Source organism: Aplysia californica, unplaced genomic scaffold (assembly GCF_000002075.1).
Source record: "Aplysia californica isolate F4 #8 unplaced genomic scaffold, AplCal3.0 scaffold00139, whole genome shotgun sequence".
Classification (NCBI taxonomy): domain Eukaryota; kingdom Metazoa; phylum Mollusca; class Gastropoda; order Aplysiida; family Aplysiidae; genus Aplysia; species Aplysia californica.
This window is the reverse complement of record NW_004797409.1, coordinates 584,016-656,104: the sequence shown is the minus strand read 5'-3', so window position 1 is coordinate 656,104 and position 72,089 is coordinate 584,016. Positions and strand designations below refer to the sequence as shown.

At 38.3% G+C, this 72,089-nt stretch overlaps 3 protein-coding genes across 4 annotated transcripts in view; 2 read left to right on the top strand and 1 right to left on the bottom strand.

Moving 5' to 3' along the window:
* LOC101846574 (probable serine incorporator) overlaps positions 1–7,546 on the top strand; it is a 22,074-nt gene extending 14,528 nt beyond the window's left edge. The window contains exons 8-14 of the mRNA XM_005096842.3: positions 6–101; positions 2,039–2,273; positions 3,125–3,167; positions 3,736–3,772; positions 4,109–4,247; positions 5,491–5,605; positions 6,557–7,546. Coding sequence (XP_005096899.1) covers positions 6–101; positions 2,039–2,273; positions 3,125–3,167; positions 3,736–3,772; positions 4,109–4,247; positions 5,491–5,605; positions 6,557–7,225 — 1,334 coding nt within the window. The 3' untranslated portion in view covers positions 7,226–7,546. The remainder of the gene's footprint in view (positions 1–5; positions 102–2,038; positions 2,274–3,124; positions 3,168–3,735; positions 3,773–4,108; positions 4,248–5,490; positions 5,606–6,556) is intronic.
* Positions 7,547–21,660: 14,114 nt separating this feature from the next.
* On the bottom strand, positions 21,661–31,724 carry LOC101846344 (cyclic AMP-responsive element-binding protein 3-like protein 3-B). Of its 2 annotated transcripts, none has more exons than XM_005096841.3 (8): positions 31,134–31,724; positions 29,309–29,783; positions 27,436–27,617; positions 26,408–26,542; positions 24,742–24,869; positions 24,111–24,192; positions 23,488–23,593; positions 21,661–22,495 (listed from the first exon to the last, which is right to left on the bottom strand). In XM_005096841.3, exons 1-8 carry the CDS (start codon positions 31,299–31,301, stop codon positions 22,077–22,079), a joined length of 1,695 nt encoding a protein of 564 aa, XP_005096898.1. In that variant the 5' UTR covers positions 31,302–31,724; the 3' UTR covers positions 21,661–22,076. The 2 variants fall into 2 exon arrangements, with proteins under 2 accessions (XP_005096898.1, XP_035825244.1); XM_035969351.1 differs by lacking the exon at positions 31,134–31,724 and adding an exon at positions 30,588–30,794.
* Positions 31,725–42,634: 10,910 nt separating this feature from the next.
* LOC101846128 (aryl hydrocarbon receptor nuclear translocator homolog) lies at positions 42,635–69,203 on the top strand. Its single transcript, XM_005096840.3, has 16 exons — positions 42,635–42,810; positions 50,337–50,370; positions 51,307–51,381; positions 51,825–51,982; positions 53,009–53,088; positions 53,733–53,825; positions 55,126–55,243; positions 55,708–55,737; positions 57,370–57,564; positions 58,372–58,552; positions 59,845–59,951; positions 61,481–61,631; positions 61,919–62,043; positions 62,670–62,911; positions 63,289–63,364; positions 64,201–69,203. The coding sequence occupies exons 1-16, from the start codon at positions 42,771–42,773 to the stop codon at positions 64,383–64,385; spliced, it is 1,890 nt and encodes a 629-aa protein (XP_005096897.1). The 5' UTR covers positions 42,635–42,770; the 3' UTR covers positions 64,386–69,203.
* Positions 69,204–72,089: the final 2,886 nt, after the last annotated feature.

The following is a 72,089-nucleotide window of genomic DNA, read 5'->3' as shown; positions in this document are numbered from 1 at the left end:
TTCAGGCAATGCCAACGCTAGTCTCCTCCAGGCCTCAGTGATATGTTTATACGTCGTGTATCTGACCTGGTCTGCTTTGACGAGTGAACCTCCTGAGCAATGTAAGTCACAAACCTGGCATAGGTCTGATCTCATAACTGTGTTAATTAGCTCATTCTTTGTGTGCCTGATTAGCATAATTTGAGTTATTGTGATATGAATATTATATCGTCATAAAGTGCCAGATATGAAATAGACATCAGCATTCAAGGTTCTCCATTCATTTCTATGTGTGCTTTCATCGCTCTTGTATTGTTGGTGTAAGGAATGAGTTGGTTTAACAAGGTGAAGTTCATCCCTGAGCTCAGGAATTGTGCATATTATCAGGGAATGGTTTGTCTCAGGTGTTTTTTTGTTTTTGTAAGTGCTTTACGGCGCTTGCAACTGCATAAGGTCGTATGAGCGTGCTGGTCACATTATACATTTTCAGTTGGTTGGAAATTTTGAATTTTGCCCGGGTGGCTGCCGAAGCCTACTCTTATAGATTTTAGACCACCAAGGGATCTTTAACGTGCACAACTTGCACATAGGACCTTTGAAATTGTTTGCCCTTGTCCGAGAAAATTAGGTGTAGATCTTTCCTACCAGAAGACCAGGGGTGTGGCTGAAAGACAGCCGTTTGAAGGAGCTAAGGAGAAGGCTGCAGAAAGAGTCAGATGCCCAGAGGAGGGGGCAAAGGAGGTGAGGGGGTGAGGGCGGAAAGTGGAGAGGAAAGCAGTCGACAGAACATTGCTAGAGAGCAGGAAAGGAGGTGAAAGGAGATGATCTTGGAGAACAAAATTTTTCCGTTGCTACCCAAATTTGAACCAGGGACCTTTGAATGAGAGGCAAACACCTTTAACCTCTAGGCCGCGAGAGCCCTCTCTGAGATGTTGTATGTCATATTGTCCACAAGCTGTTACAATGATCTTACCTCAAAAGCAAAGTTTTACGAGAGAGTGGGAAAACTTCTTTATTCTTCCAAAAAATGTACAATTTTTCTTGCTTAAAAAAATTTTTCAACATTAAAAATTTAAATTTCAACCAAATATTTTCTTGAGGATATGCAGCCAATACCACAGATTTAGAAACAGCATTTTTTATTAATTAAAAAAATGTTAGACTAAGTACATTTCAACATCTGGCCAACAATATGTCATGTGTTGATATTTATTGTCTCTTTTGATTTAATGTCATTAAGTGTTAAAAAAATGTGTTGCTGCTTTCAAAAGTTAACAAATCTAGTGTGTCATATTCCTTTTCTTCACTCTTGTGACCCGCTGTTTCCGGGGTGCCTTGATAGTCGAAGCAGACTTTGTGCTGTTAAAGCTAGAGGGGTGAGCAGAGTAAGCCTGATTCCCTGTAAGACTTCTCTGTTGACATCCATCCCTTGGCGCTCATATGACCTGATACAGTTGTGAGCGCCGTAAATCCTCTACTGAAAGAAAAATTCCTCTTCTTCTAAATGTTTTTGCTCATCTTCATTTTCATCTTTGGCATTTCATAACTAGAACCCTGTGCTAAGCTGGTGTGGGTTCTTCAATCAACACTGCTACCATATTTTTATGCGTTAAGCTCATTTTATTCTACTTGAAATAATGCCATTGACTGTGGCATTATTTAGCCATTGTCGATGATTCTCTTAATTACTTGTACTGGCCACAGTTTCTTCAGTTTTAGACAAAGATTGGTTTTTTAAATGTTTAACAAAATTTATTTGGAACAAGTCTGCCCTGCTCTTCTTTAATTTTCTACTGACTTTGTGACTTGAATTTGATGTGTGCCACATACTCTCAAACATGTACTCAGTTGTCTTTTCTGAGATGACTTGTTACAGGATGCTTTTTGCCATACTATTGGGGAAGTGAAGGCCTTAAGCAAAAGCTCGAGTTACCCACCGACTGTGCCTCTACAAATTTGGGTCAGAACCATGTACTTTGGTTGGCCTAAGCTGACTAACCTCTATGTTGTCATATTCTAAGCCCGATCATGTTCCTTTTGCCTTTATTTTTCCTTACAGTTGAAAGTCTCCTGGACACATTAAATCGGAAAACAATGGCTTACTTTGGTGCAGACCCGGATGATGGCTCTTCTGTAGAGAGGGTGTTGGATTCAAGCAAAATTCCGGACAAGGCGTTTGAAGATAGTTACAACTACACCGCACAATGTCGACCTGACCCATCTTTCCCTCAGAGCGACCTGATTGCAGCTTACGCTGGGCTTCTCATCATGTTCATTATGGCGGTCTATGCAAGGTACTGTTTTATGCAAAAGAAGATCTTCAGATATTAACCGCTCCACTGCTGCTCGGCGTACGCTGTTCCTCCATAAATCGGGACCTCCTATGTGTTGTAGACAAACAGTGTATACCCAGCAACATTGCTATCTTGTTTTATGTCCTACTCAGCCGGTAATTGCAATTTAGTATCAAGATTGGGCTCCCCTGGACGCTCTTTTATCCCTGAGTTAAAGAAGCTTTAGTTTCCCCTAATTAGACCAATAATGACCAAAATAGCGTGAATTATAGCGTCACTCCCTCTTCACAGTTCCAGCGTCTTACTCTAGCTCTGAGCTATGGCTGATGGCTGTGACGTATGCTCACAACGTATCAAGTTATTGACGAAATTTTTGCTGATGATGATAGCGGTTCATTCATTTTCCTTTAAAATGGTATATAGACATTGTTATGTGTTTGATACATTACCACTGAGTAAATAACACTTTAAAAGGATCGCCCGTTTGAATTGCTATTCCTGGAAACAAGGTCAGAGTAGGGCTGGTTTATGAAATCTGATAAAAGCAAATACATTGTTCATAGATAGACAATATATGTCTCTTTTTTTTTCTGAAAAGATCTTGTTGTATAAACCCTTTACACTTTGATTATTGACCCATCTGCTGCTTTAAAGAAAGGGTTGTAACAGCATTCGTTAAAAAAATAAAATCTTGAATAGTATTGAGTTGATAAAAAATTCTTTATGTATAAAAATGGAGCTGAAGATTTGCATTCAATTCTCATGTCATATTAAAACTATAGAACATTACATTATGTCATTATTATATCCACTCTGTTAGTTTCAACTACTTTTTTTTTTTTGTATTTCAGTGTTCGCACTTCACACGATGCACACAAACTGGGCATTAGGACAGTAAGACACCATTATTTGTTTTGCTTTGAATGAATACTTAGAATAAGTTAAACTTCATGTTACGAATATAAATTTTCTTTCCTTTTAACAAATTGCAAAAATGTTTTCTGTATGTAAGCTTAAGGAGATTTGTGGAATGTGTGGAACAAACTTGATTTTATTTTCAGTGGACAGAGTAGTTACCACACTTTTCATCTACTCATTCGGCTATCCTGCATATTTAGGGGGCTTTATGTTGTTGGGGTTTTTTCTTGTTTTTTTAGGGGGGATGGGTTGTTTTTATTCAAAGTTGGTCCAGTAAGAGTTTGAAAATGGCAGTGTAATATTATTTTGCATTTTTACACCATAAAGTACAGTTGCTACAGCCTTGGCTGCATAAATTGTTTTCACCCTTTGCCGTCGATCTGTCCTTTAATGAAGCAATAGATTCTTGAGCTTCCTTTGTTTGGTAATATTAGATTACTTTGCAAGAAGTTTTATATGTTATGGAAGGTTAGATATTTGGGATAAAAGGCATTGATTTTCATTACCTCCTGTTGCTACCTATATGTGAATGATTTCTTTTCAGGAGGGGAAGTCTTGTTTCTGCTGTATAATAACAAAACGTAAGTTAATAATTTATTTGTAACTCTTTTTCTGTATGCAATCTGAGTATTTTTAATTCAAGGAAAATGTTTGTGTACCATTTACATTGGATCTGTGCTTTCACATTTTGTCTTCTTTTTATTTTTTGTTTGATGGAAAAGTAAACAGTAGGCAACTAAAAGACAATGGATGCATCTAGCAGTGTAATTGAGGTTAAACTTTTTGCACTGACTGGGTATGTTAAAATTAATAGGTTGTCTTTTTTCAGCCAATGTTACGAAATAATAATACGTTAATTGGCATCTCATTTAAAGTCCTTGTCAGTAATGTATTTATTATTCCCTCCTCTTTCCCAGGTGACAACCCCTCTTTGCTAGGAGGGCAGAAAGTAGTTCAGAACGAGGCAGATGGTGTTGTATATTCATACTCATTCTTCCACTTCCTGTTCTGCCTGGCTGCACTGTATATCATGATGCAGCTCACCAACTGGTATCGGTAAGTCACAGGGAGCTTTTTAGCTCTGTTTGCAATTGACGACTGGCAAAAGTGTGATTATGGAATGGGGAAAAAACTGCAGCGTGATATTATGTCTTGAGGGACTTGTTGTGATTCATGAAAGGAGTGACATATTGTCATGCATTAATGCATGAATTATGTCACCTTAAACTATAATTTTTATTTTTTTTATTTATTCATTTTATTTATTGGTTTGGGGGGGGGGGGGTGTTTTCTGTTTGATATTATCCTTTGAAACACTTATGGTTGTCCTCTGGTTTTAAACTGTGCCATCAATTTCTCTGCCACAGAGTGAAGTTTCCAGGCTGTAATTTGTGTTGCAAGTGCTTCCTCTAAATGAGACAATGGTTGTGTAATAGTTCTCTGAAGTACATTCCCCAGTTTGTGTGTGTAAACTGTTGGATGCTGTGCTGTCTTTGAACTCTTTTGTGTGCGTTTGAGTGGTGATGTCGCGGGCAGAGTCTCTTGTTGTAATTCTCTTTGTGTTGAGTTTATCGGTGATATTTCTCAGCGATGACTGTCGCAAGCAGTATTGCATATAGATGTAAGTCATTTTTGGTGGCCTTTTAGTTACGTCTGTATGCAATACTGCCCGCGTGATTTACTATGAAGGTCTGTTGGGTGCATGTTGTATTTTCATATACACTTTCGTTTGCTGCAACTCCATGGGTCAGTGTTTCAACAAATGGTAGCCCCGGTAGGTCATTTGAGCAAAAGGCTTTTGGTGTTCTTTTTTAGGGCAACCTTTGTTTTGCAGTGTGCAAAGTAGACGTGCTGGGCAAGCATCTACTGCCTTATTTTGATCAAAAGGTGCCCAGATGCATGAAATTTGTTCAATACTTTTCTGTGCTGCTGCAAGAGCTGCTTCGAGAACTTACATTCCCAAACAATAAATTAAATGTGCTTTTTTTTTCAGTAATAAATTTCATTGTTCTGAAAATTGATCATGGGGTATTTCTCATTGATTACTTGTTATATGATGTTGTGAAGTTGGAAGAAAATAGCAGCAGAAATGGTAATTCATAAGATTTAGAGATCTGGCTTTTTAAAAATATAAATTAAACTATTAGTCAATCGCGAATTCCCAGCAAGGGATGCCATGATCTAATGATGCTGTACCATTGCTGTTCTTCTGAAAATGTGCATTTTCTTGTGTTTTGTGTTGAGTGTTTGTAAAATTATTTGTATTCTTCATCAATGTATCACTTTTTCACTTCCTCAGACCATTGGAGACTGATCTGAACAGATTTGGCCTCAACTGGGCTTCTGTATGGGTCAAAATGGCATCCAGCTGGGCTTGTGTCATAATTTACATTTGGACTCTTTTCTTACCCAGGGTAATACTGCTCACTTCTATTTGATGACTGGTACCATTAGGCCTCACAATGGTTTTACTTTCTCTCTATGTTTTCCTTGTATTTGTTTTAGTTATTCTTATCTTCCATGTTTTTCTCTTGGTTAAAGGTTGTCTTCTTACAGATCATCAGTTTTATCTGTATTACTGACAGGCGTTTAAGATTAAAGAACTCATTCAGAAATTGGAACCCCATTGTATACATGGCTGTTAACGTTCCTTGTGGCTGGGGTTAAAGAAACTATAGACAACAGAAATGATCATTGCCACAACTTTGCTCTCTTTATGTTAGAATACCTCACAGTTTAGAAATACCACTCCAGAAAAGGACAAAGAAGGAGAAACACTAATATTTTTGATCCATAAAACAGAGGCCAGTATACATGCAAATAAGGGCTTCCAAAGATCACTATGTTGTTAAAGTTTACAATGTCTTTTGATGAAATAATGTTGATACAAAATCAGTTGTCTCAGTTATAGTTTTATAAATGTATTCGCAGCCCACTGTTGTGAGTTTCGTGATCTTTTCAAAAGACTTATCATGGATTAAGATAATGAAAAGACTTTATATTTCCTTACACCACCTTATTGTGTTCATTTAAACTTGACGCTTACTTTGTCTGGCGATGGAGAGCATTACGTCCCAGGAGTCATGCTGTCCTTACTGCATAAGAGTTGGATCTTAACCTTTCAGTGCAAGCAATGAAATCAAAGAGCTGGTGCATTACCTTGTATAAATTCATTAAAAGCTGCTCGAAGACATTTTTAGTTTAGAAATTAACATAGCAAACATCTCCTGCTTTTACATGATTTCAGTTGAAGATCATAAACTACACTTCTAATATTCATAGATACAATTTAGCCAGCCTGTCATTTCTTCCATTTCTAAATCAGGGATGTCACTAATCCTAATCTTGGAAAAATGTTTCCACAGTGCTGCCCTGGTAGAAACCTTTCGTTTCCTTATGCAGCCAGAGATGAGGAAGGCAATGATGAAGCAGATGGAGATGGCAGCATTGACAGTGTGCCTGTGGAGTTTGAACTCTCAAATGAGGCCAGCCGGCGCAGCAGTCGCCAAAGATCGTACTCGGAGCAGTCTGTGCGTTCAGGAGGTCAAGCATCTGTACAAGAACTTCCTCGTAGCTCTAGGGAGAACCTGGCGAAACGAGCAATAAAAGGTTCCGTGGAGAATTTGTCAGGTGCTAGAGGATCACGAGAAAACCTTGCCAAGTTAGCAATGAAAGGCTCTCGGGAGAATTTGAGGAATTCAAAGGCCGCCTCTAGGGAAAATCTAAGAAATTCAAAGATGTCTTCCAAGGAGAACTTGAGAACCCCATCACGAGAGCAGTTGAAGCCTTTGACAGGCTCCAGGGAACAACTGGACAGCCCAATGGACAAATCTGGTCCAAGTAGTGGAGTTAAGCATCAGCTGAAAAAGAAGAAGATGGCTGGTTCTAAGGAAAACGTCAATCTGATGAAAGACCGAATGAATGCTTCACGAGAGAAGTTATCAACTTCACAGTCATCTTTGTCCCGGGATCCAGATAACGAGCCAGGGGCTCAGGCCAAGTCCCCTCCCAAAGCCCGCTCTAGCCTTGTGTGATGTGACTTTCCTTTGTAGTGGAGAGGAGAGACTTGTCTTGTAAATGTTGTGGTCTTTGGTATCATAAAACCATTGTCTTCTTACGACTCGTAGCGATTTGTTGTTTTTCCTGGTTGCCTGATTAAAGCTAAAAGATAACACAGTCTTACTGAAAAGGTCAAGCTGACAAAATTGTTTGTTTATTGTTAGTTGAAACATTTCAGATTACTGCTGGTTTGTTTGGGGGGGTTCATATTCATGACATATTTACCAAATGTTGGACTTGTGGCCAATAGAAAATAAGACATGTTAGATGATAAGACAACTGGCTACCTTCGAACATAATAAGATATTATGTATGACTTTGACCCTTTGAACTCTGACCCCATGAGCTCACAGGACCTGTGTGCCTGAGGTCTCAGGTGACGAACTCTTGATTTATAGAAGATTACACCTATCGCCGGCTGGGAATTGCTTTCAGTTTGTGAAATGGTAAACGTAGCACGCACTCTGGTCTGAATTTCTAAGAGGTCAAACATACAAAAAAATGAAAAGTTCTCAGTGCATTATTAAGGGGATTCAATGGCTCTTTCATTGGCCCTGAAAAGTACTTGACACTGAGAGGAAGGACAATTAAGGTTTGTCAGTGGGCTACTTCGAGGATGAAGGTATAAAATCTGTTTGGAAACTATGTAAATGAGTGTAAAATGATAAACTACTTACAGTGTATACAGAGAAACGTTGATGGACGCTTACTTTAATTCCCGGCTACGTTTACTAACAGTTGTCCTAAACTTAGGTTGTTACCTCCTCTGCCTTCAACAACAACCCATCCCCCCCCCCCCCCCCCCCCAGAAGTTAAACCAGTGCAAACCAGGTTGGGGTTTTTTTTTCAATGTTTGTTGAGCGTGTAGAAATGATACATTAAATTCATTTTTTGACCCCCTTTTCACTGTTTTTTAAATTAATCTTCCAATTTATCGTAATAATGCAAAATAACACTCCACCCAGTGTTTTCATTCCTACTCAGTATTTGTAAATGTTGTGTTGACATCCAATAGTTGTGTGTTAGCCACGTCTCATTCATTCTATTTCCTTTTTTTATTTTTCATAGGTATTAACTTGAAATATAATTGTTGTCACTAATAATTGATACTACATGTTATCAAAATACATTAGTGGAGTTCTGTATAATAAGATCTTGTTATTTTGGCTACTGCCAATATGCAAATTTTTACACCCAAGTGCAGTATATTGAATTATCTTTTGTGAAACTTCTATTTTTTAAATGCTAATTTTTTAAAATCCTTTTAGGATTTGTTTTTACTGCATCCTTTTCGTATTGTGTCATCCATTTTAAAGAATTATAATTCAGCTCCTTTTCAGAATATGGGTTTGAGATCTGTAAAATGGGTTAACTGTTTAAACATGGAACAAAGGCTCACAGCGTTTGTAGAGAAATCCTGAAACCACAGAACTCTGTCATCATTCATTAATATTACCATCATATGCCTGATTTGATCGAAATGCGTTTACATCCAATTTGGTGTCAGTGGATGAAATACAATCATTGACTGAGTTTGTGTTGTCTTACTATTATAAGAGTAATTTGCTTGGATCAAAGTGAGAATTTGTCAAGGAGTTTTTGATAGGTCAAGAGTGGGGGGGGGGGGTAGTAAGTGACAGCTATATATCAGAGTCTATGGTGTAGTGATGAGCAGAGAATGTGCATTTAGTTCCTAAGTGAGTAGAATTTTTACCAAGTAATTCTTGGTCTGCCGGGACATTGTATCCCACTCAGCCCAAGCTGACACCGACAGGCAGGGTGCAAACAGATTTTCCCACTAGAAGTATTCTATAATGTGAAGAATGCAACCTCGGGGGGTACAAAATGACCCTAGGGTGTACAGATAGGGTTAAATATGTTTTACTCAACAAAGACAAGACAGACGTTCATGGTTTCTATATTTTCTGCTTTTTCCTGCAATTCCTTTTATTCGATGTATGTTATGGATGTATTCTTATACTTCCTGGGCCTGGAACACGGTTTATATTGTAAGCCCAATTGATGAGTAAAAATGTTTAACCCAAAAAATTCCATGGAAAATGTGGTCCAAATTACATCATTTTGTTGACAGTACAAGGCTGCCCATCAGCAAGTTATCGTAGCCAATATCTAGTCAAATATTAATTACAGACAATCTGCTTTTATATTTCTATAATCAATCTCAGACAGACAGGCTCAGAACTACTGTTTTAAGTGTGATGCAATTTTTGAGAAAAGAATGATTTTTTTTACTGAATTCAAATTTCTACATGAGCTTATGGAAACATGAATATTGTGGATTACTTGGCATTCGAACACAATAATTTTTTTCTACTTTATATTTCTTTGTGCACCAGGAAAAGTATTGTTTTAACCAATTGTAGATCTGACTTAATTTGTTTAATTGTTATGAGTTTTGATATGCCATCACCTTTGTTGTGAAATAAGAAACAGAATCAGGTTTATTGGTGCTCATATGACCTTATGCAGTTGCGAGCTCCGTAAAAACTGTACTAAAAAAACGTTTCAAGTTTTCTGGTATGCAATAAACATATGAGCAGTCCACGGGAAAAACGGGCATGGTCATGTCACAAACTGGAAATTGTGAGAGTGTCAATTTTAAAAGCTTGTGGACTGATAACTTCATATTTGTTTGATTGGTGGTTTATTGTTATGTTTGTTGAATGGGAAATCTAACGACAATGATCGACCAACCGTTGAACAGAAATACAGTTATGAGTCAACAAGCATTCTTGTCAGTTTGTTAGTGTTTGAGCGCTTAATCAGCTGCTTGCACTGTATGCTTCCCGGGAAGCTGAGAATGTTTCGGAGTGTTCTATGGTCTGCTGGGGTAATAATATAGTGTACAGCGCATAGAGCCTGCTGTTGAGCGGGGATATGCGCTATACAAATGCTATCTATTATTATTATTATTATCAACAAGCGTTCAAAATTGATACCCTCATGATGTTCAGTTGGTTACTATTCCTGTTTTTCCCATGGACTCCTTATATGATTTCAGTTTTTAAATACATTTGATGTCTGCCTTAATCATTTTTGGCCCCTCATATCCTTTTCTTTTCCCTTTCACTTTTGAGAATGTAATATTGTTTATGGAATAAACAAATTTAACTTCTCATCCCAATACCCTTAGGTGAAAGGAACCTATTTTGTGCTTGTGATGTGAATCTATCACTGATTCATAAAATACACTGTGTGTTTAGCTTTTAAAAACAGTAACATGTATATTGTGAAGGGCTGTACTGAACTAAGTGTGAGAAGTCAATCAGCCTTAAACTGCAAAATAACCGAGATGGTTATAATGGGGACCAAAATCTGTAAATCATTGACTACAAACAAGTTGTGTTTATCAACACCGAAAATATATTGGCATTCGTGTCAAGCTGTAGTTACTACACCATTATGCTGTGTTTTTTTCAACAGCTCTGTCAAAGACCAAATTATTAATTAGTTGTTAAAGTTTTTTGTTTATAGCTTTATTATATTGCTCGTGAAGTCATTGTAGATGTCTATCTCTAATACACAACTTTTTTGTTTCAGGGGAGGGGGGGGCGTGGAGAGATTAAGAAGCTTCATAGGAATAGTAGGCCTATACTATACCCACCTAACAGGATAGTACCAAACCTCAAGAAGGGGTTTTTGGTCACAAATAAGAGGCATGACTCTTTTGTGCTTTAATGTACTACCAACTGTCCTTGCTCTTTAGCTGTTTTGTCCAGTTATGTGAAGCACATAGAGCATGCTGGGAGCATGGATGTGTGCCATAAATGCAGTTATTATTACAGTCGAGCACAGGTGTCTCAGAACACGTTGGGGGGGGGGAGAGACTAATGTGTTTGGCACATCCATAGTTTGAATGAACAGTTATTCCGAAAAATAAGTGATATCGAAGAAACTCAAGGGAAGTAACTGTCTAAATTTAAGAAAGTTCTAACTCTGTATGCACTCTTCAGGTAATGTGCGATGATGCGTCTTCAGACCAGCAATGTCGTAGTGCGTGGTGCGGAGGTGAGCCTGTTGGGCTCATGTAACGTTATGCAAGTGGTACTCTCGATGATGACCAGTGTGTTTGATTTTCCATCATGTGTGCAGGGTGATTTCTATTCAAGGCAGTTATGGGAAAGAATTGGATTGGGCTTTTCAAGATAACCTGTTCGACATCGTGTCGATGTGGTTGCAGGAGAAAACTGTGCTGTCAATACAAAGAAAATATAGCGGTTCAGTTGAGGACTGGCATATTGGTCGAGCTATCTGGAAATTTGAGTTTTGCATGTTCGGGTTATCTGTGCTTGACTGTATATAATTATTATTATTCCCTGCCTAAAGATCATTTCTTAAAGGCCATGTATCATTCATTGCTTTCAGGTTGCCATGATTTATTATGTTGTAAAAATATATTGTTTTGCTTGGTGCAATATATTTATGCTCCATGGGTTCAAGACCTCCACAATTTATTTTGTTATATATATCATACTCTTATCAGTCGGGAAAGGGGATTTTTTGTTGAAAATTCTGTTGTGCCTTCTGATCTGATTTCTCTGTCATTCCTTTTCCTTGTCCATGGGCTTAGTAAACAATGTATGTTTCAGTGAGAAATGTTGTGATTCCTTGTGTGTGATAGGGAATGAACATATAAAAGAGTTATGATAATGTCACTAAATGTGTGAGATGTGTTTCTTATTTTGCAGCTGTGAATGTATTAACTGCAAGGCTAAAGAATACCCCTCCTTCCTCCCAACTTATTGATTATGCAGATAGCATTTTTTTTTTAATTTTGTAAAATGAATAAAAGGGCTGTGCATATGGATGTGCACATGTCACTACCTCAGTGCTTTCTTGGCATATCTCTATTTTTTGTAAATAGTGAAAATGTGACATCTTCTTAAGCTCACTCTTTTTTATGAACTGTTTTCACTGTTATTAAAAATGGAGATACGAGAAGAAAGGACTGGGGTCGCGATGTGTTTAGGTTGTTCTCTGCTTTTGTGAATGCACTGTAACCATGTTATTGATAACTTCTCAAGCTAATGTGAGTTTGGTTCCTTATTTTTATTAAGTCTGTCACTCTTCCATATGGTGAAATATTCAAGGTACTCAAGGTTTTGTTAATTGGAACCAATACTTTTCATAAACTGATTGTGCCCAATCAAGAGACTTGCAATGTGTATGTGAAGCTGCATGTTTACAAATTATTGTCCAAACCATTTTCACCAACTGTTGTGTTTTATGAGAAGTGTAGAAGGGGGTTTTTCAGAAAGACAATTTTTCAACTTTTTGAATTCATGTTTCTTGTACATTCAGTGATATTTTTCAGATTGTATCTTTCTGCACAGAACTGAGAATGCTCTGGAGATGTTTCCAGGCACTACAACTTCTGTGTCAGTGCTTGATTAACCTGAAGTAATACACTGTGCAGTCGTTTTATTAACTTTCTATGTTTGCTGTTACTTTAAAGTAAATTTGTATCGTGTATCTTCATATTGTTGCTCTAGGTGATTTTTCCTTCTTCACAACCAAAACAAAATTGATATTTTCATGAGAGCCTTCCATACAAAAATACTGTATCTTTTTCTTTCTCTCCTTCTCCCTCTCCTATCTCCCTCTCTCCTCTCCTTTTTGAAGGACACCACCTGTAGGTCCGACTTCTTTTCTTTCCCTCTTGTTTCTGTCTTTCTTACTGTTTCCCTGCATTACACGATCATTCATGTGTCAATGTGCTTCTCTTTACTGAAGCAAACAAAACAAACCTCCCTACTGAATGAATGAAACTTGGATACAGTTATGTTGAAATGAATTGTTTGGGAAGAAATGTAGACCAGCTTTTCCATTATTATCTGGTCATTGTTTTTAAATGTATAAGTTGAATACTGTCTAGGTTCTAAATAAGGCATACCTTCCTTCTCTGAATGAGGAAGCATGCTGGCTGTTTTGTTGTTGTTGTTGTTGTTGTCTTTTGTTTTGTTTGGGGGGAGGGGGGCTGTTTTTGTTTTTAGAGAGGGTAATTCTTTTTGTAAATCTTATATTGTCCTTTTAGAGCTTGAGAGGGGGTGGTTACACTTTATTTTCAACTCTTTTTTTTTTAATCTTGATTTAATTAATCTAAAAAGATTTTATCAATCAATCTTGTGACTCTTTTGTGCCATGTAGTTGTAGTTTATCAATAGTTCTTATCTTTAGGCAAGGGAAAAGGCAAACACTGAGAATTATTATCGCTTGGTTTTAGGGTCAAATAGACATATTTCTTTTGAAAATGGTGAAAGTTGATGTAGTGTAGTTGTCAATAGATAGCTGAATCTTGTGAAAAATTTTTTAAATCTTCTACTTCGTATTGCTTCAAAGTAACAGTAATCTACTCATATAAGCTTATCTCCTATGTCACCCAGATTTTGTGCAGAGGTTCTCAGAATCTTTATCTCCCCGTACATTTGGTTGAGATCTTCACATTTGTTTTTGTTAACTTATTCACAAATACAAGTACAAGTAGAAGGATAATGGTATTGTATAGCTAATCTTGGTCAGGACTTTTACTATTTAATATATGGCTTTTAATGCTTTGCTTTACTAAAAGTTTGTGTAATACACAAACTGTATGGTGTCAGAATACAGTTTGTGTAATACACAAACTGTATGGTGTCAGAATACAAGCCAGTATTTTTGTCTTTAAAAGAGTACCTGTAAACTTTACTGTCAAAGGTATTTGTAGAGTCATGCAACAAGTCTAGGTGAAGGCATGACATAATGTAGATGCTCTAAAATAAGCCTTTTAATTATAAAGCGTCATTTTTAAATTGACAAAGTAAATGTTCTTCAAGATACCCATGAACTTTTTCCCTCTATGCCTTTGTTCAAAAGCTGTCATAAGAGGTAGTTATAACTCATGTTGTTTGTAAATTGCAATGTCTAGAAGACGAACATTAACTTTATACTTTAGATTTATTGATCTTTGTAAAGGGAATTTTTTTTTCCCTCGCCCTTATTCCGTTGTCTTCTTCCATCCTGGTCAGTAGCATTTTCATTCAGTCTTTTTTTTTTATTTACTGTGATAAATGTTGGAGCATTTATTGAATACATTTGCTTTGAACGTATGTTACTTGTAAGTACTCAACTGAAAGGAGAAAGTTTAGTTTCTCTGTCTCTAACTTTAACAATTGAAATAGCTTTAAAGTGATGCTGTGTGCTAGATGCAAATTGGCTCTTGATGAATTTTAATTTGTTTATGTTAGTTTTAAAAGATTACTATATTCAATTATTCCTTCTTTGACTGTGCTAAAAATCTGTTGAAATCGTTTACAGCCTCGTGTTGAGCTATCTTATGATGACAGTGCACTTTGTCCACTCCATTTCAAGTGCCACTCATTGTAGAATTTTTTTTAAAGGTTTATTTCAGTTCGTCTTATTTTTTGTTGGAGATTTTATCCATTTGAAAACTGTGTATTTAAGAGTTACCAAGTTTATGTTAGTTTCCTTGGCAATGGCCTTTTATAATGAAATTTCTGAGAATGTTTTTTAATGTAAACTGTAATCTTTGTGGTTTTCCTTCGTAGAAACTAGTGTAGATGTGAGTTTTCCCTCTCAATCTTAGATCAATTGATATTAACAGTGAATATTCCCATTGTATCCATGCCGTGTTGGTTGTGTAGGATACTATTTTAAAAAACGAGAAAGGCGGGCAAGCTCATTGCATATCTTGTAGAACAAAGGAGGTTCCCGTAATATCACAATTGGTATTTTTAAAGCAAATTTGTTTTTAAAGTAAAGACCCTGAAATGTTGGAGAAATGATCTTCTACAGTCTGCTGGCAGCCAGGGAACAAAATGCACAACCAGTGTACATGAATATATATATATATATGTGTGTTGGTCATAGAACGAACAGATCAACATAATGTCTGTGATTTGTTTGTGGAGAATTGTTTTACCAGAACATGTGTTTTTGTTAATGGTTGATTACTTATTTGAGGTTCTGTTTTAATTGTATTACTATTTGTGAGTTTTGGATAAAGCCATAAACATGTTTTCACATAACAGTGTCATGACTCTTTGAATCAAAATAAGCAGATATTTGAAAAGTAAAAAACGTCTTCCAATCATATGTATTTTATGAATGCATTAATTTGTACTTCACAGATAAATTATTATGCTCTTTTTGTAAAATATTTGTGATTTTTCTAAATTTTCCGCCCGTTTTTGTTGCACCAAAATCAATCCCTTGATCATAAGGGTCATGAAGAGTAAGCCCGAAGGCTACAGTCCAGCTATATCAGAAGTTGTGCTGGGAAGAACATCGTTGTCAAAGTTACTGTCAAGAATCAGAAGATACAATCTCTCGTTGAGGAACAAAGAAAGTGAATAAAGGCAAAGTCAAAACTCTTCGATTTCTAAGGAAAATTTATCAACACCTCCCCTTTCATCTTTATAATGAAAGGACAGAGAAGATGTACGAGATAGAAGCGAACAATCTCATTATCCATCGTATAGGTGCGCAGGTGATTAAAAACATTTAATTTATCAGTTATTTCTTTTGTCAATTTCTTGTCTCTTCACAGAGCACAATGATCAGGTTCCCTTTCTCGTGACCTCATTTGAAGATTTGTTCATATAATTATAGTCGGTCTTCTGCAGGAAGCCAATTTGTCTAATACTAGTGATACCTCTCCTTTCATGCATGAAAGCAGCTCATATTATTGTGATTGGGTTTATAAATGCTTTTACATTTTTATTCATGCAATCTTGAATACAGATCTCAGTGTAATCCTTTCTCCTGACTTGGTGCTTTTTGTGTGAGCGTTTATCGCCTAGTGAATGATAGGATCTAAAAAAGAGTGGGGCTTAGGTTTTTTTGCTTCCTTTTGTTATTGTTTTTTGTGGGGGGGGAGGAGAGATATATGCTAACCCAGTGTGCTCAAATTATATTGAATTTCTTCGTTTGTTTTAGTAAGATTTAATGGCACTCGCAACTACATAAGGTCATATGAGCGTCAAGGGGTGGATATAAACAGAGATGGCCAAACGGGGATGCAGGCTTACCCTGCTCACCTCTCTAGCCTCAACAGCACAAAGTCTGCTTCGAATATCAAGGCACCCCATAAATAACAGTTCTCAAGATAGTGGCAAATAAACAAAAGAAGTAGAGGGAAATGATGATAGTAAGGATTATGAAAGAAAAAGCAGCAGTTCCCCCTATATTGTTCAGCGCAGTATGACTATGAGCATGACTTTGATAAATCAGCCCATTTACAATTCTACTGTGCATAAGAACTTGTTAATATCCCCTTCCCCCCTTCTATTAAGACAACTTCAGTCGGTAGCACTGCCCTGGTGGAGGGATGAATTTCTTCAGTCTTTCAGTCAGATCTGAATTGTTATAGCATGTCATAGACTAAGAATTTTGAGGCTACCTTTAGATACATTATATTCTAACACAACACTTTGCCATCATATTTTGTGGAAAATATTTTTAAAACTAGGTGATAAACATCACCAATCGGCAAGATGAGGCAACCAAAGTGTTAATAAAGACCACTAGTTTTGAGTGTGAAATATTTCAGAGTAAAAGTATGATTAAATTACCACCTAAAAAAAGGCTGTGGTTGAAGGATGCCTTAGCAACTATTGCCAAGGCCAGCTTAGTAAAAAGGCCAGTAAGTGTCCTTTATATTATTAATAGGAGTTTGGCACTTTTTCAACAGGCCAGAATAGGGGACCAGACTTGATACAATCTGAGTGCACCCAATTAGTCTTGGTTCCCTTCTCTACATTGTCTCGAAACCATTTTGCCTCAATCCTGATCCCATTTGTCATTCCTTTTCAACGACATTGAGTTTGAGTAAAGATTTTTTAAATTTTTGTAAGAGTTTTATGGCACTTGCAACACAATAGGGTCATATAAGTGCCGCAGATTAGAGGTCTTACAAGAGAGTAACAAACACAAAATAGAAGGAGGGAAGATAAGGATGATAGATCAGATGTTTGATAGAAAAGAAGGAGCAAACCACACAAGGGCACCCGCCAACCACCCACTTGAGTAAAGAGAAACACATCGATACGATAATGACCATACAGTGCAGGGAAGAAGCAAGACAGATAGAAACAAGCAACAAAGAGAAAGAAAAGAAGTAGGACCTACCACTGGCGCCCTCCAACCACCCGCTGACATTAATTTACATTTACATCCCGCATCTTATGTGTGCGTTTGTGGAAGAGGGAGACGTAGTGACAGATGAACACAGAGAGACGGCGATGAGTTAGACACAGAGAAACACAGAGAGTGTGTGAGTATGTGTGTTCACGCATTTATGAGAGAGTGTGTTAGTGAAAAGGAGAGGAAGAGGGAGAAACAGTGTAAGGGAGAGGAAGAAGAGGGGGAAAGAGACCGAGTGACAAACAGATGGACACACACAGAGATGTGAGAGAGAGAAACAGAAAGAGAGCAAACTTTTCCAGTTGTTTTGCAAGTCATTCATTTCCATTTCCAAGACCAACACTATTCTAATTTTATCGACATTTTTATTGAAAATCATAAAATATTTTGAACAATCAATATTCCAACACAACAATGTAGAGCACAAAATGTGACACATAAACATAAAGCAACAATAACATTAATAACAAAGGTAAAGGGTTCCACCTGGTGAACACAGTACAGCAAATGGTGAATAAAACAAAGCGTGAAGTAAGTGATCAGCACAATCCATGAGTAAGTCTGGCTGCCTCATTGAAAGTGTATTAAGTCAAATGTTATTACTGACAATATTTGAAAGTACACTTAAACAAATATAAAAAGCCTCCGCAACATACATTTGCTTTTGGATTTTAACACGATCTTTAAAAAATAAATAAAATTAAGGATGATCACTTGTAAAACTGATAACATCCCCCCTCCTTTTATCAACAACTACACGTCATTACAATCCCACTTTTCTACCTATAAAGCCAAACAATTTTTTCATAGTTCTCAACTATGAAACGAAACTGCTATTCACACATAAATCACAAAACTACTCGAAACACCAATGTCTTGTTCACAACACTTCTGTCACTAGTATGCAACTTATTTAGTTGGCTAGCAATTCAAAGGCAGTTTGATATTTGGCATACCACACAGTTACAAGTTCCTTCCTTATTCAAATTCAAAGTCATTTTCAAGACACTACATAATTTCACAGAATTAGGCACTCAATAACAACCTTTTGCTTCAATTTACAACTCGTGTGGGCGGACCACTTAATTTCTTTCTACAATTTAAAACTTCCTAGTGTCGACAGCCGATTAAATCAGCCTCAAGTTTCCTTCTTTGGTGTTGCAGCCGACATAATCCGCCATAATTTGAGTTGCTATTTCTGTTTCTTTATCCCATTTTTTTTATAATGCCAAATATTTCGACTCTTTCACAAGCAAGTTCTACTACCTATTTATATTTTACTTTTGAAAATATGTATAGGTTTATATCCTTTACTTGCTTGGTTCGCTTGTTGTCAGCATAATAATGCTCAAATCATGGACAGCTTGTTCACTTTCGTCTGACCACATTAAAAAAATTCCAACTCATTTATTCATTTTCTATGCTCACAAAACTTTGCATGGCACTTCTACGGGCCAGCAACCAACAAAAATATTTTTTCGAAACATCTTGATCCAGTAATTAATTTTTTTTAAAGGTTTTTCTCTCTCGGCCCTATATCAATAACTACTATTTGGATGCATACATTAAAACAATGGACTTCAAGTTCATGCATACAAATTTCTCATTCAAAGTGTGTCTTGGATATCAACAAAGACCAATGAAGTACTTGATATCAAAGCATAATCTGTCACTTTTACACATTTATTACTATGTATTAATCAATATTAGGCAGACTTCCTGCAATATGTACAATTCATTACAACAAATATTAAATACATTTATATCATCAAAGAGACACTCCTATGAACTAAACACAGTATTAACTCTAAATTCAGATAATCCTTTTTTTTTTTTGTGCTTCATCCATGGATAAACATTGAAAGGTTTGACAGCATATTTACAAGTCTATACAATTTCAAAGAGAGCGACTCAAATGTAAAGGCAGAATGATGACACAAAAAAAGTAACACTATTCATTTGAATTAACTCACTGAGCCCTGGTCCCGAAAATAATTGACAGGATATTGGCTCAGCCCAGATCCCCAACATAAAAGGGCTCCAGATTTCGCACGTTTTTCCAGACAACAATCTAAGAATGAGGAACGATTTTGTATGAAGCTATCCTTGCATCATTTTCCTGTAATAAAAGATTTCCAAAATATGGAAGTAGTTTATAAAACTTTCACTTTGGTGACCTACTTGAGGTGCAAAGTCCTTTTGACTTAGCTATTCTATTATTGTAAAACATACTAGATCTAAGGATGTCTGATAAGTGTGATAAACAGGATCATATTAATTAGAAAAAGTGTAAAAATGGCCATGGCTCAGGGAGTTATTAAACTTGGACAGAATGGATTGGAATGAATCAAAATGAAAATAATGTAGAGAGTATTCATCTGTCAGTAAAATCCTCACCTATAACAATACAGCAAGCATTGTTTTTTTGAAAAAAAAGTTATAAAAAGAAAAAAATTGCACAATTATTTTAATGCATAAACACAAGTACAGTAGTCTCCGCTTAAACGCACGGTGCTCGGGAGGGCTCCTTAGCGTGTGTTTACACGGAGCGTGCGTTTACACAAACCTTTGGAAGGGGAGGAAGGGCGCAGTCATCTCAATTCCGTATTACTCTAGAGACCTCCCTTGGAGGGAAGGGGGTCATTTTGGCAGATAATGTGACAACACTTGACTGTTTTGTGAAGGATTCCCCGACAGGTGTTAAGAATACAAAGGCGTTGGAGGGGGGGGGGGACTCAATGTAATGAATATGCACTATAAACGTCGGGAACAGATAGCCTAAGAGGAAACTTGGTGGTGATAGTGATAGAGACGACGGACCAGCCACGTGGCTTTTCAAGCGATCCCCTCCAACCGTAAATTCATGCAGAATAATTCTTTACGTTCAGAGAAACATTTTCTCTTGTGATTCGTTGAACAAAAGTTCTTCGAGCATAGCTGATTAGGCTTACTTGGCTAATCTTAAATCCTATAGAGGCCTGTCTAGAGTTTTACGGCTTTCGCATGTGTCGCGCATCAGGCCTAGGTCTAACTAAACATTACATGCAGTCACTCAAACACCAACCTGAAATCTTCTCTCAACAAAGATGCATTTCCAGTGACTAATCAAAAAACATTTCAGACCCCCACCCTCCAAACACACACACACACACACACACACATTTAACCGACCAGCCCTGGACTGAGACCTATGTGTTAGTGGAAAGTAGGGTGTGAAAATGCTGTAAATCACTCTCTTTGTTCCGCATGACGGGCAGTCTCACCAAATATCCGTTTTCTAGGCTTGTCTTACTCTAATGCAGGCTGTGCAGGTTGCAGTGAAAATTTCCCCTCGTCAAGCTTTACCTGTCCACGTGTTTCGCGGATCGGAGCGTGCGTTTAGAGGGAGTGACTGTGCGTTTGTACGTCTAAATTATATAGTAAAAAACCCGTCAGATGCGTTTGAGCGGAGCGTGCTTTTGTATGGCATGCGTTTAGGCGGAGACTACTGTAAAGAAACAATGTAAGTTGCTTTATTTCAACAGGCATACAAACCAATACAATGCATGGTGTTTAGTTTTAGTAAGGTTTTACAGCGCTCGCAACTGCATGGTGTGTGGACTAACATATACAAGACAAATATATTTCATACAAAGCCTGAACAACAATCATACACTACATAATACAGTAATTTCACATACTGTGGGACGTTTAATACTATCTCTCTAAGTGAATGAACCGTGCTGTGCAATGACAAACCACAACATTGGGACAACCTTTTAAAAATGGTTCTGTCTGAATTAGGTCACTCACGGAGAATGATATCATTGTGCAGATCAATGAAATTAGCAGGGATATATTCCGGTACTAAAAACATACCAAAATTTCAAACGAGGGAAATGAAATTCGGAGAAGAAAACTTAAATGAGAATGACAACGAAAAAGGATGAAGAGGAAATGGTTATGAAGTGCTTGAAAATATTTAGATAACAGATGCACATAAAATATGAGCATCATCAACTGTCCACAGACTGCTTTCAAAGCAATCATGTGAAGGACAGCAGGTTCTAAAGTACCGAACTCATCATTCTTTGACAGTCAGAGTTCTGCACTGCTCACGACACAAAAGGTACCAATTATTTCTCAAAAGAGTATCTTATTCATCAGCATTGGTCCAAAATTGTTAAGGTAGAAGAGGGGAAAGAAGCACAGGCCTTTTTCCTTGAATTTGTCGTAGATGAAAGAAATAATTTTTCAGAGAACAATTTAAAAAAAATAAAAATAAAAATAAAAAACACATCTCAGTAACACAGATCTAAAGCCACAGCCTAAGCACAGGAAAACATCAATCCCAACACTTCCTCCAAATTTCCACGTTTCAAATGAAGGGGGGGAAGGAATCAGTCTCCACACTGTAAAACATCTTTGGATTGGGACACCTCCAATTTTACATTATTATCTGAACCCGACAGGGGAAAACTTTGAAAGACAGAAGACAGCTCAAACGATGAGGAGAGTGTTTTACCCTATCTCCACAGTCAAAAAGTGGTGCCAACATTGCGCAGCACCACAGAAAGATCATAATTGTTCGAAGTAATCCACCAGACCCACAGGAGATTCCCTGATATATTTTTTTCTTTGGATACAATTATCCCTTTCACAGAATACCACAATATCAAGAAAACGTCAGTTCTCAACATCAATCGGGATATTCTCTTCTGTGCTGTTCTGCTCTAAAATTTTACTCCCTCCTGCCATATTTTCAACGCCAACTTTTACATGATGCAAGTCCTGAATCCTGTTCATGTCTACTAAAGGTTCTGATTTTATTCTCTTCGATAGTTCAGGAAAGCGGTCGGCTATCCTTAGCTTTTTGTCGTCCTCCTCTTTCTTCGTTTCTCCATCTGAGGTCTCAACCTCTGTCTTTACCACCGACAAGACATCGTCGGCAGCCAGAGCAATGTCAGCAGCGCTGAGAGCAGACATCTGCACAACTCCCTGCTTGCTGTCCCAGGGAGCACTGGGGCGCTGAGTCACACCGTATGGGTCCTCATCAGAGGCAGCCAGCCCAGAACTGTCATGATTGAGCAGGCTCCTTGCCTTACCTAAATTGGAAGAAAGAGAACATACACTATAGATACTTGAAAAGGGAAATTACTATCCGGCTCTGGAGGCAAAATTGTATTACAGTAATTAACTGCACTGATTGTTATATAGGCAACTTTAGTTAACATCCCCATTTACTTCATACCACAGAAAGAAAAAAAAGGAAAGAAAGCACAGACCTATTTTCTTCCATGCAAAGACGGTTGGTTTTTTTTAAAATTAAGAGACAATAGTTTACAAAGCCAGTGGGCATGAGAGGTTATGAGATATCTTATATAGTAGGGGGAGGGGCGGCGCAAAGTCCTCCTTTACCCAGCAGAAATAAATACTTGGTGGAAGCACCCACAAAATAACAATAAAAAACTTTGATCTCATTTAGACACCATATTTGAAAGTCATAGTCTGAAAGTTCTCATAGCTGCACAGATGAAATTTTTGCCAAACAACTGACTAATACCATCTACAGCATTTTTCCTATAGTCATTCAAATAAATTCTAACATTTCCAAGTAATTTTAAGAAGAGAATTGAAAAATGTTTTATTCAACCAACTTAATAATTCATGATCTCCAACAACTACATAAATATTAAATATGACTGCCCATGTACAAAATTTAATTTGCAGCACAATACTGTCCTTGTGCTGCTTGCATGGTGTTAAATTTTTATCTTTTATATATAAACATTATCTCACAAGAAAACATGAATTCTGTCAGCCCAGAAGAAGAAATCGATAACCTGTATTGTCTTAACAAAAGAAACACTTCAAAGTTCATCAGTAAAAGTATGTAGTCAAGAGCATTCATCACATATAACTCTCGAGAAAGATGATGAAAATCCTTTCATTTCTCTGAATCTAGAAAAAATTGCAGTGTTCCAGGTACAATGTTACTGAATACGATATTTTAAATATGACCAAGTTTGGTAATGTTGATCACGTTCATCTATGGGCCAACAGAAGCATTCTATGTCTTTAGTGTGTCTCTTTATACCTCTAACAGCTGCACTTGAGGTTGCAATAGGTGTGTGGTTCTCTTCCTCACTGCCAAATGGATTCAAGTTTGGCACCACAAGCAAGGCGAAGGACAACAATAACACCTGAAATATTAAAAAAGAAATTAAAATGAAGCATCTCTCAGCAAGATAATAATCATAGAGTTGCACTGCACTACCAGCATTACAAAACTTCAATATAACAGTCACACCTTCAGGTTTCAACAGAACACTTCAATTTAAATTTAATTTCAAAACACAAAGAAAAATCATCCCTCTTTAATTACTACTCAGTGTGGAAATTTACATCCAGGCTTGTTCAAATTGAATACTTCGTTTTAAAGTCACTACTTTTAGCAAAAAAGTGATCATGTACTGAGTGGAATCTCAAAAAGACTAACTTGGATTAACAATTGACAAAACAAAACTCAAAAATTACATGTTTGAAAAAAATATATAACAAATGCAACATATTAAAAACAGAACATGAACCCAATGGGTTCACATATATTCTGCACACAGTAAAGCAACCAAATGGGGGGGGGGGGGGGGGAGAAAGAGAAAAAATCTGATATGGAAGACAATAAACTAAATAATATATCTGAAAAGGATGCACACTCACCATAACACATGTAGATGCTTGAGCAGGTACCTTTGACTTGCCAACCAGAGACTGTAACCTCTTCATCTGGGCAATAAGAGACCTAAAGGAACAAAAGTAATACACATACTATTGCAAAACTAAACTGTTCCAAAAATGAACTGTTAAACAAGCTCTTAGGGGAGGCAGAGAACTAAATCATTCCCCTAAATCCATTCACAAGTTCTAAGGTGCTGAAATGATGCCCCCTTAAAAAAATAATTTAATCTTCAAATCAACCCCTGGAAGTCATCATTTCCAAACTAATACAAAAGTACACAGCAAAAAATATTAGATTTAAGTACAGTACAACTAACTAAAATGTATCATGTCAATAGAGATCTGCAAAAATGGTAGCCAATCATAGGCTACAAACGGGTAAAGGAGCTTCTAGATTCATTAATGAAATGAGGCACATCTTATAAAATAAAGAAGAACTGTCGACAAGAAAAGACCTTGATTGGTATTTGTGTTAAACCATAAAATAATTTTTTTACTTAAACTCCATCAACATAAAAATATTAACGCCGAGGAGGGGGGGAAGGGGGTGTCAAAACCATAGTTATCTCAAATCTTTACATCTCAATCAAGAAGTCAACAGTGAAATACTTACACATTCTGTTTTTCAAGAGAGTCCACTTTTTTCTGAAGTTCTCTGTTTTCTTGTGTACACAGTTTTACTCTTTGTTCAAGGCCATCAACATATCCTTGCTTCCTTTTGCGGCTCTCTTTCGCTGAGATCTGAAAAACAAAAGAAATTGAATAATGGTTTTGCTCCATTTTATTCGAGTTGTCAGCACACTTTCCCAGATTTTTATTCATCACAACCCTTTAGTAAGCATTCATGTCTGGTTAATGTTAGTAGTCCAGTTAAGGCAACATTTCTGTTTTGCTAAAACCTATGGCTGTATATGTCATACCATTTTTTTAAAGACAGTCTCAAGAGTCTGTTAACTCTTTTACCCTTTGGGACCTGTCCTGATACATGATTTGAATTCCAAGGAGAGAGGAAATAATCCCCAAAAATACTATACATACCACGTTTTTATAAACGTTTTAAAAATTGTTTCTTCATAAAATGATCTGGGAAAAAATACATGAACTTTCAGTGTGTCTTAATTTCGTTGGGATCCCTTAACAGGCAAGTTATTGTGTACAGTTGAACCTGCCTCAACGGAAACTTCTGTAAGATGGACACCTGTCACAACAGAATCTCCCCGCTTCCCCCTAGATAAATTCCTTAATAATTTCCTCTATAAAATGGAAACCTGCCTATCGCAGAAAAGGAAAGAGAAACGCCTTCCAAACGAAGGGTTTTACCTTTGTCTAAGACAGAAAATGCTTTGCCCACTCAATCCTGATTTGAAACAAAACTTATCAAGTCTTGGTTCCATCAACTCTAACCTTTACACCATGCTGCCAGACAAGGAAGAGGAGTAGGGTTGTGACTTGGGTTAGATGTTACCCCATCCATGTGAACCCTGAGCAATGCAGATGATTAGGGTGGTTTAGGTATGAAATCTCACCAGTGCCTGTGAAAGTCTTTGATTGGCGCTCCAGCCCAGACACTTTCCTGGGTAGTCAAAGACCAGGGGTGTGAAATTGATTTGACCAGTATTTGTCACCCTGTTCATACGGCTAACCAAGAAAAAAGTTCCTCCAATCATTGTTATATGCACAGGAGGAGTGGTATTGGTTGACTGAGCTTATTACACTGATGGGAGGGGCTAAGGATGGAAGCAAAGGCGCTGTTCAATTGTTTCTGTTTTATTAGGTCAAACAGAGATCCTATAAAAATGCAAGCACCTGTGGCAATTGACAAGTTTGATCATGCATGCCGTGATCAGAGAGGCTGGAATAGCACTTGAAAGGTATGAGGGTTTGACCACTGCTTTCCAACCGGACAAGCGAATGGCTAGGCCTCTGGAACCCCTCTACCTCTCCCCGTAAATTCTTGTCTAAGACGAATTTTCTTCTGGCTCCCTTGTGATTCAATCTTAGCTGTATCTTCAAAGTTTTCTTGGATTTGTTCAACTGTGTCATATTTCCTTCAAAGCTTCACACACGTGGTATTTCTGGGTCAACTTCAACCATTAAAAAGAACTACGAGAAAGAAGAACCACTCTGCTTCAACTTTAAAACCAACTTTTCAGTTATTTTTAATCTGACTTCCTGCCTTGAGCTGACAGAAATGCATATCAATGGCATTGTCGGGGGTCACGGGGACTTACTTGCTCAGCGACACACATTGACAGCAAGGGTAAAACAGTTTTACTCACCTTATTTCTGATTTTTCTTCTCACTGCTTTCAAAACTCTTTCTTCATCCCTAGTGAGGGGTAAGTTCGTTGGCAGCGTAACCCCTTCCCTTGCAAGCAACTCTTTCTCTTCATCTGTGAGACGCAGCTCTGGGAACTGAAAATAAATATTTAAAATTCTTAACATAACAACAGGCAAAAAGAAAGACAGCTGTTTTTAATAATGCAATTCACATTATAACTATAACTAAAAAACTCCAATCCCTTGCACATTTATCTTAACTTAGGCAGGACTGATCAAAAAAAAAATTTTATAAATAAATAAAACAACCCATTCCCTTCTGAGATCCCAACCAGAGGCAGTTGCAGATTTAGGATCATTGACCGGTCAACTTGGATAAACAGTGGGAGGGACCAGAAACCTCGCCTTCAAAAAGGTCCTGTTCATCGGTTGGTTCATTCATAGGACAGACTAACAACAATACCATCGCATGAATGGATTATGATGGTCAATAAATAATTTATGGCAACGCATCTATGTTGACAGATTTGTGTAGCAATCTTTTATACAGAAAAGACACAAGGGGGACTAGGAAGTAGCAATTTGTACAGATTGTTGTCTTATACAGGTGGACATCTTGGCAAGTGCGACTGTAGTTCAAAGTTAATACCAACCCTATGTACACAACTGACACATTCGAATGCTTTGGAAATCATGTCAACTTTATTTTTTTATTTTTTTTAAAATAAAGAGTAAGAATAGGCTTCAGACTTGCCCATATCAGAGCCATTTTAATTATAAAATCATTTTTGAATTACAAAGTTTTGACTGATCGGGATCGTGTCTTTTTACAAGTTTGTAATTCAACAAACTTCTCAGATGAAAAAAACACATGCTCTTTCAGATTGGACTTATTTAGATTATGTTTATTTACAAACACTGATTTATAATCTGTGTCATATTTTCCTCCTTTTGTTCCAAATCCTGAGATACTAAATTTGTATTTTTCTAATTCCATTTTAGACTATTTTAAAACAAAAAATTCTCACGTTTGTTACGCTTGTAATGTGAGGATCGATGTCCTTGACTGTGAATGGTAGAGCGCTGCCTCCTTTTGAAATTTTCTGGGAAGGTATTAACCTTTTTGCAGAACCACTGAACACGAAGACTGATCGTGAGTCGTGATTCTCAGAATCAGATCCAACTCCAGAATGACTCAGTGGCTCCAGATCTAAACAAAGAAAAAACCACAATGAATCTTTCAAACATCTCATTATATTGAGAAAGGACAATTTTGAGAAAAATCAAATCATAATTAAATGGAATCCACTTAAACCGAAATCTTCAGGACCAGAAAGGTTGCTCAAATAGAAGTAAAACAAAATAATTAGGGATTCCATTTCCTTACGGGTTTCAACTGATTTCAGATTAATCGAGTTCAGTAAAAGTTACACAGACTCTATACATATTCAAATATAAAAAAAGCTAATCAAGCGGAAAACTACAATTTATATATCTTTTTCTAACTCAAACAATAAAACTCATGTAGCTAATGTTGCATCCAGGTCTCATTTATAGTGATGCACCATTACTTACTGTTACTTCCTAAATTTCGACGACTAAAACATAATTATTTTAATTCAAACTTAAAACATTTTGACTATCAAAAACCACATCATCATATCGTGCAAAACTGGGAATATGATAATGCATGACAAATTGTTCGCCACAAAGGAGTAAAATTTACATATTGACAGTACATGATTGCTTCCTCTCACACAAAGAGAAAGAATGCATAAATCAGTCTGTTTCTAATATAATAATGATATAATATCATAAAATGTTAAACAGTCAAACCCCGTTATACCGCTACCTTGGGACAAGTATTAAATTGATGCGCAGCGGGGCTGGCCCTTTACAGGGATAGAATCGATTGCCATCTTGACAAGTGATAGACTAGAATAAAGACTACAGACAATCATTAATCAAACCATGGCCAGTCTGGTCTTATCTAGATCTGTGTCATGTGATTGCCATGTGCAGGAGGAAAGTAACAACCAATTTCAACATATATACTGCTCTAGCTGAACTCTATACATTGATTCAAATTGAAAATTTCTGCCAGATCAGAAACTAGATGTATGTGTCAAGGACCCTGTACACGTACATTTTTAAACTAGTTTTTTTTTTTTAAACCAGATACTCGTCAATCCTGAGGCCGCCTCAGACCAGTCACCAAAGACTTGTGCGAGAATCTTTACAAAATAAGAGCCTCAAAGGCACCCACCAGCCCTTTGGTAATCAGGCAAAGATCTGGTGACACCAAATATTTTGCTGACAGGCTAAAGTGGCACTGTTCCTTTGCAGTTCCTTCTGTTAAACTGGACATAATATTTTCATAATCAGCGCAAATCAGAAACAAATCAGCAACAAACACAAGAAACAGGCAGAATTCACAGCAATGTGTGTGAAAAAGTTCATAAAGCAGCCACCGAGTGGGTGCCGTGCGCCATGTGTGGTATGTACCGTTTGGAGCCCAATAGACCGCTGGTGGTACAACGGGGCAATTTTATAGAGATTTTAGGACCGAACAATTCAGACGGTTGGCGGGTGGCAATGTAAAGAAACAAATACTATGTTAATATGTTGGCGTTTCTTTTCAACACTGGCAACACCTGGTGATAAGTGGGGGCTGGGCTGGCAGTATAACGGGGTCTAGTGGGTAGAGGGAGGGTTATAATAACAAGGTTTGACTATCTAATTTTAAAAGCAAAGTATTTCGTCCTCTTCATATACTTCCTAAAAATCACTGTCCGTCATGTCCAACTAAAATAATTCAACGTAACTAGTAGCTTGAATCAAGGAATCCAAAATTTGGTTTCTTTTTCTTTAACTGTAAGCACAAGACAGCTTAGCACTCACCAAAGTCTATAGAAATGTTGTCATCATTACTGCAAGTGAAGTCAAAGTCATCCAAATCAGCTGTTGTTGTATCTACAGTGTGAGTGTGTTTGATATCTCCTGTTGAGTCAGGTTCATTATTGTCAATAACATCAAAAAGGTCAAAAGTGTGGCTGTCACCACATGATGATGGGGGTGTTGTTCCTGTGGTGCAATCAGGTGAACCTTTAATGTTCCCAGTAACGAAAAGCTCAAGCTGATCATCAGTCATATTATCCTCTGGGCTGATGTTTAGATGTAAAGCTGAAGAAGAATCATCTGACACAACTGATATACCACTGTCGCTGTGCTCACTTGGCGATTTATGAGCTATGTAATCATGATCTGAATGAATGACACGCTTTTTTGCAGCAGGTTCTCCATCCAAAAAAGAATTCGGCTCTGCAGAATTGATAAGGCTCTCAAACAAGTTGTCACTCAGCAAGTCAAAATCACCCTGTGGAAAAAATATGGACGGAAGTTTTAATACATGCTCCATTTCCCCCACATTGAATACAACACAAACTGAAGCTTAATATATATATCCATTACAAAAACATAAAGAGTAGCAAGAAGAAGAAACAAGGAGTCAAAATATCAACCTTTAACCATTCAGTAATACTGTAAAAACAGTCTTCTTTCTGTCTCAAAATGAATTATAATCAAAGACAAACATTTTGACAATATAAGACATAAAATATTTATAAACAGTCCACTTTATAAATTTCAGTGGACTTCGTTTATAAAATAAAAAATAATTTTTATCTACTGGAGTCTACTTCACTACTAATATAATGTCTGTGCTAATCCTGCAGTTTTAACAAACTTCACAGTACTGAGTTCGGCGATTGTTAAGATTCCTGCGTTTAATTCCGATGTGCGTTTTTCATACCCTCAGGCATATTTCGCTTTGGTCCCTAACCCTATGTTAGGGTTAGGGTTAGGGTTAGGGCCAGGGTTAGGGTTAGGGTTAAGGTTAGGGACCAAAGCGAAATATGCCTGAGGGTATGAAAAACGCACATCAGAATTAAACACGGGAATCTTAACAATCGCCCAGAGTTCACCCGCCCCAACAAAGTGAAGAATCTTGAATTCCATTTGTCGGCGACCAAAATAGACAATTAAAAAGAAGGCCGTCATTATTCGGACTCGAGTCTGAATAACATTTTTTCATATTCGGACTCGAGTCCGAATAGTCACTTCGTAAAAAGAATGCATCTGACAGCACATTCCAATCATTAACAAAAAAAATTCTAATTACATCTAGATCTAGATCTACTTCATCCCATAAGGAACTCAGGGAAGAGACATCATGGAAAGCTGAAGCATCTGTAAAAGAAAAGAAGCTGATATTGTCATCAAGTTCCATGATCAACCGAGTAGAAGTGGAAGACGAAGTTTGCAATCAGTGGCTTAGTAAAGGACTGTCGCCTTCATCCATCTGGAAAACTGATCAGCAACTCTTTCTGAGGCCAACTGCCAATCAGTAAGAAAACATTCTCGAACATAAAAGAATATGATGAAACAGGGAGAGGTCATCAGTTGGAATCACTATGTCAATCCCTCCACGGTGGAGTCTTGGCATGAGTCAAGGGAAGTCCCGGGTTACTGCAGACTGCAGGCGCTAATAATAAAAACAATATGTTGAATGAAAACACAACTTCAACTAGATCTAGATCTAGATCTAGAGTCTAGATCTAATCTAGATCTAGATATAGATCTAGATATATAGTCTACTGGTAAATTATGATTGAGTTTACTTGACTAGAGATCTACTATGGCATGGTATTTCGAAAGAAAAACTCACGAGGTTGATATTGTGAAACGCCATGTTACTGGTAGGGTTGAAATTTTGATCCACAAAGTCATGTTTGGTGAAATCACTAACACCAACAGAAGAATCGCCTTTCAGTATGCCGCAGTTGTCATCAAAAAGCAAATCCAGCACATCGTTGGACGGCGTCCCCAACTCCATGTTGGATCAATTACAGTTGGCACCCGATGTTCGAAGGCTACTTCGTAATAAGTAAATTGTAAGCAACTCCACCACTGTCTTGAACACGTCACCGGAAAGCCTTGGCCTGGTCAAAAATAGCCACCCAGTCAGTCACTCACAAGACCTGGTCTCCCTAAACAACCAGGACCTGCCGGGGCGAGGCCAGGGGCTTCCCCGATGTCATAAGATTCCACTTTGAAAAGTAAACAGTTCCTATTCTCGGCGACGCACCTGTACTAAACGTTGAAGCGATGAAGTGTGCCTACAAGTTATCCCCTTTTTCTTTCCAAAGACCCCAATATCAATTAGAAAAGCCGGACGCAAACACAAATCAGGATGAAGATGTGATCTATTTTTCTATTTCACTGTTTCTAAGAATAGTAATTGTAAACTTCCGTTTCATTGACGTGGAGGTCAGAAGGATACCGAGAGTCACGTATTGGTAATTAGTTTCGCATTTTGCTCTTTTGTTGAGGAGAATAATTCTAAATACAATTTTCAGACATCCAAAAAGAACATAATTAGTTGTATTTTACCCAAACGTTATCAGGTGTCATACTGTTTTATTCTAACTGATAAACGAGACTAGATAACAAATATATACGTTAGTAAAAATCGCTGGCTTCACTTGATCTATTTAAAGCTCTGGTCAAAGAGGTTATAAATAAAACTAGAGGTCGTAGCTCTGACGTCACGAGTGTCAAACTTGAGGGGCGCGCCGCCATTCCGGAGAGGAATAAAAATAAAAGGCCAGTCGGTGCACAGTAACTTTCCAATCACGGATTAAGGATACTCTGCGAAGTCTTTTGATGTTGATTGATTTTTTTTCATGTGACTTGCCTATCGCTAAAATGTACACATAGGGATTCTTGTGATTGTTTACCTTTAAATGAGCAGAAAAATGAATTAGATGGACTTAACGATCACTTGTTTTAAAAAAACCCATAATTTTATTGAAATCTTTTGCTGTGCATCGCTGTAACTGTATCTCTTGATTTAGCACAGCTGACTGCAACAAGTCGCTTGTATCGGCCCTTTGGAATCAGGAATGTGACTGGGAAACTATAATAAAATCTTCAGCTGCAGCTCTAGCTCACCTTCACGGCTGGCTGAACAGAAAAGAACCACAGTCGATGTTGTTGAGATGAGAGAATATAAAGTAGCCAACAAGGCGTAACTACCCACCAGCGTAATATTCTGTCTCATTTGTGGAACCGATGACAATAAGGGAAGGTGCAACAGCAGCAGGTGGGGTTCATGGAAAATTGGGTGTTGTGTAGTCAAATACATAGTCAATCAGCACCAATTTTATAAAATATTGCGAATGTTTAAAATAAACCTGCTATTTATCTAAGTGTTGCATTTTAAAATTTTGTCAGTATATATTTATTTTTCCCCGATATTAAACAACACTCTTTTGGGTGTGCGCACAGAATCCATACAATGAGTGATTTACAGTATTATCCCTGCCTAAAATCAACTGCTCATTTTGAGAAAATAATGAATTAATATATTAAATATTATAATTAACCCAGTCTTAACCCCCTTCATATTCTATGAAAACATAGCCTTTGCATCAGTAGAAGGAGAGTGTAGACAGCATGACATAAAAGCAATTCATTTTGTAAGTATGAATAGTGTACTTTTTCTTAACAAACTCAATTACTCGCTCACTTCAGCGGCGGTGGGTAGTGCATGAAGGGCTCATGGGCTTGAGTCCCCCCCCCCCCCCCCCCCCCCCCCCCCCCCCCCACCCCAACTCTATCCCAAAGTAAATGAAAGTTTCTTAAATAACGAAATAAGCAGTTGAAACCTTTATGGTCGTACCAAGGAGTAGGGGCCTACTGTATATGATATAGTACTCCTTGGGTCGCACGCAATGAACACAGAGTGGTGTACTTGGCGGCTTTCTCGTTTATCCAATCACTATTGTCACCGTTTACAACTATAGTAACCTAACAGCCAATCAAATTTCTTTAGGGCTCAGCAAAGAATGAGCCCATTCTCACGCCCCTTCCGTAATGAAACTCTTCTTGTAAAAAGGTAGAAGACTGGGGAAAAAAAGAACACTGTACTGAAGGCTCACACTCTCCTAGCCCTGACAATAGGGAGAAAGTTTACGACACAATTTCCCCCAGTGACACAGATACCTGCACTCTCTTTGGATTTTTGTTAGGTGCCGTCTACGTTCCTCGACTATACGGCGTAATCTAGCTTATATAGACGGAATGCATTTGAAGTGCTGTGTGTGCATGGTTGTGTTTGTGCCGCTGAGATTTAACAGTTTATATCACGTCGATTCCACTTTTAAGGCAACCTTTTTATCCAGAATAATTTAACTTAGAACAAAGAGATGGAAGACAAAGGTGCCTTTTCTCGTTTGAATGGTTCTCAAAATACCGTGGCTCACTGTGACTATAGAGAAATCAGTATTGTTAAGAGGTCTTATTGCTTGCTATTTGGTGGTAAAGAAGTGGAAGCAACTCTGAAGCCCCTCCCAAATTTTGGTCCACCCACCGCCACTGCTCACTATGTCTCCCTCTGCCCCTCCCCCACTCCGCCCGGGAAAAGCAAACAATACCTCATACAAATGTACATATATATATATATATATATATATATATATATATATATATATATATATATATATATATATGTATTGTGTCTCTGTTCGTTTGTAGTCCACGTTTATGTGCTTTTGTGTTTCCCACAATCGGTCAGCATGTGCGGTGTTGTGAATGCGCGTATTTATTATATAATCAAACAACAACAGCAAACAAAAAGAAAACTTAAAATAAAACTGAACTGAGCTGCAAAGTCTATGAAGACCTAGTCTTTGCGAGGGACGCGCAGCTTTAGGCCGGTCCCAGTGTGGCTCTGTAGGTCTGACCTGTAACTCGCCTAGCTCGCACAGTGCAAATGAACGTACGGTATAATTGATGGCCGGCTCTATTTCTCCGAACGCTCGGGAAAATAAACTTGAAAAACTATTTCTCCGAACAGTTTTCGTTCTCGAGATTCGTTGATAATTTGCGAATGGAGTGGCACGCGCGCGCGCGTGTGTGTGTGTGTGTGTGTGTGTGTGTGTGTGTGTGTGTGTGTGTGTGTGTGTGTGTGTGTGTGTGTGTGTGTGTGTGTGTGTGTGTGTGTGTGTGTGTGTGTGTAAAAGGTGTGAACGAGGTGTTGGGGGGGGGGGGGGCGTGGAGGGATCTTTTTTTTTAACAGGAAGGATTTTAGTTTTTGCTTTAGGGGTGACTAACTAAATGCAAAATAGGTTACTGCCAAGGCCGAGCAGTCCTGTTTTCTTGCGGTACCTTTTGAAGGCATTTTCAAATTAAAAGTATATTACGGGAACGTTGCCCCAGCCACAACTGAAGTGTCTGAATATTCAGACATTTAAAAATCTCTAGCTCTAGAAATTGAATTCGATGCACACAAAAATGCTTCTTCCCAGTCCTCGCAGTGTTGTAAAAACACGTCGGACATGTGTCGCACGCAGCTTCGCTTCGTATTTATCAACTGAAATTCTTCACAGATCATCAAAATTAGCTAGCCGTAAGTATTGTTTGGTGCTTTACAATAAGATATTGATGCTAGCATTAACATTTGACCACAAAATCCCAAGCGCTTGGCGAGCTACAGGTCAGACCTACAGAGCCACTCTGGGACCGGCCTAACAGCGCTGTTTCTTATCCTGTAAAAATGGCGACAAAGCGAGCTGAGTGGGTGGGCCGCACAGCGATAGTGAGTTTACGAGGGTGACGTCACAGCTGCGACCTCTAGCTCTTTGAGCTCTTGTTTTCTTCTGTCTTGGCTATTACATGTATCACTATCAGATTTATAAGCCTATGTGATTTTAGATCACGAAGTTTCAGAAGAAGAGAATTGACCTGATACATATATAGATCTAGGCTAATAAAAAAATGTAAAATATTATGTTCATTTATTTTATAATTATTGTATTTTACGACGTTCAATGCCATATTAAGCCATGGACTTGTGCTTGTAGAAGTCTGATGTTATTGATTATCATAACAGTACAAGCTTGTGTTCTTGATCAACACAACATGGGACTAGATGAGAGTGAGAGGCTCGAAAGTCGAAAGCACACTTGTACTTGTACATTAACATAATATTAGACCTAGATCTATACAGTGGAACTCGGATTCTACTGAGTTGCATTCCCCATTCTTTGTTTTTTGTTTGTTTGTTTGTTTGTTTATTCCTCAGTTTTAAATATACAGTCGAACCTGAGTAAGACGGCCACCCATTGTCAGGAAAAAAGTGGCCGTATAAGACAGGTGGCCGTCTTAGGCAAGACTAATCAAGATTAAGAGAACAAACAATTCCTTTCTGATGTCCCAACCAAAGGTAGCCGCATTGTTGTTATTGTTATTGTTGTTCTTGTTTTCGCTGGGTTTTTCTTTCTTTTTTTTTTTTTTTTTTGCTGCTTTTGTGACAATGAAAAGAAATGTGTCAGACGAGGAGGACCGAGTGCTAAGGGTAAAACAAACACATGGGTCACCCCCACTCGGAGAACGAGCGACGCTTCTGTTCCAAGTTCATGTTGACGTCCATCGTTACTTTGTTACAGAGTGGGTAAATAGTGACTACTCATCTCACTTACGATTTGTGTTAGTTCAGGGCGGAGCTTACGGGTTATGAGGGATTACGCGCTTACCAGAAGCTTAAAATTTGTCACCTATTGGTCAACAGTGGGAGGGGCCTACGCAACATGATTGGTTGGAGGAACTACCTAACAACAACGACAGGTGATAGGATATGACGGCTCGCCCACAACGCCAGGGGCCAAAGATCAATTTATGACAAAACGTAATGGAGGCACTAAGGTGGCCGTCTAAGACAGGTGTTTTTGCTTAGTGTGATAGGGATTGTGTGTTAAAATATGGTGGCCGCGGCCGCGTTAGACAGGTACCCGTTTTACACAGTTAAATTATATAGAAAAAACGCAAGGGGGGAATTGGAAAGTGGCCGTTTGTACAGGTAACCGTCGAATAGAGGTGGCCGTCAGCATAAAAATGAGTAAAAGTAACTCGGATTCAACGAACACATGAATGCACGGCTGTCCCCGAGCGGAGCACTTTGTTACCTGAGGAGTTGACCCGGTCAACCATGCCACGCCCGGGTGGTCAGGGAGGTTACTTATTTGACCTTTGCTCTGCGAGTGAACTGTTGTGACTTTACAATATTTATTCATTTTCATTGCTTCATCGTGGCTTTCCCCATAAACAAATCAACGTGAAATTACTATCAACAGATAGAGGAATTCTTGACCTGTACAGCAAATAACTTTTTATTGGTATTCTTAACAGGGTACCCTTTACTTTAAAACCATGGGCACAATTGAGGGCATCTATGGGGAAAATTGTTTCATAGGCCTACTTTTCAAATTTATGATATTTTAAGATGTGTACACCAGATCTCTAAAATAACCAGTGGTATACATCAGTGATATGATGAGCTTTCAGAAACACTTAAGTTTGGTTTGATTCATTCAGAAATGGGGAATTTGTAGGAGATTTACTACCGTCCAATTAATTAAATGAGAGATGTTTCGTTGTTTCCTCACAGTTTTCACAAGAACTTGTAGAAGGTTCATTGCTATCTAATTCCATGAAACAAGAGTTTCCTCGTTGTCTACTCACAGCTAGAGCTGCTTACACATTCACAAACACATAACGTATGAATACATGTAAATATAACAATAATTGCAAAAGTGTCACAGGCTAGACTAGTTGTCTTCCTGTTCTTTTCCTTTCAAAGCTGCTGCCTAAGCGTGGACGCAAGCGGTCTGTGGGCTTCAGTAACCGTTTTCAACTGTTTCCATTTCTTTAATTCCCTCTGTCCTCTTCTCCAGTTTTGCGATGCTGGAGTGCATAAGTTCGCCCCCTGCTCGCCCATTAAACCCGGGCCAAATCCATATCCTTAAATTAAAGCAGAGAGGGTTTACAGTAATAGTATTACTGTAAACTCTCTGATTAAAGGCAGACAGTGGTGCTCTAATATGTGTTGTTTGGGAGTGGCTGCGTTTAGAAATAGTCGTCTGTAGATCATGTACAGCTTCGCACAAATTGCTGTCCTATAATGTGAAACTCAGTTTCTTGTATTTTATGTGTAAAAGATGAGGTGGTGTACTTCAGCATAGTTGTTGTTCAATAAATCAGATTTGTCTGATTGGGTGGGCTGCATCTATGGTGTTTTGGTTAGATGTAAGAGCTGCTGTGGGTGTGCAAATGTGTTTTGTGATGTTTGTGTACACTGGGCACTTCAAGTATTGATGACAGTGGTTTCCTATCAGAGATAGACTATGGTAAGGTCTCCAGCTGTGTTAACTTTCTTCATTACTTTTTTACGCAACAGATAGAGTTGCTTCTCGAACTTGTTTCCTTGAGTGGTATATGCACTGTACACATTTGTTGCACATTTCACAGGGATGTGTGTCTGCCTGCACTATCCGTGTTCACGTTTACGCGATAGAAAACGAGTAAGTCATTTTTAAAACTTGCACAAAAATATCTGCTCTGATTTGCCTTCTTAACTTTTTTTTCTTCTGGCCCCGCATGTTCTACACAGTTTTTGTTGTTGGTTTTTTGTTTGTTTTTTTGTTTAAACCCGCAAGGTGTAGTTCCCGGAGTGTTCCATTTTCACTCTTGTAGCAGACTCTCCTAACACTTGTCAATAAAGAATCGGGGAAAGTAAAAGCGGGACCTCGGGTGAATACCGCGCGGGACAGCGCGGCGGTCGGGAAAATATCACAGGGTGAAGTCACAAAACTCGCCGTCCTGTCAAAGTTTTCCTGTGAATCCAAATAATTTTTTCACAAATAACCTCCTTACTGACTCTTGATACGGCAGATAAAAAAAAGGATAACAATCTGCGTTTCACGAATGGAAAAAAATCCTGATCTTTGTAGCAATCCGAGCAATACGTGCACCACAAGGTAGGGTTAAGTACAGAGGCAGGGTGTGAACACGATTAGAACTAGAACCAAACTTAAGGGTGTGGGTTATTGGGGGAGAGTCTGGGCTTTCATTTGATACCTCACACACCCATAATGAATCATAAATGATAGATAAGAGAGAACATTTACAGGGGTCTAAATAAAGTGAAAATTACAGACTTCTACTCAAAATCGGCTAACCGCGCTATCGCCCAGGACGCGATGCGTGGCTCGACTGTAAGGTGGGATTATGACCCTGGGAGGTCAGCGGACGGGTTAAACTAAGTGCTCCGCAAGGATAGTAGAACTGAACAGCCGTGAATGAGAAAGCTCGGATTCAACGAAGTCGCTTGCAGTGTGAAAAGCCCCCGCTGACGTGGCTTCGGTCAGTTTTCTCCCACAACGAACCCTGTCTGTTTCAGGAAACCATACATGCATCTGGATCGTGAATCTCAAGACTAAAGAATGTTAGTTGTCCGTCTTGAGTAAACTATTATTTGCTTATCTTATTCAGAGATATGGCTCTACTTAGGCAACGATCGTGTATGTACGATCTTTGACTAGGTGCGACCACATGGAGAAAGCCGTTCGCTCACGCTCACGTAATCGCATTGCCCGAGGCAGTGAAATTAAATGAATCCCCAAATGAAAACCGTTGCGTCCCACATAGATAAAGTTGTCATTGAGGACGCGCAAGTCAGGAACGGCACTGACGTTTCTCTCAGAATCCAAACTACGTTCTCACGTTGCGGTTGTACCAAAGCAGTGCTTCTACTTATGCCTACATTTTGATATTCTTCCCCCCCCTCTCTCTCTCTCTCTCTCTCTCTCTCTCTCTCTCTCTCTCTCTCTCTCTCTCTCTCTCTCTCTGACTCTGATATAATTACATATCAATGGTATTACGACTGTGTTCTTGTGGGCCAGTCCCCATATTGAATAAAACACCGAGCCACCCACATGCAAGCACATACAGACAAACAAACGCACACAGACAGACAGACATTAACAAATGTACACACAAACACACCCATAAACAGGGGCGAAGGCTGACTTGTTTGACAGGGTAATCAAAGTGAGATGGGACCAGATAGGGCCTGGAGATATCACACTCACACAAGTCTCAAGTCACAAGAATCTTACTGGCACTGGAGGCGGCAACTCTGAGTTGTGAATGAAAACAAACCCTGAATTCATGTTGTATGCTTATTCAACCGCTAAAATAATCGGGAAAGTATTTCATTAAATATTTATTCTAACTAACCTTAAATTTAACTTAAGATTTGAACACACGAATACCAAGGAAAGAAGCAGAGATGACAGTACTATAATGGCATGTTGTACCAGGCAGCCGAAACACTTTGGTAGAGCATGCCAATTATTAATTTTTTATTTCACATTTGGCTGTTTTTTGTCTAGCTTTTCGCGACCAGGAGCCGGTGTCATAATCGAGGTCACGATCTGATTATAGGACGCTAAAAAGTCGAAGGAAAAAAAAAAAAACAAGCACTCGCAGCAGTCAAGATATTATTAGGAGTTAGTTCCCCTCACATCTGTGAGGTAGACTCGACCAGTGTAATAGTTAGCTTACATAATCAGCGAGTGAGGCTGCTTATACTGTGGCTCGAAAGGGGTGAACAGGGTATATGCGGCAATAAAACAGTTTTGACTGCTATGCATATGTTCCCTTCAACTCTATTGGTAGACTCTTCCAGCCTCTTCCCGCGCGCTCATATGACCTTATGCAGTTGCGAGCGCCGTAAAACCCTATACTAAACAAACAAACAAACAAAGTTTGTGACTGCTTATGGAGTGGCCCGATAGGGGCGAACAGGCTATTTCTGTGGCAATGAAACAGTTTTGAAGGTTAGGCATAGTCTATTGTTCATTGGTGATTATGAACGTCTTTTTACATTTAATTTATGAGGTTTACGTCTATGGGTGAATTTGACTGCGACAATGTTTCAAAATTAGGAAGGGAAGCAGTGATTATTTGATTATATAGACGCTTCGCCTCTGCCCATAACGATAATACGCACATACACAACCATAGGGCCTACTCGTGAGCACATTAGCACATGAAAAAAAAGCGACCGTTGTAATCTCCAAAAACCAAACATCAATGTAAGAAATACATGTGGGGGCTCTCGGAGTCGACAGGTTACGGTGTTTGCCTCTCATTCCATAGGTCCCGTGTCGAATCCGGAGAGCGATGGAAAATGTTCTTTTCTAAAAATTTCTCCTTTCCCCTCTTTTCCTGCTCTCTAACAATGCACAGTCGCCTGCCGTCTCCATTTTCTACCCCCCCCCCCCCCCCCACACACACACACTTTCGCCCCCTGCTCTGGGCTCCTGACTCTTTCTGCAGCTGCTAGTGCTACTTTATTGGCTCCTTCTTACCGCTGTCTTTAAGCCACTTGGTAGGTAAGATCTAACACCTAGCCTGAGCCTCTCGGATAAGGGCGACTCTCGAATCGAGGTCCCGTGTGCAAGTTGGGCACGTTAAAGATCCCTTGATGTTCCAAAATCGGTAAGAGTAGGCTTCGGCAGCCACCCCGACAAAATTAAAAAATTCCCATTAACTGAAAATGTCGTGTCCCGCGCCTTCATATAGATATCTAGATCTAATATGATCTTATATGCAGTTGCGAGCGTCGTAAAAGACTTACACAATAGAAAGAAAGAGAGAAAGAAAGAAGAAATGCATTCTCATAATAATCATTGGTTTCCTTCGTGTTGTAGCCTAATTATTGATGCAGTTAGCAGTCTTGGGGGTGCCAGTTTAGTCGAAGGTCTACCTGCGCAACGTGATTCCCGCCCTAAATTGTTGAAGATCCTTTAGATCAAAGGTGATGAAATTTGCAACGGGGATGTACGTGGGTGGGTGAATTATGAATTATACCTACTTCGTTTTGCGGTATTTTTTTAAGATCGGATAATTTTGCGGTCGCAAAGATTATGATTGAAAAGTTGCGACAAAAAGTGACCTGACAGGACCATTTTCAAGAATCTGGAGGGGAAGGGTGAGCCTAGAGGACCAGTTATCAGACCGGCCCGGCAGAGGAGCATCAAACAATGGGATTGTAACCGTTTGATGGAATCGGCAATCGAATTGTATCGATATTATCAATAAGTGCGGGCTCTGAAAGTCTAAGTGCGCGGCTTTAATAGTTGTTTTTTTTTGTCTTTGGATTTTATTGTTGTTTGTTTGTTGTTGAGTTGTTTTTTTTTTTTCGAAAGCAGGCTACGCGGCTCTGATAGCTTCCCAACTAAATCAGAAATAAAATGGCGGTGAACCGTCAACAAAACCTGCTCCTGCACTGAACTTATGGGAATTCGGATGTCTCATGCTCTTCGCGAGACACGTACGGAACATAATGATTATCAGGTTCCACAGACGAAGAATTAAAAATGTCATTTAAAATCTAGTATTTTAATTTAGGTGATCTTCAATTAGCCGAGTGCGTAGCCTGTTCATCACTTGCTACTGGCAAACCACTTGAAACTATTACGTGTGGCGTATGATGAGACAACAAAAGGCAGTATTGGGGCTTAAATGGAATAATTGACCATAATCTGTGTTTTTAAATTTTGCCCAATCATTGGTCTCGAGAAATGTAAGTGCTGTGGCAATGGGTAAGACCGAAACCTGCAATTATTAGAAAGGTGCCGTTAGGATAGCATTTCAATTGGGAGGGATACTGCTGTAGTTGTCATTATAACTGCTTGTCATTGTCGACCACAAGGGCAAGAAACCCCTTATTCTTATTTATTTAAAAAAACCGAAAATGTTTAAGACGGATTTCCCCCCTGCATGAGATACCTCGCGACGAGATAATCTAAAAGTACAGTTCACCTCTAATAGGTTCCGGGTTCGAAACCTGACAAAGACGGGCATTTCCCCTTTTACCTCCTTTTCTGCTCTCTATAAACCGCATGTTCTGTCATCTGATTTCGTCTCCACGTTCTGCTCTCACCGCCGCCACCTTGATTGCCCCCTGCTCTAAGCACCGTAGGCCTAAACAAATAAAACGAATCCTCGCAATTCCGCTGTTACACAAAAGAGTACATTATTATCAGGTATATACATAATATGGTTTATAATACGTTGTGTGTGTGTGTGTGTGTGTGTGTGTGTGTGTGTGAGTATGTGAGCGTGTGTGCGTGTGTGTGTCGTTGTCGCACGCGCGTATGTGGTGCGTACACAAATAATAGGCCTAATAACGTTCAACTACGGGACCTGAATAAAAAAAAGGGAAGCGACAAGTTTTTATCCGGATTTAGAGCCACTGGTGTACGGTGAAGAAGCCATCACCATTTCGTGACTACAGATGCATTATGGGTTATTTAGTACAGCAGTAACTATTCTTCTTCCCTTCCGCTAGCTGACAAGAACAACACATCGAAAGGAGACGACGGATCTTTGTGTTTACAAGTTTTTTATGCTAAATAAATTTACGTTGAAGTACAACAACCTCTAATATTTGCGTATGGCTGCTGTTACATTGTCCCCAGGGCCATCTGGGTCAGGTAAGAGATGTTGACTCTGTTCTTCTGTACGCGAAATAGTCGAACTGAGCTGCCTTCTCTCGGACTCGGGAGTTCAGTCACAGTTCAGTGTATCCCTTGAATCTTAGACCTGGCAACAATAATGTCGAATGTAGGCCTAGTTTCATCATCGTCTTCTTCCTTAGCCAGTCTTTATGACTATAATAAACAGAATAGATCTAGGTTACTGTCATCATAGTTCGTAGTGTTCATAGCCTCTGTTGTCTTGGGGGTATTATTGGCCTTCCTAAACATAGATTCTAGACTATAATATAATGACTTCAACTTTATAATTTATACTTACAATACATAGATCTATATGGTTATTATAGTCAGGCCCTAAAGAACGACACATCTTGTCAAGACATTCAAGATGTCTAGATTCTAGTCTAGATGTAGATCTAGATCTTGATCTAGATGATCTTGTATTGTATTTTGTTCCCCTTATTATTTTTCAGTTCAAGAAAGCTGTGTGTACTAAGACTAAGAGTGACCTAAAAGTGTGATCCATTTTTACATGCGTTAAACGTAGAAGTAGAAGACGCATCTTTCTGATTGGCTGCTGATTTTAGTAATGTGATGTCATCTGGGATACCCACTGACTATTTTAAGAAGGCCGTGGAGGTACGGCATAGAATGACATGTTTCCGGCCTAATAATGTTAGGCCACCTCTATTCTCACCCCGGGTGAGAATAGCGCAGGCGAGTCTTTTGGCTATTCTCACCCGGTGGGCGTTCACCGTTATAGCCTAGGCCAACCAGTGAAGCGTTCACCCTGAACCACAGATTCTACACTGTGATAACAGAATTGTAGAATTCTGTGCCGTGAACAAACCGTAAAAACGTTCTAGATCTATAACTACTGTTAGTGTATGCTAAATCTTAAAAGCATGCAATTTTGTCTGTGGGCAGTGGAGAGAGAGAAAGAGAGAGAGAGAGGAGTAGCGCGAGAACTTTCGGGCAAAACAAAATGGCGACCCGCGTAGTTCGGCTCGATTCGGAAAAAGTCAAATAGCCGTAGCATCTTTGTAGACGACCAAATTAATTTAGTTTTGTTTTTTAACATCATTTTTTAACTTTGTTTTGGTCAATTTGATCGTCCACACCGATAGACAGTGTTCAGAAAGAGACAGAGAGAGAGAGAGAGAGGGGAGGAGTAGATCTTGCGAGAACTTCCGGGCAAAGCAAAATGGCGACCCGCGTAGTTCGACTCGATTCGAAAAGTGAAATAGCCATAGCATCTTTGAAAACGATCAAGATTAGCTTACTTTTGTGCTATAACGTAATTTTTTCTTGGCTTATATTATTGATTTGATCATCCACACTGATAGACAGTATTCCGGAATGAGGAAAAACAGGTCTTGTTTCACACCGGGTGAGAATAGCCTGCGCTGGCAAGTCTCACCAGGGGTGAGAGGTAGATCGTACTTTTATTCTCACCCCTGGTGAGGATAGCCACTTCCTATTATAATGTTAATAACATTTCAGAATTCCAGTATTGACACCGTACGAATGTCCACAATTGAGACATTGAGGGGTTTGTGCTTCCTAATTTTCCAGTTCACTGCGTCTATTGAATTCATTCTTTGGACGTTTCCTCTAGATCTACCGTATAAGAGACTACTCATCATCGGAGCACCGCATCATATTAGTTTTCCGGTATTCCTGCAAAAACATCACACCAAAGCATCATGCCATCCCGTTGGCTATATTTACATATAGTCACATGATTGGAGGGGTGTTCTGGTCTGACGTCACACATAATGGCCGCCTTACCAAAAATAGTTTGCGTCTTTCTACGTTTAATCGCATGTTCCATTTTTCATTCTCCTGTCATGACAGCCACTTGTACGAACAACAACTTTCTATTACATGAAGCTACAACGAGCACCTAGCACACCTCTGTGATTGCCCAAATATAGATGACGTATTTCCGCCGTCTATTTTTGTAGTCTTCTGGGGCTTCCCTCACCTGTTGACTAGATCTAGGTTTCACTGTGGCAGGCTCGCTTAGCGCGCAATGGGCTAGGTTACTAGGTTTCATCGCCGACTTCTTGGGCTGTGTGTGTGTATGCACACGTGCTTGTGTGTATGTATAAACATGCACGCATGTGCTTGTGTGTGTGTGTGTGTGTGTACAACTTTGAGGAGATGGTAAATTTATGGAACGAGAATTGCTGAGATTTGGATTTACTTGGATCCAGAGCTAGAATCATAGCAGGCGGCGCATGTCCATAGCTGCTCATCTCTCCTTTCCAGCGTCCACATCAGGGTCTTCCTGCTAATTGTCTCCATGAGGAGCTGGTTTGAGACACGCCTGACCACTCCTCGGAGCAAACTTTTTTTCGCTGTGCCCCGCACACACTTTCCTTTTATTGTGCTGAGTGTGTGGGAGTCTGTCTCCTCTTGGTTGAGAAGGGTCTCCTTGCATCTGGCGATCACCATTGGTGGGTCGAGCATGATTCGGCCATTGGGTGTTGCTTTGCCGGCAAGTTCATCAGCACGCTCATTGCTGAGATTGTTTTTTATAAAAGGTAACACAAATTAATTACCCCCCCCCCCCCCCCCCCCAAAACAAACAAAAACAAGGTGAGATAGGGAAACCCAAGAGCCTTGGGGCGAAAACCCTGGAAGATGACAAAAATAGATAGTGGAAATACATCATCTATATTTTTGGGCCAATCACAGAGGTGTGCTAGGTGCTCGCTGTAGCTTCATGTCTTTCTATTCCCCCTTCAGTTCTTTTTTTAGCACACTTGTCACAGAAACACTCAGTGTAAAACGATAATCTGTGTGACTCGGCTGCGGCCACAATATTTGATCAACCAACAACCTAAAAAGTTGTCTTAGATGGCCCCGCAAATTTCTCATCGAACAATGTTTTGTCATTAATGGTATTTATATATATGGCTGTTGATAAGCAGTCATAATTTATTCACCTGTTGTATTGTATTTATTGAACTATTAGACTCTAATTTAAATGAGCCGAATATGTAAGTCCCTCCAATTGCCCATTGTTTATCCAAGGTGACCAGTCGGTAACAAATTTTCAGCTGACTGTCATCCATCATGAACTAAAAGCCCCACCCACCTGACCGTACAAAAATCATAAAAAAGTGAGATGAGCAGTAACTCTGATTTCCCAGTCGTAACAATGGATGCACCATGAACTTGCGACAAAAGCTCACAACTACTACTGAGGCCCATCTTGTTACTTTGTGAACCTCCCTTCCAAACAAAGAAAATAATACAAAAAGAAAAGAAAAAGAAATCTTTAGAAAAAAAATAGACTGGCCATACAAAAGTCGTCCTAAGCTTGCAACCAACTCTAGTACTCCAGTTGGGAATTCAAAGGAGAATGGTAGAAAAACACAAGAACCAGCGCCACCTCTCCCCCTCGATAAATTTCGAGCTATTTAATCTACAACGGTTTTTAATTTGATAGCAAATAATATTTGGCTTTTTTTTTTATTCTGGGAGGGGGGGGGGGGGGGTCATCAGAGATTTTCTTGAAAACTATTGATTTATGGCGGTACTCTTGGCCATAGGGGTGTGTTCTGCAGCCAAAAATATGACTGTCGTGTTTATTACAGTGGAACTCGGATTTAACGAGGTCGCCGGGCCTGACCTAAAATCTCGTTGAATCCGAGGGTTCGTTATAGCGAACACGAGATTTTGTGTAGATAATTACAGGCACTGAGCAAGTAATGTATAAAGAGAAGTCACAAGTAGTGCCTGAAATGCCTACATATAGCTGTGTAAAAAAACCCACACGTCTGTGTCATCTCGATTGTTTACCAAAAAGTTGTGAAGCTGTGTAGAGCCTAGCATACGGCAACTTCTGATTCCATAGACCAGCGCACAATTCATTACGTATATCTACGTCAAGACTAGCTTATCATTGTAATAATGATCAGTTGCTGAGGGAGATAAAGACTTTGACGCGTTTGTATCTGCGACATTCAACGCCCGGACCACTAGCCCCCTCACCTTCTCCCCGACACGCAGACACAGTCACACGTGTGCAGGCCGCCCATCCGACCCCGACACACGCTAGCCTAGATTAGACACGTGCTCGTGCCAACAACGCAGGTGTTGGGATGAAAAAAGGCTGCTGATTGGTCGCATTCAATCGGCTAAGTGAAGAATGGTTCACAATGCAGGTGCAATGGATGGTTTCCGGGAATAGATAAAGTTCGTTCTGGGAGAAAAATGAGCGGGGGCTGTTTACCCTGGAAGCGACCTCGTTGAATCTGAGCTCGCTGATTGAAGTGCTCGCTGAATCCGGGTTATTTTTATTGATTTTAAAGAAGAAAAAAAAACGGGGAATCTATCTCATCTCGTTGAATCCGAGTTCTCGTTGAATCCGAGCTCGTTGAAAACGGGTTCCACTGTACCTCTAAGCAGTGCATCCGCATGCTGAAGTAATTTCTCAAAAAAGTCCCAGCTGGTCACTTTCTGCCACAACTTGCTCGGCAATCATCATTACAACACAACATATATAATGAAGCGATCCACCCACCCACATTGCTTAGTTGTAAATGCCACCACCTTTGATCTAAATACTACCACCTTTGATTTAAATGCCCCCCTACACTGTCGTTACTGTAGCCAATCAGGAGGCACTTGCGCAACCCTAAGATAAAATAAAAGATACATTTTTATTATCCAGATCCTGGCTCAATGGTCTGGTGTTTCACCACGTACACTACACACGTACGGGCACACACACACACACATACACGCGCGTGCACACACACACACACAAACAAATATGCACACACACACAGGCTTACAGTCATTTGCATATATATATATAAATTAACAGTAATATAAACAACAATAATCTTAAGCTAGATACATACTCGGTATTCTGACTGTCACAAAATGTTATTCTGATGCATGCTCTAATATCTCATGAATAATTGTAACAAGATGGTTAAGATGAAAGAATTTTGATGGATGCAAGGTAAAAATGACCTTCTGTAACTTTTTTTTGTTAGATCAGAAGCCTAGGTCTTTTACCTCTGACTGATGTTTTTATTTGAGGGAACAAGGGGTGTTTATTGTTCAAAAAGATGGAATCAATTTTTTTTTAGTGCAAGCTGTAATGTACAATTCATCTGGTTAATTTTACATCAACAATATGTGAGAAAACGAGGTTTCACTATAGCTCTGTTACGGTATGAATACTTGTATACGTATTATCACTGTAGACCGTGGTCAATCGGGCAGGACTTTATGCTTGGTAGACTGCCATTGGATGGTAGGTCTTCAATTGAACTGACTTCCAATTGTTTTTTGTGAGAGGTGAATAAGGGTGTAAGAAAAACTATGACACACTCTTGAAACTCCAAATTCTCCTTTAAAAAAAACAACTGAACTTATGGTGTGGAAGAATGATGCTATGCATGTACAGTTGAAATTGTCATAGAGACGGCTACCCATTGTCGAGGAGAAAAATGGTTGTCTTAGACAAGTGTATGTCTTGGAGTATCATAACAGTATTTAAATAAAGCAATGGGAGAAGTGGGAGATGGTTGTTTGGACAGATGGCTGTTGGAGCAGGTTTGACTTTGTTACATATTTATGTCTTTTTTGTAGTTTAACGGATCATGACATATTGTGTGCTTAAAGAAGCTTATGTTCATTCATAACGTTACAGAGCTATAATAAAACCTAATTTTCTCTCATAATGTTGATGTCATACAAACTGGGTAAACTAGTTCCATGGTGAAAAGGTTTCCCTTCTTTTCCTTGTTTTATGTCTGATTTATACTGACTTAACAGTCCCTACAATTATTATAAATTATTGCCTAAAAAGTGGTAATGCAAACAGGGTTTTGTTGGGATCATTTCAGGCTATTTTATTTGGAGGTCACACTTTTCCTCTTGAGCCTGAATAGATATATTTCAGAATTCAAAAATATGGTGTATACTGTTTCTGATCAGTTGCTCAATTCTCAAGGCCTTTTTTCTATAGAGAATGCATGTCATATGAACGAGATTAAATTGCTTACTGCAGGCTTTTTTCTAGTGCTTTTTTCTTTGTAGCAAAACCGGTTTACCATGCTGCTCTTTGTGATACATTAGGTAGGAAGTAATTCGATGTCTGTTGATGAGGTCTGTTCCCTGGGTTTCAGATCCCTGAAGATCTCTTTTGGGGGATCTGACAGGTTGATGTTTTAAATTCTGTTGTCTTGTTTTCTTGAGTTTTTAACAGTTGAATGAATTACTCACCTAGGCCTATGGATAACTATTATTAGATTGACTGTTACTGAGTATTCACACCTGAAAGAGATCTCATTTTGCCCTTGCTATAATGGCTGAAAAAGTATTTATTTAGCTGTATTTATTATTTCTAATGAAGCTGCACTGATTTAGAGATAAGAAGTTTGTAAGGTCCACGTGACTACTCCTTTGAGCTTAAATAGGGCCAAAGTTTCCAGAGAAGGCCAGCTTTATATAATCTGAACATTAGAAGAAAAAAAAAATTTCACCTCTCTACTTTATATGATAGCAGCTGTTACTTTTGATCTAGATGTATATGGATTCTAGTAATAAACAATATCTCTGAAAATGTAGCATCTTGGATTTTGACTGATTGACTTGAACTGTAACATTCATCACATAAATGACAGGTTGGTACTAACAGTGTAAATTGAAAAGAAAAAAAGAGAGAATTTGTTTTGATTTGACAGTATGCTGATCTGATAGCGAGAAGTTTGGAAAGTAAGCCAAAGAATTTGACTTATTTGAATTAGTTTGAGAATATCTAGGTTAAAGTTTGCAAAGGGACACAGACTTTTTTAAAGCCATCAAATGAGCAATGTTTAGAGGCAAAAACATCTATTAATATCAGAAAGTCTCAGTCTCTTGGCCTGGAGTGAATTTGTGAAAAGCCAGAAAAATTATCACATTTTTTAAATACTCTAGTCAAGGTTTCGTGGCTTTGATATGTTTGGTACAACATATTTTTTGTGAAATGATACACATAATGATATGAGCTTTAGCAGAAACTCTTAATAGATATATATGGTTTGTTGGTATATTTTTAGCAAAGCTAGGTTCAGAGATAAAGAAGATTGAACTAAGTCATTTTTCAATACTTTTGTAGTCTCTGACTTGAACTATATTATTATACAGTATATATATTACCTTGGCCAATATTGTCTAAACATAATATCATTTTAATGATGATCGCAGAAGCATGAAGAATATCAAATTGTACTGATAGTGAAAATGGATATTGCAGGAACCTCGCTAGTGCTTCTAGTAGACTTTATCTGGTGATTTGAAACAGAAGGAAACAGTGCAAGAAGAAGTCATCATTAGATAGGTTATAGTTACATTGAGCTACTCTATTCAATTATAAGTAACCAGGTACTATTTAAAGTCAACCCAGAATGTGATTCATTCTTCCATGAATATTATTACCACCTCTCCCCTACTGATCACAGCTCTGGTGAGTTTTTAGCCTTTCTATATTTTTATTTTTTTGTTTTCAGATGGCAAACAACGTAAGAGGAAAAATGGACAAGAGTAAGTATATACATTTTCTAATGACACTTCAGGTAGCACTTTCATTGGGAGTAAGATAAATACTAAATTGGATAAACAATATATTGCCTTTATTGTTGCTTTGTTTTGTGAATTTAATTTTGCTGATTAACTTAATCCTCAAGGTGGTCTGTCTGTCATCATAATATCTTAATGAAAGAATCATGTTCTTTACCAAGCTGCTGGTAATTTTTTCTCAAATATCAGTCCTGCTTGAGCAATGGAGTATAATGCTGAAGTTTAAAAGATATTATTATGTTGTACTTTTAAAGGACAGTGGGAGATTTTTCTCAGATTTTCAGGTGTTCCTATGTTTTCAGCAATGTTACTAGACTGGTTTTATTTACTCATTTCATGTTAAATGTACAGCTCATTTGTATTGTATATGAATAGTTTGTCTCTTGTTTCAAATGTTGAAATTTCTTCTTCAGAGCAAATTGAAAAGTACCCTACAATGTATGTTTTCACTTTACATAGTATATTTTGTCTCTTACTTTCTTTGTCCAGCCCTTCTATTAGGTTGTGTGGAGTGCTACTATGAAATCATTTTTTTAGTCTAGTTTCAGAGTAAGAATTTTACAAGCGCTTGCAATACAATCAGGTCATATAATATAAGTGCCGAAGATTAGAGATGTAACATACAAACAAAAGAAGAAGGAAAAAATAAGAACAATAGATGTCTGATGGATAGAAGGAGCAGACCACACCAGAGCACCCGTCAACCACCCACAGATCACATGCTTTCACTCCTGGATGCCATTAGAATGTCCTTATCAAAGTTACCTGCATTATCAAATGGCCCGAAGAAAAGTATCTGAAGTCTATCTTATATTGTTTTCAAATGTATTATTAAATATAGTATGTCTTAACAAAAATCTTGCAAGCTTTATTTGGTCACATTCTGTGTCTTTCTTCCAGATCAGATGATGAGGACAGTCAAGGAGGATCGTATGGAAATGGACCAGAAAGTGCTGATAAAGAACGTTTTGCTAGGTCTGTTAATCAAGCTTAATGTTTATGTGAGAATTTTAGTAAGAAGGGAGCTTTTGTCCATTTGTCATTACCATTTCTTGTTTAAAATTCTTAACGAACCTTTTTATTACCCAGTCATTTCTTTCCCACATATTTTTAATGCCTTTCCGTTAAAGATGTGCTCTTAGATAGGCTGTGAACTTTTGTGCTTTACATCGTAAAAACAGGATAGTTTTGACGTTTCATCCCTTTAGTTTTGCCTTGGATGATAACCAGTACTAAAGGGGGTGTTGAAAAGTTTCTTTTGCTGTTGTTATGATTGCTAACTTTGTTTTTGTGTGGTATTCAGTCATAATTCCATTTGTACTGGAGCCATTAAAGTGTAAATAATAGCAAACAAAAGTGACCTTTTAATTTGGGTTCCTTTAAAATGGAAAGGTTTTGTCATCTTTTTTTTAAAATAGGGAAAGCCATTGTGAAATTGAGCGCAGGCGGAGGAACAAGATGACAGCTTACATTAATGAGCTCTGCGATATGGTCCCCACCTGCAGCACTCTGGCCAGAAAGCCAGATAAGCTCACCATTTTACGCATGGCAGTTTCCCACATGAAGACACTGCGAGGTATGTGGTATTTAGAGGAACTAGCTACATTATTTCTTCATAAACTTTTTTGTGGGGGTGTGTGGCTGGTCTTGCATTTTGTTTACCATGGAAACATTGCCACTCTTAATTGCAATTTGAAATAAAAAATATCACAGGCGTATTGTTAATCCCTACCAAGAAACAATTGTTCAGGTTGCTGGTTTTGTAAAGTTAGGTGTAAAACATAGCACTCATTTTTTTTTTTAAAGATAGTTTTTTCCCCCCTGCTCAGGTCCTAATCATTGGTTCTCATTTTGTTCTCCTTAGTAACAGAATGTGAAAGCAGATGTTATGCAACTTTTTGTTTTTGTCAGATAGCAATCTATTTTAAAAAATGAATATATTATCAAATCGCCTTCACAAATGTCATACTGATTTGATAGTGTATTCAGATTATTAAATAAAACCTTCACACTGCTGCATTAGTGAGTGGAGTGAAAGAATGACAAGAAAAGGGGCCAGCTTTTGTCAGAAAATCACTAATGTTCGATTTTTGTGTGCAAGTAATTTTTACACTCTTTGTCCATGACTGCAAAAAGCACAGAAATTTCTTCCTCGCCAAAAAATATTCTTTTACAATATTTTAACGTATGTATTATATTTTATAATATTGTTCTATTAATAATAGTGTTGTAGTTATAAATGTTTTTATTAGCTACAAAAACAGTCTCAGTACATGACCAGTCAATCATTAAGTATGCACATTTTTTATCACTAAAAGGGGCATGTTTGTAAGTTTAAAAAATTCAGACTCTAAAATGCTTGTATTTAGGTGTACTGTGAATACACTTTTGTAAATATTAAAGATTGTCTGACAGTGCTACTTTATGTCAACGGGAACAGGGAATTGTAAATATTAAAGATTGTCTGACAGTGCTACTTTATGTCAACAGGAACAGGGAATTGTAAATATTAAAGATTGTATGACAGTGCTACTTTATGTCAACAGGAACAGGGAATTGTAAATATTAAAGATTGTCTGACAGTGCTACTTTATGTCAACAGGAACAGGGAACACCAACAGTGATGGGTCATACAGGCCATCCTTCCTGACAGATCAGGAATTGAAACATCTTATCCTAGAGGTAAGGTGAATAAAAGATGTTATGAAAAGGGACAAAAAACTGATCTTCTCTTGATAGTTTAGTTTAAAACCTGTATGTTTAGTCAGTTTTTGACTTTTATCTGTGCTTTAAATCTTCATTGTATTTGAGCTGAAGACAAGTATGAGTAAGTCTGAGTTAAATCAGTAATCAGATTTGGCAATTGTAAAAAAATTAATTGTTAGTGTAAAGTAGTAGACAAGACAGTGTAAAATTCAGCTTATCAAACCCTGACTGGTAATGGAAATTGTGTGAAAACAAGTACATTTTTATTTACTAGAAAAACTCCTTAGAACAATTTAAAGATAGCTTCACCATTTCTTGCCATAGATGGCATTGAGATAATCATGAAACATTAGAGAGTTGCTGTAAATTTTTGATTTTTTGAAGTGCCAAAATAAGAAACCCTTCTAGAACCAAATAAATAAATAGTTGTGGCAGCCTTAATACGTTCGGTGGAGGAAAATTTGGGTTCTGGCTTCAGTAGATATTAGAATAATCCAATTTGTTGTTGGAAGTGGAAGCACTTTTTATGCCTCTGTCTCATTGAATTGAGAGAAAATGTTGTTTTTTTTTAGCTATGCTCTGCCCTTTCTTTATATTGACTTATTTGTTTGTTTCTGCAGGCAGCTGATGGGTTTTTATTTGTTGTTCAGTGTGACACTGGACGTGTTGTCTATGTGTCAGACTCTATCACCCCTGTGCTGAATCAAAGTCAGGTGGGTGTTTTGTGCTATGCTACTCCTGGTTTTTTTAAAAAGCTTTCTTTGATCCACCCCCCAGGGCGGTGTTACTGACAGAAGTGTCTTTAGGCTATTCCCAAAGGGGGACATTAACCATGTTCTTATGCACAGTAGAATTGTTATTGTAAATGGGCTGATTCATCAATGTCATGCTCATAACTGTGCCTGAACTGCAACACGGAACTGCTGTTTTTTCTTTCCTCATCTTTACTATCGTCATTTTCCTCTACTTCTTTTGTATGTTTGTCACACTCTTGTGACCCACTATTTCCGGGGTGCCTTGATAATTGAAGCAGACTTTGTGCTGTTGAAGCTAGAGATGTGAGCAGAGTAAGTATGGGCTTCTCTTTTGACATCCACCCCTTGGTGCTCATATGACCTTATGCAGTTGCGAGCGCCGTAAAACCTCTACTAAAACAAAACAAAATTTCTCTGATCTCATTAATCTGGCAGAGAATCAAATGACACTTTGTTATTCTTAAGTATTTCTTTGTGGAATGAATTCTTATGCAAAAGTTGTAGTGGACTTGTTTAGATGTTTTAGAATTTTTTCTCTGTTGTTGTAATGTTTGCTTGAAAAGGTAAATAAAGACAAACCTTTTAATTTTAAGTATATCTCTAAAAAATCCATTTCCACAAATGCTCAAAACTTATTGGTTGATAAGGCCTTGTCATGCAGCAACAGCTTTGTGAACTTTTCTCTTGGTGTTTACACTTTATACTGAATCCAGGTTTAGTCCTGTCATTGAATGTCTTCTGTTGTGAAAGGGCACTGTTGTCAAATTATTTATTCCTTCTGTTACATGTAACATGAACTTTTCAATTTGTTTATGAGATTGGAGAGTTGAGGGCTTGCATCTTGCAAGTATTACGGAAAAATATTGGCATTGCACTGTTTCTCTGAGAGTTTTTTTTTTTCTTCGTATTGATAGCAAACCTGACTTTGTCAATCTTTTACTAGTTGCACATGATCTCAAAGTTAAAAAGAAAAATGTTTTGCGTGTGGGTGGTTGGGAGATGCCATTGGTAGGTCCTACTTACTTCTGTTCTTCCCCTCTATTGTACCTGTCTGTCTGTCCGTCTTGCTCCCCCCCCCCCCTTAATTACCATTGTTCTTTCGATGTGCTGTCTTTTACTCTAACCCCCCCCCCCCCCACCTGAAAAGACCTTTATTGTGTCAATGTGTTTTGCTTGCTTCACAACAAACATGACAATGTGCCTTTTTCGCTGTTCTGGAAATATTACGTTGACAACAGGGGCTATGCTTTTTCTGCAGGCTGATTTGTTTGGTACCACTTTGTATGACCTGACTCACCCAGATGATGTTGAAAAAGTTAGAGAACAGCTGTCCACGAGCGAGTCTCAGAACACAGGCAGAATACTCGACTTAAAAAGTGAGTGTCTTTAAAGGTTTATTATTATTATTGACAAGATGCTATCATTATTATTGTGTAATTAAATCAGACTTGTTATTGTCTTACATATACTCTTTTGGGATTGGGGGGGGGGGGGGGGGGTTGGATGTGATATCTTTTGTTTTTAAGTAAAATTCAACTTCAGCTATAGTTCTTGGCTGAAGAAATATTTTTAAGGGTCTAGAAGTATGTATTAAACTTACTTTAAGTAATATGAGTGTCAATAGATAATCACAGTTATTATTTTCTTGTACATTATTCATTCTTTATCTTACTTTATTAATGAAAGATGCCTTCCTCACTTGAAATCGGAGACTTTTGTCTGTTACAACACAGTTACCGTTAGTTATTTTTCAGGCTCGTTTGTGTATGAGTGAGGTTTTCCTCATGACATGTTTTCTTAACTCAGGTTTCATGCCTTCTCTTTACTTGTTTTTTTCCAGCTGGTACAGTCAAGAAAGAAGGACATCAGTGTGAGTTGCCTGTTCTATGCATTAGGGGGGACTCTCGTGGTCTAGAGGTTACGGTGTTCACCTCTCATTCAATAGGTCCTGGGTTCAAAACGTAAAATTTTCACCTTTCACCTCCTTTCCTGCTCTGTTCATGTTTTGTCATCTGCTTTTGTCTCTACTTGCCAGGCTAGTATTAAAGCAATCAAAACACCATCATGTGACTCCCCTACTTAAAGAGCTCCATTGACTTCCATTGAAAGCGAGAATTGAATATAAGTTAGCCCTACTATGCTTCAAAGGTCAAACTAACCAGTCTCCCATATACATTCAAGAACTCATAGTACCATACACACCATCACATGAACTAAGATCCAATGGCTCTAGACTAATTTCAACACCTCGTGTGTCACTGAAGAAATATGGTGAGAGAGCTTTTTCTTTTTCTGGGCCAACAGTTTGGAACACTCTCCCTCATGATTTGAGGAGCGAAATAAAACTTGGTACCTTCTAAAGGGGACTCAAAACACATCTATTTAAGAAATATTTTAATTAATGGACAGTACCTTTGCCTTTTTGTATGAGCATTTTTTATTGTCTGAAAGAATGTTGCTGTCAAAAAGTGTGCACATGATGAATTTGTATGGTGTTAGTATGAATGCGTTTTTAATCTCCTGTGTACGCCTTGGGCCCATGCTGTGGGGAAAGGCGGGATACAAATGCTCTTATTATTATTATTATTATTACTTTCTGCCCCCCCCCCCCCCCTCTCTCTTTTGCCCCCCTCCTCTGGGCTTCTGACTCTTTCTGCTGCCTTTCTACTGCTACTCCTTGGCTCTTTCTTACTGCTGTCTTTCAGCCACATCCGTGGTCTTATGGTAGGTAAGATCTACCCCTAGCCTTCTTGGATAAGGGCGAAAAATATCGGCGGTCCTGTGTGCAAGTTGCGCACATGTAAGATCTCTTGGTGGTCCAAAATCGATAGGAGTAGGCTTTGGCTGCCACCCAGGCAAAATTCAAAATTTATTCCTACCAAACTGAAGATGCTTCATGTGTCCTGGACGCTCATATGATCTTATACAGTTGCGAGTGATGTAAAACACTTACCAAAAGAATCTTAATAAATTCTTTTTACTGTTTTCAAAGATCTTGTGTTAAGAAAATAAAATCTGCCCTTATTCAGTGTTTGGGAATTTGGGTTAAGTTCTTTCACTGCCTTACGCTACTCTGTCCCATGTTGTTGTGTGAATAATGTAGTGGGCTTTACAGTGGAAAGGTTGGGGAAAATGCTAGTAGCTGTGGTCAGTAGGGTGATTCAGTTTACCTTCGGATGCAATAGCGCTAGATTGATGAAAGGCACTTTGCTCTGGTAAGAACTTGATCACTTTATAGGCTATTAGTTTACAGCTTTTGTTAGAATGTGATGTGTCTTGTGAAGTCAAAGAAGACAACAATGTTTGGAGTTATAATAATAATAATTATAATTATAATGATTATAATAGTTATAATAAATAGCATTTGTATAACTCATACCTCTTATCGACAGCATGCTGTAGGCACTTTACAATATAATATTGTTGGGTTGGGGGATGATGTCCATTTTGACCTCCGATTGAAGATGTCTTATAGCTAGATCTGGTTTTGCTCTTTTGCCAGCCTCAATCCGCTTGTGCATGGGATCCAGACGAGGTTTTATATGCAGACTGAGAATGGGCAGTGTCCAGCCAGACCCAATGACAGCGAATCACACAGTGCGCATGAGGCAGAGAAACATTTTGGGACCGGCATCTGATGGCAACCACTACGCTGTGGTGCATGTCACAGGCTACATAAAGAATTGGCCACCTTCGGGTTAGTACTGATCGACTTTGAAGTCGTGAAGTGTTTAGTTAAAATTACTTGAAAAAAAAAGTTTCATGAACAATGAATCTTTTGTGTAATTCAAGTTTTTTTTATCATAAAATTTTTTAAAATACAAGTTTTACGAGTTGTAAATAGGTCCTTTGGTTGTGGGACTTTTTGGCTCCCTGGTAATAGTAAAAAAGAAATGGGGGGGGAAAAAACCAGGTAAATGCGCTGAATAATAATTTCATAGGAGCATTTGAGCATAGATGAATGTGATTATACATGTTTTACACTAGGGTTTACACATCCTGTTATTATGCAGTGGGTCTCCTTTTCTCATAGGGGTCGTTTTGACCCTTTGATTCTGTTATAATTTCAGTGTAAGGATCAAGCCTCGGGGGAACTTTTTTAACTTGTACTGTTCTATTGTTCTTCTTTTAACACCAGAGTCTATTTCTTGTACTTGCCAAATCGGTACTGAAAAAGACCGGTCCAAATGATACTCCCCCCACCCCCTTTGTTTTATGGATCCACTACTACTTTCGTAAATTTTAATAAAATTTAGTCTTTTGGGTGGTTACAGTGTCGCCATGAAGGATTGCATTTTGGAAAAAATACATCTTCAGTTTTTTATTCAAGGCTTTTGTGTTGCATTTTTCACACTTTGAGATGTATCAGATTATTAATTCAATTGCAGTTTTTGAGTGTAACAAGTACCTTCCTTTTTTTCTTTTTGAAAAGTTGAACATATTCTCTCAAATGTTCACTTGCGGGAAATCTTATAGTTGCTCCCTTGTCTCTTAACTTTCAAAGCGGGCGTGCAAATTGACCGTGATTCTGACGAGCATGGAGGCAGCCATTGCTGCTTGGTGGCAATTGGCCGTCTACAGGTGACCAACACCCCAAACTGTACTGACATCATGGGACCGACACCCCCGACAGAGTTTATTTCCAGACACAGCATGGATGGAAAATTTACTTTTGTTGATCAGAGGTGAGCTGCAATTGTCAAATCAGTTGTCTTTCTGTATGGCGTACATGCCGTCCCTACATCATTTTTGTCAGGACTTTTTCAGATTCCGGTAGAGATTACATCATTGGGAAATTTTTCTCGATGTCATTGTTAGAACAAGGGAAAGTGACATTTTCCCTGTTTCTATTCCTTGTTGACCAGCTGTTTCAATGGTATTGGAAAAAAAAAAGTCAGCCTGACTGTTTTAATCTCTTACATTGAAGAAACTTGCAGCATGTTTCAACAAATTTATTGAACATTCCAAAGTACAAGGAAAACATATTTTGTTTCATTTTGGTAATTATCTGAAGCTATCAGTTTGGAGAAAGTTTTACGATGCTCACAACTGCGTAAGGTCATATGAGCGCAGAAGCTTTGAAAAAATGTGGATGGGGGGGTGCTCTGGTATGGTTTGCTTCTTCTTTCGTATCAAAGGTCTATAGTCTTTATCTCCCCTCCTTTTTTGTATTTGTTACTCTCTTGTAACACCTGCAATCTTCGGTCCTTATATGACCGTATTATGTTGCAAGTGCCGCAAAACACTTACTAAAAAAAATGTGCAGAAAGTGGTAAAAAGTATTAGTTGTTTGTTCCTGACTTATACAGAGAAATGAGTTACAAATCAAGACGGTGTGACCGATCCATGAAATTCTAACTCAAAGTACCTAGTGAAATGTCCTGGATGCTTTTAAAGTTCTGGGATTTCAGGAGTCTGTCGTCAAATGTTCTGTCAGCAGGCCATCTTTGTCACCTCCTCCTGCCTGATCTACTGCTTTTTGTTGTTTATAACTAAATCCTGTCTGTTTGGCCATTTTGCCTTTTTGCCAGCACTAAATGACAAGTAGTGAGGCAATGTGCCCAATAATCACCAAATTCCTCTTCAAGCTGAAGTTCCCTTTCCTTCACTGGAAAAACTTCATGCCTGCCTGTGTTTCACGGTTTGTTATATAACTAATGTACTACTGTCTTGGCCACAAGGTCTGTCTATCAACTGTCAGCATCTGAACTTGCGCTCAGATCAGCTGGTCTCTTTGTAACAGTAGACTGTTTGATCTTGCCTTTAACTTTCAGACTCACCCTTTGAGTCATTTCTCATTTGTGACATTGATTTGTTTTTAAAAATCAATGTTTGAAAAGTGATTCATCCTGTTTCGAATTGTTTGGTTTCATTGTTGGCACCATTGGTTGAAATTTCTAATTGCAAGATTTTGCTGCTTGCAGTGTGAAATGAACAGGAGAAAAAAATATCATAAAATATATGTTTCTCCTTTCAGAGTGACACCTGTTCTTGGGCACCAGCCTCAAGAGTTACTTGGTAAAATTGCCTTTGATTTCTACCACCCGGAAGACCAAACACATATGAAAGAGACTTTTGAACAGGGTAAGTGTTGCTGTTCTTTTTAATGATTTTAGCAGGGCCTTTTGTCCCATGGTGTTTTGGATTGGGACGTTCCTCAATTTTTGGGCATGTGGAGTTATTAGTATTATCTGAAAATGGGTCCATTTGACTTGCTTTCAGTGATAAAAAACCTCACCCTTCTGGAATAATAGTTGAGATATTTGCAATTGAACGAGGTGGGAGTCGCCTGGTTTCAGGGGTAAAATTAGCAAGAAAATGTCGCTGAAGTTTGGTGATCTCTATAGCTCGAGTCTTTGGAAACTCAAAATGTACATTTGTACACAATGTTACAACATAACATGTACAGTATTTTGGGTTTTTTCATATCATCCCCAAGAAGGCTAGTCTTCAAGTTTCTATTGTGATTACTCTCCCTACTGTTCAGACAGCATCACATACATTTTTTACCCAGAGTCATTTATAAAAGCAGAAACTGATGTTACCTCACTTTTATCCCTAGACCCTGTCTATGGATCTGAGGGTTAATCCCTTAATCCCGTGACTGAGATATCTCGGTCAGCTTGCGGGCTGCGTTCAATCCCATGACCGTGATAACTCAGTTCTATAGTTTTGTTCTGTATGCTAGATATTTCGTTTGAGAAAACGACCTCAAGTTTTATATAAGGTAAATTTATTATTTCACTGTCATTACACATGAAGAAATCGTGGTTTTTGTAAAGGCACTTTCAGCGCTTTCGTTCTCACTGATCAGCTGAGCATGTCTTGCAATTGATTCTCTCTGCTTTTCTCACACATACATGTTTTTTAAATTCATGAAAGTATTCAACAGTATTATACATGACATACAATATATAGATCTGGACACTCACAAGCATATTTGAATATCAATGTAGGCTTGCTTTTGCTTATTCAGCCTTTAAAAAAATTATATGCCCCTAAAAATGCCAAATTTGCACAACACCCCAAAGCAAAACTAGGAAAGCTATATATACTTCAAATTTGGTGTGTCCAAAGATCCATCTTAGGTTGTACTTTGTGCCAAATTTCAAAGCAATTGAATTATATCTATGGTTACTAGTGGACCCTTACATAAGTGCCAAAATGACGTTTCTGGGTACAATTTCGGGGAAAACTCCCTTGATTGAGTGAGTGAAGTAATGCTTTCTGTGCTAAAAATGGCAGCTGACTGTTAATTTGGGTCATGTCTCTGTTCTCTTGCCTGAAAAAAGTATTTTGTAATAAATTAAATGATGCAGACCTCATCTTAAAGAAGCCAATGTCTGTGTGATTTATTTCTTGTGTTTGCATCATGCGGATTGTGTTGTGGATGGTTTTTCTGTCTCAAGACTAGTGAAAGTGGTTTTCAGATTTGGCTTGCCATTCATCCTTTTTTCCCTCTAGTTTATGTCACATATTGGTGTGAGTTTGGAATGATTGAGTGAAGTTTGGTCTCTACAGTTATTATCTATATTTCCTGTTTTCAGTCAGAATAGGTAAATGAACATTTCTGTGGATTTTAAGGTTTTATCATTTTGTTTTCTCTTTTTCAGTGCTGAAGTTGAAGGGTCAAGTGATGTCCATTATGTATCGTTTCCGTGCCTCCAATGGGGATTGGGTGTGGTTACGCACCAGTAGCTTCAGTTTCCAGAATCCGTACACTGATGAAGTGGAATACATTGTCTGTACAAACACTTTGGTCAAGTAAGTTGGTCCTCAGTTTGTATTTTGAATTATATGTCATTTTGTTGTGGTTTGAATTTAGGAAAATGGCAATTTTTTAGGGAGATTATTTTTCTCAGAGCTGTAGCGACAGATTTTTAGCATATTTTGAATAAATAATTTTAAAAACATGCTCAGTCCTCACTTATAGACTTTGCTGGTTTTATTTTCCCAAATCAGTTGCATTCATTGTTTGAATTTGCATTGCATCAGTACCCTCAAGGTTGATATAAAACTTGGGTTTTGTTTTTGTTGTTTTTTTGGAACAGAAGCTCACAGGGCCAAGTCACTCCCATTCACAATCAAGCTGAGCAGGCTTCTGATGGTGGAATGCCTTCTATATCGTCGTACCCCGGTGGCTCCCGATCTTTGCAGGCTGATCCTATGGGACTGGGTATGTCCTCTCATGTGTAGAAAATGTATTGATTATCTCCTATCTCCTCAGTGAGTGCTGTCTTGGTCCACACAACTGTCTCGGGAAAACTCACAACAGCAGGACACATTCCCCCCCCCCCCCCACCCCCCGCTTGCTGTGTTCTTCATTTTACTCTTGCCTGTGAGCATGTGGTCAGGGAAAGCTATGGCTAGGTCTGGTTTGCAGAAATAAGATGTGTAAATATAAATCCAGCTATTTGCTGAAAATGGGATAGACCCATTCAGAAAAAAATGTGAAGAATTTTCCATCAGGCTAGACGCCTTAGATCTCAAGGTGTATTTACAAAAACAGCAATCACTGTGACAAATATTGACCAAAATAGATGGTTAACCCATAACTATTGCAAATTGAACAAACAACCTGAACAAAAAACATGTGAATGTACAATGTGTTTAGAATGAATTATGAGAAGTGAAAGTGAGAATTATGACTCAAAATCTCTCACTTTGGAGAGTCTTCTTTCTGACGTTTTTCAGGCGTATGCGCCACTTTGTAGAATTCTTTTGACACAGTGGCTCCCCTATCAAAAAGAAATATGCTAAAGTACGACATGCACTGATCTTTTGGTGTCCTTTGTGCCTCAGGTGCAGCAGCAGGAGCCAGCAAGCCGGGCGAGTATACTGCGGAGATGTACCACATGAGCCAGCGCCCAGCCATGCAGTCCGAGGTCTACTCTGGCTACCAGTCGGGGGCTGGCATCAAGTACCCGGTCCACGCTGCTGGCACGCCTCCCCAAGCCATGAGCTCGCTGGGCATGCGGCGAAGCCCTGCACAGAATACAGCTGCTGGTGGCTGGACCCACCAGGGCACCTTCGCTCGGGCTGATGTGAGTTTGAGGAGGGAGGGGGGGGGGGGGGAATTTTTTTTGGGTGGTCTTACTTCTGTCTTTAAGATTTTAATTATATTTGATGGGATTGCAATAAACATATTTACTCACAGAAGTGTTTGCTGCTTTTAGGATTGTCAAAAAATGAATAATCATTACCACCTGGGACTAAAGTTTAACAGGTCAGTAAAAGAAGCAATGAAATGTACTGCTCAAATTTTTATTTGAATTCTTTGCGTTTGGAAATTTTAGTTTAGTTTTCTCTCACTTGACCGACTAAATGTGAAACGGAGCATTCATGTTCCTCATTATGCAATGAATGAAAGGTGAGGTCTGGTTCAATGTGTAACCTTCAATTTTTATTCCTGTAACTGTAGGGGGCTGCGGACTATGGAGCTTCAGCAGCAGGACATGGTCACTTCAATGCCATCAGCCCTGGAAATAATGCATCTGGTGAGTAATTTTGGTGCTCTTTTTACGAGTCTGTTGGCTCAAGTGATATTTTCATGTACAGGAAAAGTAGTCCGGAGGGGGGGCTTGTTACCCAAGCTATATTGGATGAGATTCTCCTCTAGCCAAGACGCCCTTTGATTTTGCTATGTTGCCTGATCAGCCTCCATGGTCTTGAACCCCTGTCCTGTGGGGGCCTTACCTTCATCAGTTTAGTAACACGCTGAGCTTTTCATAAAAGCCTTACAGATTCTGAGTATTCTGACTCTTCTCGATCTTGGTCCTCTAGCTGAAAGCTGTGTCAACCCAGCTGATGTCTTCCTGTCACTTTTGCCTGTGTCTCTTTCTTTTACTATAAATTGCATTTTGTGACAGTGTTTACTTGGGTTTATTTTTCGTCCATACCAAACATAATACAACAGGAAAAGAGCAAATGAAATTTTCTCTCGCCCGCATCCTATAACTTATGGTTGGCAGTATCCTATATTTGTTCACTTGCTGGTTCTGATTCTAAGCACACGGTACACATCTCACTTCCCCAGTTTCCACTATCCTGTATCCTCAAAATACTAACTTTTACCAAATAACTGTTACACAATACTTGTTTCACTAAACAGTATTCCCCATTCCCTCTTGTCCAGTTTATTTCGAGTGATTAATGGGCGCTCTGGTGTAACAAAAGCAGGCTTTGTTTACCACAGATAAAGGGGATAGTTGTGCAAAAGGATATTTGAGTAAACTTTTGTACTCACGATTTTTACTGAATATTGATCCATGTAATAATGCACCTATATATTTCTTTAAGTTTGAGGTTCATCTCATAGCCATGACTTTTTCAGGTGCCATGTGGTCTCAGTGGCCGTCAGCGGATGCTACCTCTCAGCAGCAACAACAACAACAACAACAGCAGCAGCAGCCCCACCCAACACAGCAGGAGGAGTTCAGCGACATGTTTGGCATGCTGAACCAGCCCTCCGCAGAATTTGCAGATCTCTCTGGAATGTTCACAAACTTCACAGAGTGATCAAGATATAAATGTGGGGTGGTGATGATACTCGTTTCCTTGGAAAATCGTAATAGAAGAAAGGTAGCTGCGGCAACTTGGAACTTTGATGAGCTTGCAGGCAAAAATATTTCTCTCTCACTGTAAAGGAGAATAAAAAAGAAGTAGCGCCATGTTACCGGTGTCAGGAGTTCTCAGGTGATGAGAGGGAAAAGTGTTGCCTTCTGTGGTTTGGAGGACAGATATTCTCAGTTGACAGGAGAGTATTGTTCGAAAAGGCCTTTTAAATGCAGATGACTAATGCCTGATCTGTTATAGTCCATGTACTTTGTTTTCTTGCTCTTATTTGCTTGTTGAAATTTAAGTACATATTCCTGTTTGCTTTAAAGCCTTTAAGTGAAAAAATTGTGTTCTTGTTTACTTGATGTGCTTTTAGCATTTTTTGTACGCACAGCGCAATTGCAAATGATTTAATTATTGTGTTTGTTCATGATCGTATTGTGTCAACTAATGAAACAAGTATATTTTTGAGAGCTCTTGTCTTTTTTTGAAGGTATGACATTTTCGAGGGTGCACTTACAGGACTTTTTTGTATGGGGTTGTTCAAGTTCTTTCAGTGCATCTGAAGTACTTTTCTCCTTCGAGATTTGATCAGCAATAGAATACAGAATTGTCAATGATTTTGAAGTTAATGAATGGTCCTTTTTTGGTTAATTTTGCACAAATTTATATTACTGCAATTTCTTTTTAGATTTTACTCTTCTGAAAGGGAAAGTATTTTTTACAAGCTTGCATCCGACAGATTTTGAATATATGGGCAATTTTCAGTTGTAGTCTCTATTACTTGTTTTTGGTGGGCAGTTCTTGTCTTTTTATTGAAAAACCAAAGAATTGTGATCTCCATTTTTGAAATGGCAAGTCAAATGGGATGTGAGAATCATTTGGGTCGGTCATTACTTGGATGATGTTGAGACATACTTCACACATTAAAATAATATGGCTGTGCGTACCTGTACATACAGTGGATGGCCGGTCTCTCAATCACTTTTACCGCTCACAGATGCTGAACTTGTGCAGTCCGGTCATATTGTAAGGGCTGCATTTACAAGAAATCGAACTTTGTTTCAAGGATTGCAAAGTGAAATTATATTTTGTATTATAAGAACAGAAAATTTGCTTTCCTACTATCTTGTCATTCAGTTTGTATTTTTCAAGTGGCATTTGCAATTAACTTGGGCATATTTTACACGATAGACAGATTTTCAGAAGTGTTGGACGTCAAATTGTTGATTAGTTGCTTGTTAGAAAACTGGGTACAAAGTATTCCTTTCGTTCCCTTTCTCACTTGAAGTTAAATAAATTGCAGTGGTTATTACATACTCATGTTCAACATTGGTCTAGTCAGAATAATGTCTTTGCTATCAGGAATGGTAATTCTTGTAGATTTAATTTTACTGTTTTTCTCCCTTTGTTTTTAAAGTCTTCTGAAAAATGTTCACTTTGTGTTAGTGATGGTCTACCATTTTTAATCAACAGAGTTCTAATGAGTCAATTTTTACCTGTATAGAAACTGATACATGTTTTCTGATCTGGTTAATGTGGAACCATTTACCCTTTGTTAATGGAGTGGGCAACATTTCACAGGGACTTGGGCTCAGCTGTATAAAAAGTATTCTTCTGAGATTAGCCGCTTGATGTAGAATGTTAATTAGGAATTATTTATTTTTAGTTGCACACTTTTTTAAAGATGTCTTGACCGTAGCTCACTATGCACAGAAATTTAGCTAATGAGCTGTTATATCTATGTTCAACGTGTTTATAATGCTAAATAACAGTTTCCCTGCCGTGTACATAGTGTAGTGTGTGGGTTTTAACAGCCTTGAGAGGCACTTTGTGCTCCCCGTGCTGTGACCACCTTGTGCCTTTAGCGTATGATGAGAAGAGAAGTATCAGACAGCACAGCTCAGCAACATGCACTCGTCACTTGACCATCCACCCTTTCGAGGATTACCTGTGTTGAGAGTTGTTCTACTGGTACTGAATAAATTCTGTTGCGATACATGGTTGTTTGAACTGTTTTATGAAATTACCTTTTCAGAAAACAGTCTTGTACTTGCATTAATGGTGCGGTCATGTGAAGATAGATCTTTTAAGTGCAAGGGTAAAATTAGATTTAGATGCTCTAATCTCTGACAGTACTGCTAAGTATTACATAATTCCCTCAACACGTTACAGTGAGATCCTCTCTTTCTCGTTTCATCTTTAAATGGACACCCCAGTCTCAAGTGCGAAAGCTGCTGCTTGCCGCAGGTCAACCAGGCTTCCATAGAGTTTTGGGTCTCCCTTCCTGGGGTTGAGCCAATATTTCCTTCTAAGTGCCTCGAGTATTGGGCAGGCCTGTAGTAAATGGTTTCCTATTTGGCTGCTGGTTCCGCTTTGACACTGCTAGTGAAGTCAGTCAATTTCATGCAAGGTCTTCAGTGTGAGATTAGCTTGTTTGAATTTTATGATTTTATAGTTACCTTTGTGGTACTGGTGATATATAAGAATATAGATAGACTTTTGAAAACTAGGATGTTTATTTCTTCACAGCTTTCCTTTAGTGTTTTAGTCTAATGAATCAAAACGTCACCGCTTGTTATAAGTTTCAAAGCTGCTAATTAATTGATTGCTTAACAGCTGCTACAACGACTTGTTCTTCCCAAAATAGTTACGTATTTACAATGTGTAAACAGTAAAGGGAAAATAAGGAAGCTCAGTTTGCATGACCGTGATGAGATTGACAAACATTTGGAATTTTTTTCTTTTTGGATACAAATAGCTGACAGTTTTCTTTGTTAATTTCTAGGTGTCAAGTATTAATGGTACTGAATAATTCCATCATGGTACATAGTTTACTTGAACTGTGGTTTCTGTGTATAAAATTAGCTTTTCAAAGAACTTACATCCTGTTAATGGTACTGCCATGTGAAGATGTTTCTTTCAAGTGATAGAGAAAAATTAGATTCAGGTGCTCTAATCTTTGATAGTATAGCTAAATTGTATACTTTGGTTCGACCTCTTGTCGAAGTACCTGGGTTGGTCCGAAGTTGGTGCAGGTGGCATGGTAAGTGAACGTTTGAACTTTTTGGTCCCTGGATAAGTGGAAGTGAATGCCTAACGGTTTTTGCATAGACAAAGGGTTTCTGGTGTGTGGAAATGATTTGGCATCTAACAGTGGAAGAAATTTAGGGCTGTGAAGGCTAGCTACGCTGGTCAAATTTTATTTATCCATCTTTAAGATTGAAGAGAGATCTTAGAGGATAAAGGAAATTTCCATTAAAAATGGTTTATGGCTGTCCTATTGGCAAGGGATGCTTTCCCAGTTGCAAAATGGGCCATTAACAGAAAACTCTTTTAAAACATTTTACTTTGAGTTGGCAGGGAAAGTTGAAGACGTAGGAGGAAGAAGAAGACTCAAACTTGTGATTACCCTCTCCTGTGGTGGCTGCTTATCACAGCTTCTCTTTTGTAGGGTTCTCTCAATCTTGTCCTGCAGTCCTATCTTTTTAAAAATCTTTTTTAGCAAGAAGTTGTTCTATTTTCGTAGATGGCCTGATGGTTATGATGTTTGTAATTGTTAATATTATATTTGTGCTCTACGAGCAGTATGTTCTGTATTTGAATTGGTAACATTTTGTTGGTTCTGTTAACTCTTATGTGTCTTGTATCAGTTCTTGTGACTGATACTCAGCACTCTACTGTGTTGTGTGGTACAGAACAAGTTGCTGGTAATTAGAGACATGGTTTTTGTTGTACAGTTTTTTTATCACGATTGCTTAATTTGCTGGAAAATTCCTATGATTTGATAATTTCTTTCTCTTGGAGGAAAGGAACAGCGAAGACGAATCTGTCTGGCTATTCAGTTTCTACAATAGCACCCACAATTTGAATGGGGACAGTGCAGAGATTTGCTATTTTGAACAGCCTGGGACAGTACTTAAAATATTACTTAAGGGAGTTGATTTATTTTTTTGATACCTTGAATACTTTTTTTTTGGTGTGGTGTTTTTTTGTGTTTTTTTAAAGTTATTATGAATGTGGGAAAAACGATTTTTTTTTGTTCCCTTCAAAACTTTGACTTTGTTAGCTGCCTGAAGGAATATGAGGAAAATGAGCCTCATTCTCATCTTGTGACGAACATCAAGAGGTCAAACACTGGAAATTTCAGTTTTACTCTTCCTGCCAAATGATAAATAGTATATTCTGGCAGTAGGTTTTCACACGATCAATTTGTTTCGAGGCGACTGCCACTCTGAGACATTCCTGTAGGTTTTCTCCCTCTGTCACAGACGAGAGAGATTCAGCTTTGTGGATTATCTTTAACTTGGTGCTATGGCAGTGCTCTTGTTTTGTTTTGGTAAGAGTTTTACGGCGCTTGCAACTGTGTAAGGTCACACAAACGCTCTGAAAATTATCTCTGGCACAGAAGGTTCATAGAGCTTTTGATGTTGTGCCGAGCTCATGGTAGGATGTTGGTTTTTGTTTTCAACCTGATATGTTTACAAAAATGCCTAGATGAATGGTCGGTAAAAGGTTTTTTTCTCTTCGGGTTTTTGTTGCAGGAACTGTACTGTATGTCTCAAATTGAGAATATTTATATCTGTTCTTGTTTTCTGCTCTCTGTAGTTAATTAAATTGTACTGAACAGCATTTTTTTTCCAATATCATTTACTTTGTACTGGACTATGGTTGACTTTTTTGTATAAATCTTGTGTGCTCGTAAGTTGTCTGGTCAGTATGTTTGTATGTCTCAGCGTATTATTGTTTTCATTAAAGTGCCATTGTCGAAAGAAAAAAGTTTTCAACCTCCCCCTTCATTGTGACTGTCTCTCTTTTTTTTCATTCTCTGTTTTTGTATATATTTTTTTTCTTTCTTACTTTTTCCCTCCTCATATCCCTCAATTCTTTTTTCTTCTAACCCCTTCTTTGACATTTCTCCGTCTATACCTTGTCATCTGATTTATTGTATTACTTCTTCCTTTTTTCCTTTTGCCACACACACTCATACAAAGATGCCTGTAATGAACCCATCAAGATACATAGGCATTGACCTTTGTCTTCTTTTTAGAACTTTGTACTGATTGTCTTTTAAAAAAAGGACCCATTCCAACTCGGTTGTCTTTTGACCAATTTCAATAAAAATTCAAATGAATAGAATTCAACCAGGGAGAGATTACACTTGTCAGTATGAAAAAATTAAACCAACATCATCATGTTAGAAAAATATTAAGTTTTAAAAATGTCAACCGAAATTGAGTGAAACACAAAACTTTGGAACTTATATATATATATAAATATCAACCATATTGTTCCATTTCAAATAGTCACTATTTGTGCTGTGGAGAACAAATTTTTACAAACTAAATATTGCCAAACAAACCCAGGGAGGTAATGGCTATTTAATCCCTTCATGACAAAGGCCCAGTTTGTGCTGCACCCGGCATGGTTTTGATCCCCAAGGACACATAATGGTGCTAAATTAAGTGGTCATTTTCCTATTTTTAGACCTGGTGTTTTCAAATACTACTAACTATATATATAAGGAAAAGATTTCTTTGTACGAAAAAAATATTTCCCGAATGCGAATCTGCAATTTAATTTTACAAGATGCTTCTGATAGAAGCAGTATGCAGAATGATGAACATAGTCCTCGCACTGCACATGGCGTGACGCAAGCACTGTACATTTACAGCAGCATCTTAGCTCATTCACCGAGTGAGAAAAAATGATGACTGGCATACATCATATTGGTCACAAAGGGGTTAAATCTCCAGGTGTTGACCATGTCTCTCCCTACAAGCTTCAACACTGAGATTAATAACATTGTGGTATTATTCTGGGTCCATTCTTGCATGGCATGTTCAACATTGAGTTTGAATAATTTGTTTTTTTTGGTAGGTTGTTTGCGTAAAGAAGTAGAGGAAAATGACGATAGTAAGGATTAGGAAAGAAAAAGCAGCAGTTCTCCTGTAGTTCCGGCACAGTTATGAGCATAGCCCATTTACAATTCTATTGTGCTTAAGAATTCCCTTTGGGAATGGCCTAAAGACACTTCAGTCAGTAGCACCGCCCTGGGGGTTTTCCCCACTCTATGTGATGGCACCATTGTTCTCCATGTAGAAGGACACAGTTCAAAGACCGTCTTGTCCATTACTTCTTCTGGGATCTGTCGGGCAGAAGGAAATCTGTTGCAAAATTGTTTGCGTAATTACTAGAACTTTTAACTTTTCTTTTTTGTAGTCTCCTTACAACTAATCTTAATTCCCACTTATGCTCATGCTAATACGTACAGTTCGACACGTGTAGGTCAAACACAGAAGACTTGAAATCACCCATCCGGCGAACTGTGCTTGTAGTCCCGTTTTTTTTGCTTCTTTAACTTTGTAAGATATCCTTTTAACTACGGATCCTTCGAACTGCTGAGGCCGGCCCAGAGGAATTCTAGCTACCCGTGTTACACTGTATATTCACACACACAAACAAATGCTTGTACACACTCTGATAAATGCTTGCACACGCGTGCACGCACACACACACACACACACACACACGCACACACACACTCGAATCTCTAATCTACACTGAGGTCATTCTATTGTTTTTGTCATACAACTGTGACTTGCTAATAAATATGGCAAATGGTGGTGGAGAGGGGGGGGGGTGCTCTTTAAAGTTCAAAGGCAAAATTTTATAGCTTTGTGTTTGCAACACTACATCATGTTCACACCTGCCGTTAGAGGATATAGCCAAATTTAACCTCGTTAATGCATTGTATGTCCATTTTATTTACCTGTTCTTACAAAATATGTACTGTACTTGTATCTCTGATATGGTGTCAATGAGTATTTGTAAAGATTGTGGGTCTACTGTCAGAATCTCTGTTACTCTGTAGCATCTTTCCCGCCTATTACAGGGGAACACTTTACTGTGAACTTGGTCAGTATGAAGAAGTTTTGGGTTCAAATCCATGAGAGTCCATATCTTACTCAGTCTGGTTGTCTACTGAAAAAGTTGTCCTCTCTGCTGGGTGTTATGACAGAGGATACTGTGGTGTCCGTTTTGAGATGTGTTGCTTTAAGTCTTGTTATATAGTATCTTTCCCTCTCTGTAACAAAAGTAAAGAATGAATCCAACTTCTACTTCTGGTTGTGACATGTTATGATCACTTTTGGACTTAGGGTTCTAACTCTGGAAAATGCACATTTGAGACAAGTCCCTGCAGTGTTCAGGTTGCGAAATATGGACCACAGGGTTAACTGCTGGTATTTTCCTGACAATAATAAAACATAATATTGTTGTACATACACACACACACAAATATATATATATATATATATATATATATATATATATATATATATATATATATATATATATATATATATATATATATATATATATATATATATAAAATTGTCAAGCCTTTATGTTGAGTGAATGACATTTCATCGATTGTTGTGATTTAATCTGTGTCCAGTGTACAAATTCATCAGCGTCGTTTGCAGTCGTTTAGTGGATGGTTTGTTGTTGGTAGTGTCTTTGACTGTCATGGAAATAAATTAATGGGATATTTCTTGGTACTCTGAAGTGTTCTGACCCTTATTATTATTACCAGGAGTGTTCATCAAGAATGGTCTCTAGTTGAAAGTCCACTTGCGGCTTGCCCTCCTATACTAATTTTAT

Coding starts and splice junctions, on each gene's coding strand:
- LOC101846344 (XM_005096841.3), bottom strand. CDS start 31,301: ATGGAGTTGGGGACGCCGTCCAACGATGTGCTGGATTTGCTTTTTGAT. Junction 27,618..29,308: donor CAACATTTCTATAGACTTTG/GTGAGTGCTAAG, acceptor TTCTTTGTTTAG/ATCTGGAGCCACTGAGTCAT. Junction 23,594..24,110: donor AAGCATCTACATGTGTTATG/GTGAGTGTGCAT, acceptor TTAATATTTCAG/GTGTTATTGTTGTCCTTCGC.
- LOC101846128 (XM_005096840.3), top strand. CDS start 42,771: ATGGCTGCTGTTACATTGTCCCCAGGGCCATCTGGGTCAG. Junction 42,811..50,336: donor CCCAGGGCCATCTGGGTCAG/GTAAGAGATGTT, acceptor TTTTGTTTTCAG/ATGGCAAACAACGTAAGAGG. Junction 58,553..59,844: donor TTTACTTTTGTTGATCAGAG/GTGAGCTGCAAT, acceptor TTCTCCTTTCAG/AGTGACACCTGTTCTTGGGC.